The 72,089-nt window shown below is 48.3% G+C and overlaps 1 protein-coding gene across 1 annotated transcript; it reads right to left on the bottom strand.

The window, feature by feature from the left end:
• Positions 1 to 28,543: 28,543 nt before the first annotated feature.
• On the bottom strand, positions 28,544 to 52,260 carry ALOX5AP (arachidonate 5-lipoxygenase activating protein). The gene is made up of 5 exons (XM_069601616.1): positions 51,869 to 52,260; positions 45,418 to 45,517; positions 38,859 to 38,929; positions 35,831 to 35,912; positions 28,544 to 29,003 (listed from the first exon to the last, which is right to left on the bottom strand). The coding sequence occupies exons 1-5, from the start codon at positions 51,936 to 51,938 to the stop codon at positions 28,841 to 28,843; spliced, it is 486 nt and encodes a 161-aa protein (XP_069457717.1). The 5' UTR covers positions 51,939 to 52,260; the 3' UTR covers positions 28,544 to 28,840.
• Positions 52,261 to 72,089: the final 19,829 nt, after the last annotated feature.

A 72,089-nucleotide genomic window follows, 5' to 3' on the forward strand; every position in this document is an offset into this window, starting at 1 on the left:
TCCCACCAATATCCCCACCACCACCACTATCCCACCCACTATCCCCACCACCACCATCCCCCGCCACCACCATCCCCCCTCCACCATCCCCCTCACCACCATCCTCCCACCACCACTCCCCCACCATCCCCCCCAGCATCCCCCCTACCACCACCATCCCCATCACCATCCCCTCACCATCCCCCCACCATTCCCCCCCACCATCCCCCCACCATCCCCCAACCATCCTCCCTACCATCCCCCCCACCATCACCACCACCCACCCCCACCACCACCCCCCACCACCATCCCCCCTACCACCAACCCCCCCAACACCACCATCCCCCCACCCTCCCCCATCACCACCACCCCCCACCACCATCCCCCCTACCACCAACCCCCCCAACACCACCATCCCCCCACCCTCCCCCATCACCACCATCCCCCCCACCACCATCCTCCCCACCATCCCCCCACCACCCCCACCATCTCCATCATCCCCCCCACCACTATCCCCCCCCACCATCCCCGCCATCCCCCTCCCACCATCTCCCCCAGCATCCCCCCACAATCCCTCCACCACCATCCCCCACCACCATCCACCACCAAGACCATCCCCCACCATCACCACCATCCCCACCACCATCCCCCACCACCACCATCCCCCACCATCACCACCATCCCCACCACCACCATCCCCCCACCACCACCATTCCCCTCACCACCACCACCATGCCCCCCCACCAGCAGCCCCCCCATCACCACCATCCCCCCCACCATCCCCCCACCATAATCCCCCTCCCACCATCCCCCCCACCATCCCCCTACCATCACCATCCCCTCTCCACCATCCCCTCTCCACCATCCCACCAATATCCCCACCACCACCACTATCCCACCCACTATCCCCACCACCACCATCCCCCGCCACCACCATCCCCCCTCCACCATCCCCCTCACCACCATCCTCCCACCACCACTCCCCCACCATCCCCCCAGCATCCCCCCTACCACCACCATCCCCATCACCATCCCCCCACCATCCCCCCACCATTCCCCCCCACCATCCCCCCACCATCCCCCAACCATCCTCCCTACCATCCCCCCCACCATCACCACCACCCACCCCCACCACCACCCCCCACCACCATCCCCCCTACCACCAACCCCCCCAACACCACCATCCTCCCACCCTCCCCCATCACCACCATCCCCCCCACCACCATCCTCCCCACCATCCCCCACCACCCCCACCATCACCATCATCCCCCCCACCACTATCCCCCCCCACCATCCCCGCCATCCCCCTCCCACCATCTCCCCCAGCATCCCCCCACAATCCCTCCACCACCATCCCCCACCATCATCCACCACCAAGACCATCCCCCACCACCATCCCTCCCACCACCATCCCCCACCACCACCATCCCCCCCACCATCACCACCATCCCCCACCCCCACCATCCCCCACCACTACCATCCCCCACCACCACCATCCCCCACCACCACCATCCCCCACCATCATCCCCCCACCATCCCCCACCCCCACCAGCCCTCACCACCACCATCCACCCCCGTCTCCCCCTACCACCATCCCCCACCCACCAGCAGCCCCATCACCAGCTCCCCGACCACCATCCCCCACTCCCACCATCCTTTCCCCCACCCCCACCAGCCCCCAACTCCCACCACCAGCCCCTTCCCCACCCCCACCAGCCCCCCTACCTACAAAGTCATATTCTTCCCAGGATTGGGGAGCCCCAGGTCTGTGGTACAGGGAAGAGACCTAAAGGGTTTCTGCATCGGCCTCCAGGCCCCTGCAACAGGCTGCCCTCCTGGATTCCCGTGAGAGTCTGAGCAGACTTTCCTTCCAGGAGCAGGAATGTGGGCTCCCTGGGCTGCAGGGCCCCGGGGGGCATGCCCCCTTGATGGAGCAGTCTGCAGGTGGCGTCTGCTTCCCCTCCCGACTCTGAAACCTTCTTGTATGGCGTTTTCACTCGATGTTCCTGGATAGGATCCAAGAGAGAATCAGATCCTCCCAGAAATCCCTCGATAGCGCGGATTTCAGTTACCCTGGCCATGGCCGTGGTCCCCCTGGCTGCCTGTGGGGCACTGGCTCTGGCCCTATCTTGTCTGCCTCCCTGAACACGCTGCTGTGACCATCTCTGAAGGAAACTGACAGAGAGGCCTAAGGATCAGGGCTGCTTTTAGTGGATGGAATTTCCTTCCTCTTACTGTCAAATAAAACAGGGCCTCTTGGCCACCCAGGCGGCTCTTGAGGCCCGTGTTCTCAAGGAGACTTTCGAAAGGATGCTGGGACACTTCTTGTATGAGTCTTTCCTCTGTGCCATGCTTGTAAAGGACAGGAGCCAAGAGCCAAACCCTGGCCCTACCTCTCATTCTGGGTGGCCTTGGGTACATTACTCACCTTCTCTGAGCCAGAGACTTTCTCTGTAAAAGGGAAATTAGAGGGCTTCTCTGGTGGGTCAGAGCTAAAGAATCTGCCTGCCAATGCAGGAGACACAGGTTAGATCCCTGATCTGGGATGATCCCGCATGCTGTGGAACTGCTAAGCCGGTGTGCCAGCAGGGAGAAGCCCCTACAGCAATGAAGACCCAGCACAGCCTCACATACAATAAATACATTTTTTAAAAAGAGAGAAATAGTAGTGATTACAAGAATGTTCCTGCAGCACTGAGATGATGCTGAATCATGTCTGTTCCTCCCCCTCCTTGACTGTAACATTCTCACCAGGCATCCACGCCAGGAACTTACGTTCTGGAATACTCAGTGAAATGGTACCAGGGAGCCATCCTAATTGCCTACGTTTGACATCCGATCTGTCACGCCTGATATTTATTCCTGAGTTTGAGGGGCGATAATTGTTAGTTTTTTAAAGCAACAGTGGCCCCGTCTGTTGACAATGCCTCCCGTCAAGGCATCTGCTCCACCAGGCGAGGAGTGGTTGATGCCAAAGCTGTCTTGCTTCTTGGACTTTCTCCTGAGCCCCGCCGTGCTGGGGGTACTCTGCGCGTAGTAAATATTTAAGCACATGTCTTGTGTAATGGTCACCAATCTGGACGCACGTGGAGCCGTGGAGCCACGTGCCGGCACCTGTCTGAGTGTCCCCACTTCGAGAGACCCTTCCAGAAGTCTGTTGGCTATCAGCAGCAGCTGAGAAGTGGCAGAATTCTGTGGCCTGTTAATTGTCTTGGAAGCAAATCCTTGAGTTGGGATAGAAAAAAAGGAACTGTAATTAAAGCTTCCCTTGGGCACAATTTTCCAATGATTGGCACATTTCTTGTGTGCCTGTTAAGCTCCAGGCATGCACTGAGCTGGGAACTTTCCATATACAGAACTTCCCTGACTTGCAGTGGGGTTACGTCTGCGTAAACCCATTGTAAATTGAAAATATCTTGAGACGAAAATGCGTTTAGTACCCTAACCTCAGTTTTAGCCCAGACTACCTTCAACGTGCTCAGAACACTTACATCAGCCTTCAGGTGGGCAAAACACTAAATCTGTCTCATAACAAAGTGTTGAATGTCTCATGCAATTGATCAAACATCGTACTGACAGTGAAAAGCAGAGTGACTGTCTGGATCTGGAAAAGTTGTGAGTGTGTCAGTCCATGGATCGCATGGCTGACGGGGAGCTGTGGTTGCTGCCACTGCTCAGCATCACGAGAGAGGCCCGCACCGCGTATCACTAGCTCAGGAAAAGAGCCACGCTCAAAATTTCTACTGGTTTCTACAGAAAGCATCCCACTTTTCCACAATCGTAAAGACAAAAAGAGACTTGAAAGTCCCTTGGACAGCAAGGAGATCAAACCAGTCCATCCTAAGGAAATCAGTCCTGAATATTCATTGGAAGGACTGATGCTGAAGCTGAAACTCCAATACTTTGGTCACCTGATGCAAAGAGCTGACTCACTGGAAAAGACCTGGACGCTGGGAAAGATTGAAGGCAGGAGGAGAAGGGGACGACAGAGGATGAGATGGTTGGACGGCATCATTGACTTAATGGACATGAGTTTGAGCAACCTCCAGGAGATAGTGAAGGACAGGGAAGCCTGGCATGCTGCAGTCCGTAGGGATCACAGAGTCAGATGCGACTGAGCTACTGAACTGAAAGAAGAAAAATCAGTCCAAACATCGTAAGCTGGGGACCATCTGTATTGAATCTTTTCATCCATACAAGAGATGAGGGAATGCATATTACTGTCACCAAGAAATGAAGGCTCAGAGAGGTTAAATGATCTGCTGAGAGAAGGGGCTTGAAGATGAGGCCAAAGTCGGGAGCTCTACTGACAGGAAGGGAACTGGTGCAGCCCCCCCGCCCTTTTTTTTTTTTTTTGAATTTTTAAAAATTTTCTTTTTACTCTATTTTACTTTACAATACTGTATTGGTTTTGCCATACATTGACATGAATCCACCACGGGTATACATGCGTTCCCAAACATGAACCCCTCTCCCACCTCCCTCCCCATAACATCTCTCTGGGTCATCCCCGTGCACCAGCCCCAAGCATCCTGTATCCTGCATCAGACATAGACTGGCAATTCGTTTCTTACATGATAGTATACATGTTTCAATGCCATTCTCCCAAATCATCCCACCCTCTCCCTCTCCCTCTGAGTCCAAAAGTTCACTCTACACATCTGTGTCTCTTTTGCTGTCTTGTATACAGGGTCATCATTGCCATCTTCCTAAATTCCATATATATGTGTTAGTATACTGTATTGGTATTTTTCTTTCTGGCTTACTTCACTCTGTATAATCGGCTCCAGTTTCATCCATCTCATTAGAACTGATTCAAATGTATTCTTTTTAATGGCTGAGTAATACTCCACTGTGTATATGTACCACAGCTTTCTTATCCATTCATCTGCTGATGGACATCTAGGTTGTTTCCATGTCCTGGCTATTATAAACAGTGCTGTGATGAACATTGGGGTACATGTGTCTCTTTCAATTCTGGTTTCCTCGGTGTGTATGCCCAGCAGTGGGATTGCTGGGTCATAAGGTGCAGCCCTTTTTAACCCTGAAGCCTCATCAGTAACTTACTTTCAGAGACTTAGAGAGAAGGCTCATGTTGGTGGGGACGCCTCCATGTATCTCCCAGGTCAGTGCTAAACCTCTGATGCCTCCTGGGTGCCCCTGGGCAAACACATTGTGTCTTATCTCAATGTATGCATTTATTAAGACTAAAAGGCTTGAAAGACATCAGGGACAAAAGCAAACAGGACAATGCGCAGTGTACAGAACCAAGGAAGTCAAATTGTAAGAGGTGGCACCCACTTCACCCTCATCTCCCCCACATCCTGCCCCTCATACCCACTCCCTCCTGGGCACCTCCCTCTGCTCCTCACAGACCTCAGGGTTCACCAGCCGCAGGAGACCCTTCCAGCCTCTGTTCCCTGCACCGCTCACAGCCACATCTACATCCGCAGTTCCTTCTTACACGTCTCAGTACCTGGGCTCCCTGGACACCCCTGGCGAGGAGAGCAGCCTGCAGTCCCCTCCTGGTTTATACTCCTTTCGTGTGGCATCTTAATTGCATGTTTGTCCATTTGCCCTCCTCTGTGAACTGCAAGCTCGTCAGAGGATGGAACTCATGTCCATCAGCGCTCCTCGCGTATGTCATCCAGGGCTTGGTGCGTGAAAGACACCCTATAGATGCCAAACGGCAGATGAATGTATGCCTGAAAGTGAAAACTGAGTGTTAGTCGCTTAGACTCTTTGTGACCCCATGGACTGTAGCCCGCCAGTCTCCTCTGCCCACAGGATCCTCTAGGCAAGAATACTGGAGTGGGTAGCCATTCCCTTCTCCAGGGGATCTTCCTGACCCAGGGATCGAACCTGGGTCTCCAGGATTGCAGGCAGATTCTTTGCCATCTGAGCCACCAAGGAAGCCCAAATGTATGCCTGCTGCTGCTGCTGCTAAGTCACTTCAGTCGTGTCCGACTCTGTGCGGCCCTATAGATGTCAGCCCACCAGGCTCCCCCGTCCCTGGGATCCTCCAGGCAAGAACACTGGAGTGGGTTGCCATTTCCTTCTCCAATGCATGAAAGCGAAAAGTGAAAGTGAAGCCATTCAGTCGTGTCCGACCCTTAACGACCCCGTGGACTGCAGCCTACCAGGCACCTCCATCCATGGGATTTGGCCTGGAAAGAGAGACTGTGTATTTTCAATCCATATTATGTGACAGAAAGTGTCTGATCATTGCTTTCATTGCAATCTTAATGCGGTATTGACTCACTCAAAGACAGAATGACTTTGCTTCTTTAGAGAGTAAATAAGGTTACACTGCCTCACAAAGATCGCCTAAGGAATAAGCAAGAACTAAGTGATAACCTAATGTTCACAGGATCATAATAAAATGAGAATAAAAAGACCCTAGAATTCTAGAATTCAAAGATCATTTTGCAAGATTGGAAAACTAAATGTTAAAATCTTCAAACAGGCACTTTAATAGATGTTGGGACAATTCACTTCACTTTAAAGGAATCACTTCCACTTCAAAGTGTTAATTGAATATCTCCCAAGTGCTTGATGCTATGAGCAACACTATTATAATCTCCTGCTTACAAAATGCTTTACACTTAGCACTCTTGCATAGAATTGCTTCTGTATTTCTCGGTTTCCTCATTGTGGTTGGCAGAGTAATGGTCCCATAAGATGCCCCTTTCTTAATTCCTGGAAACTGCGACTAGGTGACCTCACAGGGGAAAGAGGACTTCGCAAATATGGTTAAGGATTTTGAGATGGAGATAATCCTGATTTATCCAGATGAACCCAGCATCATCACCAGGGTCCTTGTAAGAGGAAGGCTGGGGGTTCAAGTCAGTCCCAAGAGAGGAGGTGAGGGAAGCTGGCAGTTGGAGTGACATAGCTGTGAGCCAAGGAACACAGGCAGCTTCTAGAAACTGAATAAAGCAAGAGATGGATTCTCCTCAGGTCACTCAGGACTGCAGCCCTGCCGACACCTTGCCTTTAGGCTTCTGACATCTAGGACCACAAACAAGGTAATGGATGTGTATTGTTACAAGCCACTGGGTTTGTGGTGACTTATTATGATTTAATCCAAGCATCTTTATGATGCAAGTAACAATGGTCCTTATCTCATGGACTGTGCTGTCAGATGAGACACGCGGCAAATACAAAGCCATTCTGTTACTTGCTATTATCATAGAATTATTATTTCATTGTTATTTATTTGGGAGATCTTATCCTGTGAGGTTGGAGAGGAAATAGCAACCCACTCCAGTATTCTTGCCTGGAGAATCCTACGGACGGAGGAGCTTGGAGGTCTACAGGGTTACAAAGAGCTGAACACGACTGGGCAACTAAACCACCACCATCGTCCTGTGAGGTAAGCAGATTCACCTCATATTCATGAAATGAGCTGCGTTAGGTCTTTGCCGGACACCAGGCCCTGCAGTAACACCGGGGAGCCAAGAGGAATCTGGGAGCTCTTGACAAACGGGGAGGTGGACAGCACAGCAAAGCCAGCCAGCACGGGTGACAAGACCAGTGAGGAGTGTGCCCAGGGTGGGAAGGGACCCAGAGGAAGGAGACTGGAGCTTACTGGGAGGTCTAATGAGGTGAGTCTTGAGCTATAAACGGCAGACAGCAGAGGCCACCAGGCAGACCAGGGGAGGGTGCAGCAGGTGGGGGAGCCGGGGACACCCCCAGAGAGTGGGGAATGGGCCCAAGGTCCCACAGCAGAGACCGGACCCTAGACCTTCTGTCCCTTGCCCTTTCTCCTGCTTTGAGGACACTGCCCACAGGACATAGCTGCTGGTGACCCTCAAGGAGTACAGTCTGCAGAGGGCAACCAGATACATGCCCAGTCTAAACCAACCACAGAAGTTCCTGTTTGAGAGAGTTTAAATGTAAATGGTGGAGGGGACTTTCCTGGTGGCCCAGTGCTTAAGATTCTGCACTTCCAACACAGAGGGAGGGGGTTCAGTTCGTGGATGGGGAACTAAGATTCCCACATGCCAAGCAGTGCAGCCAAAAAAAAAAGAAAAAGTAAATGATGGAGAAATTTTACCATTCCACCAGGTTCATGCAAAAGAATGAAACTGGGGAAGAAGTCAAGACGGAAGGAATGTGAGTTGGCCATTATGGGTGGATAGGATGTAGACGGCTGAGGGTAGGGGGTGAAGGAAGAACCTTCTCAGCATGGAGGCTGGTCCTCCCAGAGGCTGGCAGCTGGAGGATTATAGGGAGCAGCTCAGCAGAGCCCCAGTGATTTCCCGGGACGCTGGGGATGGCAGGCTGGGTGCAGAGGTCCTGTAGGGCCTGAAAGCTACCTGAAGCCAAGGCTTCACACTGAGGGCATTTGGGTGGCCTGCTGAAGGGTTTTTGAGTTAACAGGATGAGATCAGTGTGTTAGGATCACTTATGGGTCTGACTGTAAGACGGAGACTTGCCTTAATGGTACTTGCTCCATTGGACTGAATTAAGATTTGTAGGAGACTTAAAGAATGGGGAAATCTGACATCTGATCTAAATCCTATGTGCTAACTCCTCTCTGGAAAAGGCAGCTCACGATTGCCAACCTCCATACAGACCGCAAACCCTAGTATTCACAAGAGGTTATAGAGTCATCTCGGTTTTATCTTTCTTGTTGTTACCTTTCATCTTTCCTGGTAAATACTAAATGTTTCACTAAGTGCAAATTGAAATAACACTCGTGATACTGAGCACTGGCTATTTATAACCAAGTATAACTGAGTCTTGACCCAGTTATAAAACAGGAGCTTGAATGTATTATTTCAATGTCGGATTCTGATGGGAAGAAGCAAAGTCTTGCCTGTCTTCTGAGCCTTCGCTTGGGATGACCCCTTCCCAAGCCCACCTCACATGTTGGGAGGTGTGACTTGAATGGGTGCTCAGCTGCCGAAATATGCCCCAAATTGTGCACCAGAAATAATAGTGACATCTCCTAGATGTCACCACCTGGGTGTCCAGGTTGTGTCCCGCTGCCCCTGAGCTCTGCCAAGTGACTCCACTTACCCTCCACTTCCCTGAGTCAGCCTGCCTTGGAAAATCAGCCCCCTCCATGGAGATAACAGCTGACACAGCAATGAGAAACCACAGCAGAAACAAATAAAGACCTCACATTCTGGTCAAAGAATCACCGACGCCTCTAGCTTAACAACATCCCATGCGGGTGAAATCAGAGGAGGAGAGTTACCAGTGGCCCTTCTGAAGCTGACAGACACCTCCGCTAAATGACTATGACTTCTGCACCCACGGCAAAGGGTAAGTGATGGAGTTGGTGGTCATTGTACAGACCAGTGGCTCAGACTTGGCCACGGGCAATCCGGAGAAAAAGGCCTTGCAGGATGGGAGTGGGGGCGGGGAGGATGTTGATTTACTTTAGGGACGGCCCAATTGTGCCCATGCATTCTGCATTCCTCTGCTGTTACAGCAGAGCCCGCCCTGCTGTCCGCAGTTGTTTTAGATGCTCTGGCACCAGAGATCCCTAATTGACCCCAGATTCCTGAGCACCGGGACCGGCCGTGACTTGTGGCCGGCTGGCCGGCTGTGCATGTGTCCATGGCCTCGAAGGCTGCCCTCCGAGCATGAGTCAGCCCAGCCCAGGGACCACACAACCTCCCTGCAGCTCCAACACACATCTCATCTTTGGTGAAGCCGTTTAACACGTGGGCCTTCATTTTCTGGCTCTCTGGCTGATAGAAATTCTCTCAGCGTTTCATTATGGGATAGCTGGCTGTTACCACTGGGCTGGCTGTAACCTAGAAAAGTGTTCACCGCACTCAGACAGACTCTTCCTTTCATGCCAGGGTGCACCCTGAACCTCAGCCAGCGAGCTTTCAGAGCCTCCCATGGGTGAGTGGATGCCTGGCTGGGATCTACAGCTCATTTGCCTCCCCATCCCTGTGACAGGTGGTCCCCATGTCACCTGGTACACAGAGCAGAGTGCTTACTGCAGAGAACCCACCCAGCACACGAAGAGCAGACTGGACCCACCTCTGCTCCCTTCTGGGGCTTCAGGGAGTCGTGTCTGTGTGGACCGCAAGCAGTGATGTGGTCAGAGGCACCCTGGCAGGCTGAAGGGGGCTACATTCAAGCCCTGCCCTGAAACAACAGAGCCTTGAGGCCAGCGGTTTATTGGGTGTTTTCAGCAAAGATGCAGAGTCCTGCGCTCCTTGGGGAATCCACATGGCGCACATTCATCTGGCCACATCTGCATGTTTAAGATCGGAGGCAGATCCAAACTGGCGAGGCAGTGAGGGGAGAAGGGGGCCCCATGCCCCTCCCAGCATCCTGCCAGCCTGTGTCTGAAATCAAAGCCGGATGGTCAGGTCTAGACCGGAGGAGGAGTGCTGTTGAGCCTCAGAGAAGCATTAAACACCCAGAGGGGGATGGCTCCTAGATTATAGACCGAAGTATGTTCTCCTCTTAAACCACGGACCTGGAATGTGCCCTCTGACAATGATTACAGGCCGACTCAGCACTCCAGCGATGGGAACCAGGCCACTCTCTGCTGTTGCGTCCAGGCTGCCAGGCAGCTGTGGCCTGATGAGATCCAGAAGGCCTGCCTGGATTGAGGAGGGCACTTGGGGGAGGGGGCGTCCAGGCACTGTCCTGAGGGGCTCCCTTCCGGTCTAGGGGCTCAACACCTCCACTGCTTGACCCCAGGGCTCTGCCGGTGGGCACCAGAGGCAGCTACACCCACCCACGGACACCACGCTCAAGGAACAGGCCCAGTGTAGTACTGAGGTCGGGACTTTCCCCAGGACCACCTCCCCAGCTTGAACCATGACCCGACCTTCTGCATCTCTCAGCACCACGCTAACTGTGTCTGCAAGGTCTGCGGGTAGAGTTTGCTCCCTCGGCACTTGGCAGAGATGATGTCTTTATTCCATACATGATGAAGTCCCAAGATAACACACCTACCATAATGGAAGATCAGATGGCTACAAAGAGAGAGGTGATTGATTTCTTGCCCTTGGCACCAAGCTCACCTGATCATTCTCCCTACCCCATTATAACACAAGCCTGCATCTTATGAAACTGAGTTTGGGGGGGCCCTGCTCGGGAATTTACTGCATTTATTAAGAACCCAAAGTGTGCAGAAAAAAATGCAAAGCACACAAATCCACCTTCACCTGCTACCTGAAACGCTCTGGTGAGATGCTACCGTCAAGGACAAAGAACTCAAGCTTGAAATGCCTGTGGTCACTGTCCAATCAGTGGCCCCTCCAGGTGGAGGCCCAGCAGGTGAAGAGGATGCAAGTGGCCCTAGGGATGACATTTAACCATCAGGGCCACACAGGTGAGGGATGGAAACATGGCCCAGTGGAGAAGCCGAGCAGAAGAGGACAGAAGATCCGGACCTGGCCTTGTTAATAAGCTGTCTCCTCACACAGCCTCCTTGCAGCGGCTTCTCTTGTTGCGGAGCACAGACTCTAGGGCACTCAGGCTTCCTAGGGCGCTCCAGCTTCAGTAGTTGCGGCACGTGGGCTTCAGTAGTTGCGGTTCCTGGGCTCTGGAACACAGGCTCAATAACTGTGGTGCACGGGCTTAGTTGCTCCACAGCATGTGGGGTCTTCCCAACCCAGGGATCGAACCTGGGTTCCCTGCATGGATTCTTTGCCACTGAGCTACCAGGGAAGCCCTGAAGGTGCTGTTTAGACCAAACCTTCCTCTTTGCTCCTGAAACCTATTCATCCTCTTGCCTCTCGTCTTCCCAGAGTCCTCCCACCCACCCCTTCCTGCCTGGGTCACGTGGGCACTGCTCCTCTGCATGGGGGTTTGTGCAATGACCCCTCCAGGCTGGGAGCCCTGCCAAGCCAGGGCCAGTGACCCTGTTCTGAGCACCCACAACAGTGTCTGGCATACAGATGCTCAGTAAATATTTCTTTCAATGAGACAGAAACAGAGCTATTCAGGGCCTTCTGGTAATGGAAACAGCCTGGCTTGAAAGGTGCCCTTCTCCACGTTGCGGCCACAGGCGGCTCCGGGCTTACTCACTGTCAGCTTCTAGCCAGGGCCACAGTTCCTGACTGTTGTGAAGGCCACCCCACAGTTTCCATGGGAACCAGCCACTCACAAAGCTTTGGTGGTTGGGGGGGGGGGGGGGACTCTGTACTCCACCCCCACTCCCTGCTGCTGAGCCTCCTGAGATGCTGCTATGGGAACTGCCCAGGTGCCAGGGCCTCCCTCCAGCCCACCCCTTAGGCCAGAAGATGGGGGCTGGGCTTTGGTGGGCATCTAACCACCCCACCTACAGCTGCTTCTATGGAGAAAGGCACTCAACATTCCCAAGACACCAGCCAGTCAATGCACTGTCTTCAGTCTCAGCAGCAGGTAGAAAAGGGCAGAACCAGGAAGCAGGCAGGATGGGGAAACAGAACAGGTCTCAGTTCTCCTTCACCCACAGAGTGGCTTTGGTGGGGTGTAGGGAGGTCTCACATCAGGAAAGGGATACCAGGGACTGTTGTCAGACCTGCCGACAGTGGGTCCCAGCAGAGATTTTATCAACCGACTTTGAGGGACATCGGTGGAATATTTAATAGATGAGGAAGCCGAGGTTCAGAGAAGTTAACCAAATCCTTGTTCTAATCATCTTCCTGGGCACACACTGCCTGGCATCCCCTGCAACTAGGCGTGGCCATATGGCTAGTAGCTAAGGGATCTGAGTAGAAGTGATGTGAGCCTTTTCCAAAGTGGGTCTTCAAAGTCTCCCACACATGCCACCATGCTCTCCGAGCTGGCTGGAATGATGATGATTCTGGGCAAGCTTAGAAGTGACCACTGACCTGGTAAAGAGGGAAGCCAAGCCAAGCCCCTGAATAACTGTGCTGAATTGGGGTGCCCACCAACCTCTGCCCCTGCCCAAGAGTACTACCTGAACAAGAAGCAAACTTCTCGTGTGACTACACATGTTGAGGTCTGTTTGATACATGTAGCCTTCCCTGACTCATACGATGGGATAGAGCGCTCTCAGGGTCTCTGTACTCCATTTCACAGGAGACTCACCTGGAAAGGTCCGGAGATGCTGGGATCAGAGCTGCTCTGTTCTTCACAACAGCTGCATTCAAGAAGTTAGCTCCAAGACAGACCATTAATTGTTCACATAACGTGTCCCCAGAGAGATTACAGCTTTACTGCACGATGCCTGGTACTTAAAAGATGTTCTATAAATACTTATTGAATGGTTGGATAGATGGATGGATGGATGAATAAATGGATGGCTAGATGGATAGATTAATGAATGGATGGGTGGATATATGGATGGATGGATATATAGATGGATGGATGGATAGATGAATGGATGAATGGATAAATGGATGGATGGGTGGATAAACAGATGAATGGACAGATAGATGGGTGGATGGATAGATGGATAATGGCTTCTATTACAGGGCCGAGAAGGAGGGACTGTCCTAAATATAGACATGGGAGTCTGAGACACAAGAAAGATGGTAAAGAGAGAGTTGCTCACTCCAGTGGCAACAGCCTCTTGCTGTATGTTGGCAAGGCCAGCTGGGTAGAGAAGAGCAGGTGAGCAGAGATGGACAGGCTCAAGGAGGCAGCAGATATGTGGCATGAGTGTCTGCCGCTGCTGGGAATGCTTCCCACGCAGCCCCAAACATGGCTCAAGATGCCACTTAATCAAATAAGAGCACAGACTGGGTGCCCAGTTCAATTTTAATTTCAAATAAATGACTATTATCTGCCCTTGTGATGTTGGGGACACGCTTATACTAAAATACTGTTCACTTTTTAAAATCTTAAATTCAAATTGAACTTTTGTATTTGACCTGACAACCCTCATCCTGGCTGCCCAGTAAGTGATGTTATAGGGACAAATGTGGGAGGCTTCTGACGTGAGCTGATCAAAGACCACTGCTTCAGAGATCAGCAGCGGTTCACTTTGTGTCAAGACCCAGAGAGGAGAAGACCTCTAGAAACTCCACTGGACCTCTTCCCTGAATTTTGGAAAGTATTCTAAGTATACAAAATGGCTGGTCTATAAATAGTGGTGTAAATTAGAACAGAAAAAAAAAAAAACCTCATATGAAAGTGAAAGCCACTCAGTCATGTCTGACTCTTTGTGACCCCATGGACTGTAGCCTGTCAGGCTTCTCTGTCCATGGAATTTTCCAGGCAAGAATACTGGAGTGGGTAGCCATTCCTTTCTCCAGGGGATCTTCCCAACCCAGGGATCAAACCCAGGTCTCCTGCATTTCAGGCGAATGCTTTACCATCTGAGCCATCAGGGAAGCCCGAACAAACCAAACCAAAACTAAACTAAAAAATCCCTTTGGCCTTTGGTCTACTAGGGGGAAATCCCATGGACAGAGGAACTTGGCAGGCTACCGCCTATGGGCTCGCAAGATAGGACATGACATAGCCACCAAACCACCGCCACTGCTGGACCCAGAAAAGAAATCCTTCCAACCCAGTGACTGTTTATTAAATGTGAAACGTACACTCTTATTTAGAAGAGAATTTATAAAATAGGGAGAGCAAGCAGTCTTTCTGCTTATAACCGTTGGAAGAAGTCTCTGTGTATTTTTTTCAAGATTCTTAAACGTTTTCTACATGTAGTTATTGTCACTGTCAAAAACTTGCTATTTAATAAACAAATCCATTGTCAGCACAGAATTCTTGGTCAGTGATTGTAAAGATGCTTTTTTCTCCCTTTAGATTCAACACTATTTTAGTTTATTTTCTTATTAGTCCCGGGAGCCATGGGAGAAAGTTCTAGAAGTAAAGGGAGTCTAGCGTCACTCTTTTTCCCGATACTGATCACATTATAATTTTACATGGAAATCTTCTTAGGGGTGGGAGGTGGGAGGGAGGTTCAAGAGGGAGGGGACACATGGATGCCTGTGGCTGATTCATGGCAGATATATGGCAGAAACCAACACAATATTGTAAAGCGATTATCCTCCAATTAAAAGGAAATACATTTTAAAAAATTTTCTTGGGGAGAAAAAATGCAAGGGGCCGGAAGCGCTAAGTCCGGCTCCCTCGGGGTCGAGAGGACAAGTCAGGTACCTGTGCCACAGCCTCACTGGGTGCCGACGCCGTCTGTCCACGAGAGGACTGAGAGCCTCTGAGCGTCTCACAGACAGGACCTCCGCCCTCATTGCGCCCCCCGCTCACATGCTTTCCTTGTCACGGTGCCCCGTAGAAGCCCGTTTTCACGTGTGCCCCTCTGCAGTCTGTTCCCTAACCAGTAACCAGAGGAGCTTTTGGAAAACGCCATCTCCTTGCTGTAAACCTTCCAGTGAGTCCCCAGCCCTTGAACAAAACAGCCAATCCCTCCACTGTGGTCTCTGGTGCCCCCCAACTCCGTCTCTCTGACTTCATTCCCTCCCAGTCGCCCCATCACCCTCATTCCACCCACCCCACTGACCCTGGCCTTCTTTCTGATCCTCAAATACATGAAGCTCCACCCCTGCTTAGGGCTCCGCATGAGCTGGCTACCGTCCTTGGAAAATCCTGACACTCTGGTGTTTGCCTGGCTCCTACCTTGCTCTCATGCAGAATACAGCACAAAAACTGCCTTTCGAAGTTACTTGTCCAGATCATGAAACCTAAAGCAACTCTCTCCCTTCATCCCTCACCATGTTATCACACTGGTTTTTTTTTTTTTTCCAAACTTTAAACTTTTTACTTTGTATTGGAATATAGCCGATTAACAATGTTGTGATCATTTCAGGTGAGACGCAAAGGGACTCAGCCATACATATACAGGTAACCATTCTCCCCCATCACCCTGTTTTATTTTTATCATAGCACTTACTACCATCTGATCTTTTTTTTTTTTATTTGCTTGTTGGCTATATCCTCAAAACAGGATGCAAACTCCAAGAAGACAGGGACACTGTTTGTCCTATTTGACCCGTTTCCCCAGCACCTGGAACAACACGGCACATGGCAGGCTGTCCATGCCTGTAGACTGACTGAACGAAGGTTTTACAGAAAGTTTTGGAAGCTCGTCTTATTACCAGGCACCAAATCCTCACATACACAGACTTGGCACAAGTATTTATCCAGGGCTCACTACCTGGCTAAGCACTTTACATGTGTGATTCAGTCCCTTAATCCTCACATCAGCCCTGGGAATTCTGTCATATCATCATCCCATGTCAGAGGTTAGGGCCTGGGGCACAGATAGAAGATGTCATTGCCCATGAGCACACACGGGGTCAGAGGATGACTGGATGGACCCTGGCAATGCACCTCCACACTCACTAAGCTGTGCTGATGACTCCAAATAAACCCAAACCCTGGGACACAAAAACCCAGGTGGCACTAGTGGGAAAGAACGTACCTGCCAACGGAGGAGATGTAAGAGGCCCGGGTTCGATCCCTGGGTTGGGAAGATCACCTGGAGAAGGAAATGGCAACCTGCTCCAGCATTCTTGCCTAGGGAGTCCCACGGACAGAGGAGCCTGGCAGGCTACAGTTCACGGGGTCGCGAAGAGTCGGACACAGCTGAGCACGCACATGGTATGGGGGGACACAAAGGGACCCGGGTTCTGGAAGGTATTCCCTGTGAGGCTTTCAGTTGTCCATGTTCTTTCCTTTATTCCATTTGTTGAGTTCTGGTCATATTTCAGAGTCAAGAGGAAACAGAACCAGGGAGTGACTTGGCAAGACTTAGGAGCGAGCCAAAGACAGAAGGTGGAGGAGGACCCGGGATAGAAGCAGTCTCCAGTGTCCACCCACCCATCCATGGCCATTCACCCAACACCCAACACCTCCGGGCACCATTCTGGGTGCATTTGTCTATGAAGAGGCGGTGAGAAGAGCAGAGGCACAGAGAAAGGGAGGGGCAGGAGCTGAGGATAGAGCAGAAGCTCCACGGGCTCCAGAGGGAGCCCAAGAGCAGGGTTTCAGGCTGTCGGATGGCAAGTGGTGAGGTCTAGAGGCAGGAACGTGCGTGGTATGTCCAGAGACCAGCAGGACTGGGTCTGAGACAGGGCTACAGTGGGCAGGGCCAGGGTCAGGGAAGAGAGAGGACTTGCAGGTGCTGTGAGGTGTTGGGATTTCACTCTGAATCAACAGGAAGCCGTGGTTTGACCGACAGTTTTCGAGAGTCACTCTGGCTACTCAGGGACTGCAGGGGACGAGCATGCAAGGGGAAGATCGGCCAGGGCGGTGGTTCTGCCCCCCTAGTGGACACCCAACAGCATCTGGACACAGGTTTAGGTCATCAAGTTGGGGAGGAGGGGAGTGGACGACTGGCAGCTGGGTGAGGATCGGTCAGGGACACTGCCAACCCTCCTGCACTGCACACGAAGCTCCCCCAACAGAGAGTTATCCAGCTCCAAACGTCAGTCGTGCCAAGGTTGAGAAATCCAGAGTTAAGGGATTACTGCAAACATCCAGGGAAGATGGACTAAATAGTGACTGAGCACCTACTATGTGCCTGGCAATATTTCAGGAACTGAAGATACAGAGATGAACAAAACAGACCAGGTCTGCACCTTCAGGAGTTTACAGTGTGGTAAGACTGGAAGCTTCAAACAGAGTGGAGGTGGTGGAGGGAACGAAATGGCCCAGTTTGTCTCTCTTCTGAAGGTAAAAACCAACAGGGTCTTCTAAGGAGAGGATGTGCAGAATGAGAGAAAGAGGAGTGAAAGGTGATCCCAAGGCTTCGTCCTGAGAAGTAAGCACTGAGTTGCCATTTACTGAGGTGAGGACCGTGGGAGTGGGGTGGGGTGGGGGGAGGTGATTTGAGAGTTGGGGACATCAGGAATTTTGTTGTGGACGTGCTAAGTGGAGATGGGGGAAATTGGAGATTTAAACCGGGTTTTTCTTTTTTTAAAAGAAGGGGTCTTTTTCAGTAGGAAAATTGTTTTTAGAAATTGACCAATGTGAATAAGCACCCCAAGGAATTCGGCGTAGACGTAAGAGTACATCCAGGAGATTCTCCCCCCAGGCTGAGCTCTCCTTCTTGAGAGTAGCTAACCTCCAACCCTGCAGAGGCTGGGGAGGGACAGGATGAAGCAAGAAGTCAAATGAAGAAAGTGTTCCGAGAGACGAGCACGATCAAACCACGTCAGGGAAATACTCCCACGACAGGAAGAAAAACTAAAAACCGCCCCTTCCCCATTTCTCAAAATTAGAAATTGATCTGGTGCAGTCTCCCTCAATTCGGTCCACTCATCACTTCCTTATATATTGCAGTCTCTCCACTTATTCTGATAGATAATTAAATTGGATATTGTACAAAATGCAAAAATGATTCATACTACTTCCCGTCCTCATGAAGCTTTCCATCTGCTAAGGGAAATACAACATGCACAAAATCTCCTGCCACATCAAAGGGAGGAATTAATCCATCAGTCCTCAGTGGGCGTCTGCTGTATTCACAGCTTGTGGCTGAAATAACACATGAGAAAGGCGAGAGAAAGGCTTCTGTCTCATGGAATTTACAGTCTCGTTGTGGAGCTTGGGTATAAACAGAAATGAAATACTTAGAGGAGACATAGTGGGGAATGGAGATGCTCTAAGTGTGGGAAGAAGGAGGAAGCCATTCATTTTGAAAGGCCATCTTACTGTCTTCCAGCCTGAAATGTCTCCCTTTTTGCTGGGGTTCATATATGTGTAGGGACTGAGGGTCTCAAGGAACCTGGGGATCAAGAGGATGAGCATGAAGCAGCAACAACCGTGAAAACCTCTGAGCAAGTGACCCTGATGCCTACTGGCCACGGGCTGACTGCAGGAGAAGACTTTTCCCTGGAGCTCAGACTCAGGCCCAGCATTCCCTAGGGCTGGTGGTGGCAGGGGAATTAGCGCCAACACGAAGCCTAGATATCTCCATGTCTCTTCCCATTCATTACCTCCCAGCGGTTATTTCCCCAGAAGCAACCAGATAAAAGCAGTTTTGCATTTGAAATGAGGAGGCTTTGGAAAAATCGATTTCCACACCAATTTCTCTCTCAGGTCTGATCTACTAACCCAAAACAGTTTTCAATTCTGCACATCTCAGTATTAGAGTAAGAAATTCATGGATTTCTGCATTAATAGAACCAAATTCTCATATTATAAGGAGCAAACCTCCAGTATTCACAGGAATTCTTGGTATAAGGGGTCGATGAGCCTCAAAGGACAGTCAGGCATTTACTTTGTTTAGCCTCTCTTCTAGAGTATAAGCCAGGTGGTAAGGTAGCGGATTGCTGGGCAATATGCTTCAAGTTTTTGCAAAATCTTTACACCTTTTTCTATAAAAAATCTTAGGCAATTCTAAAGATAAATGTGTATAACTTGAGATCAAAGAAACCATGTATTTTCTTTTTGTACTAATTCCTGAAATACTGTTTCAGGAAGACTCAAGAGACCTCAGAAGGAAGATAGAAGGATAAAGTACTTTTTCAGAAAGTTTACTTCCTCTATTTCTACTTGTCTTCTTTTTCAAGCCAGTTTGGTTTTTAGTGGCAGTGCGTGTCTAGTTGCTTAGTCGTGTCTGACACTTTCTGACCCCATGGACTATAGCCCACCAGGCTGCTCTGTTCATGGGGTTCTCCAGGCAAGAATGCTAACTAGAGTGGGTTGCCTTTTCCTTCTCCAGGAGATCTTCCTGACTGCAGGATCAAACCCAGGTCTCTTGCATTGCAGGTGAATTCTTTGCCATCTGAGCCACCAGAGAAGCCCTTAGTGACAGTAAGATATCTCACTTATCTGTTCTGTCAATACCTCACCAAAGGAAGGCAAACATAATCATTTCGCTTTGGTATAAATAAATATGGGAATAGGTTATTTTTTCAAACAGCCAGGAACCATATAAAGTTGGAAATCCCTTCAGGTCTGGAAGGATTGCAAGGTCATTATCAGGAAAATTCCTTCAAGTCCGTTTCCTTAACAAACAGTAAGAAAAAGACCTGGGTTTTTATTTTTCACCTATGAGGAGCCATCCCGTTCTTTGAATAAGGTCCTACACTGGGAAATACAAAGAATCAATGGACTTCTTATGAATGTGATTTTTCTTGCCTGACATATTTTCTATAAATTAGGACAATGATGCTGAGTTTTTAGATTAAAAGACCCAGCTCAATATGTCTGTCTGGGGAAGAGGAAATGAAGCATCTGCTTCAAGCCTCCATTAGGAAGATGACTTACAATGGGCAGCTGGATCCTGGCTGAACCAATTCAGACCCCGTGGTGAAAGCCTTGGAGACCCCCTCCAAAGTCATAGACCGATACCAAGGCCCTCCCAACCCCCATCAGGCTGTGTGCTCAGTCATGTCCAACTCTCTTCTGCCCCATGGACTGTATCCTGCCAGGCTCCTCTGTCCCAGGGCTTCTCCAAGCAAGAATACTGGAGTGGGCTGCCATGCCCTCCTCCAGGGGATCTTCCTGTCCCAGGGATCAAAGCTGTGTCTCCTGCATCTCCTGCATTGGTAGGTGGATTCTTAACCCCTGAGCCACCTGGGAAGCCATACCCAGAAACATGAACAACACAGATGTCCACAGATGCACATTTTGAGCATAATTTCAGGGTTTTCAAGCTTTCCCACCCTGGAGATCCAGACCATGAAAACACATATATCAGTTCTGAGCTCTGAGATCAGGATCACCTCTCTCTAATACTCATCTCTACTGTAAAGCTGTATGGGTTAATGACACCTCACTCATCTATTGATTTTGAAGATTAAATGAGCAGATGTATCTGAACCCCTCTGGGCTTCCTCATTGGCTCAGTGGTAAAGAACCCACCTGCCAATGAGGGAGACAGACACGGGTCTAACCCCTGGGACAGGAAGATCCCCTGGAGGAGCACATGGCAATCCACTCCAGTATTCTTGTCTGGCGAATCCCACAAACAGAGGAGCCTGGCGGGCTACAGTCCATGGGGTCACAAAAGAGTCAAACATGACTTAGCAACTAAACAACCAAGATATGAAGCTCTCAGTGCAATGTCTTGCCCATAACAAAAGCTGTTTCTTGCCTGGGCTATGAGTGTAAGATTTCCTGGTCAAAAAAATAATAATACAGGTACTTTATAGTTTATCTCTATCAATTTTAAAAAATCTAAATGACGGGTTTTACAGAGTAGCAGTTAAGAGCATGAGTTTGTTTTACAACGTCCATAAGTTACTTGAAAAGAGCTTGACACTGAGAACGGAAACATGAGTTTGGATGAGTTGAAGCTTAATTCTCAGGGCATCAAGTTGCTTTAATAGAAAATTCAGCCTCAGGGGGTGGTCAGCTGGAAACATATCAGAAAGCTGTTGGCTCTTCACATCTCCAGCATCACCTGAGGCTTTGTGAATTAAGATAGTGAATGTCAGAAATGAGTTTTTATTGGCAAAAATGAGTCTTTTTAGTTTACATGATGAATGTCAGAAATGGACTCAATGGTAGAATTAAAGATATTCCAGTTTGGAAGACTGGGTAAAAACCTGTATAGGTGCTCCCAATCCACACTGTAGTGTCCAGTACGGCCAGGGGTCATGTCCATACGGATGGCCCTGAGGTCAAAGACGGTCCTGTGAGCTGCCACTGGTTAAAATTTCTGCTTGCCTAATACCAACTCAATGGTCAGGAACTTAAGCAAAATCCAGGAGAGAGTGGAGGACAGGGAAGTGCTATGCTTCAAGTGCTTTCAGATGCTTCCAACAGAACTTTAATAAATGTCTGTACTTATGTCCAGATTTGGCCTGATAATTGTTTTTTTAATAACATGATAATGGGGTCTGAGGATAGAACTAACTCTCACCCACCTTAAATATCTCAGTGACATCATAAACACAAATTACTGGAGTGGTGCTCAGCCTTATTGGATAAATTCAGTTAACAATAGTTTGTTGGGTTTTTTTTGACCCCCCCACTGTGAGACCTGTGGGATCTTAGTTCCCCAACAAAGTTGAACCCAGGAGCCTGGTAGTGAAAGTGCAAAGTCCTAACCACTGGACCACCAGGGAATTCCCCGTAATAGCTTTAAGATAAGATAGACAAATTTGACTCCCAGACGTGCTACTCTCTAGTTATTTATCCTGGGGCAGATGTCCTCACCTGTGGGTCATTAAAGGATTGAATAAGATCAGGCCTACAGAGCACATGAACAGCACGTGAACCTGGCTCACAGTGAGAGAGTGATAAAGACTTCATCACGGTGATGATCAGGTATGTAGGGATTCTCGTTTCTCCTTATTAAAAGTGGCTTTCCAGTGTTCCAGTGTTTTCCTTTTGATGTTTATTTCTCATGACAATTTTACACACAACTATAAGTTGAAACTGCCCCCTCTTGGGCTTTTGTGACCCATTATACTCCAGGCTTCCCTGGCGGCTCAGATGGTAAAGAATCCGCCTGCAATACCAGATGGTAAAGAATCAGCCTGCAATACGGAAGACCTGGATTTGATCCCTGCGTCGGGAAGATTCCCTGGAGAAGGGAATGGCTACCCACTCCAGTGTTCTTGCCTGAAGAATCCCACGGACAGAGGAGCCTGGTGGGCTACAGTTCATAGGGTCACAAAGAGTCAGACACGACTGAGCGAGTAACACCTATACTTTGCTCTGATGCTTCTTCTACCCCTTCAAGTCTTTAAGATTCCCACTGGGATGAACATCCCTTGAGGGCAGGGGTCTCGTCTCTTAGTCACTGCTGATGCCCGGCACCTAGACTCAGGCCTGGAATGTGGTGGGGGAATGACAGGGACCTGATTGAACTGTGTGTCTTCTTTCATCCAAGCTCAAAACCAGGAGCTCCTCATTCTCCCTCTCCATTCCCTGCTCTCATTTCACCATGCATGGATTCCATTTTTTATTCATGATGTTACATCTTCTAGCCCCTCAGCTATCATCTTAGTCCAGGTGCCATCTTACCTTTAGATCATTGACACCCTTGTGTGTGTGCTTGCTAAGTAGCTTCAGTTTTGTCTGACTCTGTATGACCCTATGGACTGCAGCCCGCCAGGCTCCTCTGCCCATGAGATTCTCCAGGCAAGAATACTAGAGTAGGTGGCCATCCCCTCCTCCAGGGGACCTTCCTAGCCCAGGGATCAAACCTGAGTCTCTTATGTCTACCTTCCCTGGCAGGCAGGTTCTTTACCACTAGCGCCACCTGGGAAGCCCACTGACATCCTTCAGTTCAGTCGCTCAGTCGTGTCCGACTCTTTGCAACCCCATGAATCGCAGCACGCCAGGCCTCCCTGTCCATCACCAACTCCCAGAGTTCACTCAGACTCATATCCATCGAGTCAGTGATGCCATCCAGCCATCTCATCCTCTGTCGTCCCCTTCTCCTCCTGCCCCCAATCCCTCCCAGCATCAAAGTCTTTTCCAATGAGTCAACTCTTCACATGAGGTGGCCAAAGTACTGGAGTTTCAGCTTTAGCATCATTCCTTCCAAAGAAATCCCAGGGCTGATCTCCTTCAGAATGGACTGGTTGGATCTCCTTGCAGTCCAAGGGACTCTCAAGAGTCTTCTCCAACACCACAGTTCAAAAGCATCAATTCTTCGGCACTCAGCCTTCTTCGCAGTCCAACTCTCACATCCACACATGACCACTGGAAAAACCATAGCCTTGACTAGATGGACCTTTGTTGGCAAAGTAATGTTTCTGCTTTTGAATATGCTATCTAGGTTGGTCACAACTTTTCTTCCAAGGAGTAAGCGTCTTTTAATTTCACGGCTGCAGTCACCATCTGCAGTGATTTTGAAACCCCCCAAAATAAAGTCTGACACTGTTTCCACTGTTTCCCCATCTATTTCCCATGAAATAGATGGATGCCATGATCTTCGTTTTCTGAATGTTGACCTTTAAGCCAACTTTTCACTCTCCTCTTTCACTTTCATCAAGAGGCTTTTTAGCTCCTCTTCACTTTCTGCCATAAGGGTGGTGTCATCTGCATATCTGAGGTTACTGATATTTCTCCTGACATCCTTACCTACTGATTATTTCCAGCTTGTCTCTCCTCCCATGTCTGGCTGGTTCTTTTTTCAAGTGTCTTCTACAAAGCAGCCAGATTATTCTATTAAAACTCTGCACAAGTCATCATTCCCTCTCTCTCTCTCAAAAAACAAACAAACGAACAACAACAACAAAAAATAACCCTTTTTCAACAACTCTCTGAGATCATCCAGATCCCACAGACTTTCTGGCAACTGAGTCTCCACGACCTAACCCATGGACCTTCCTTTCAGGAAATCTTTCTTTTTTCAGGAAATCTTTCCTTTTCAGGAAATCTTTCTCTCTGGTCACAATGGTTTACTCATTATCTCTGCTGATTCCCCATGTTCACAGACCAGTGTCTCTTAAACATCTCCACTATAGACTCCTTAAACTACAGAGGAGGGTGACTCAAATACAAAGAAGGAGATGTTGCTTTCAAAATGTGTGTCTTATGTTAAGAACCCATGTGAAAGAGTGCATTCCTAACATAATATATCCATCCGAGTTTGTCTTAATATATAAACATCTTAGATCATAAGTGAAAGTAAAGTCGCTCAGTTGTGTCCGACTCTTTGCGACCCGTGGACTGTAGCCCACCAAGCTCCTCCATCCATGGGATTCTCCAGGCAAGAATACTGGAGTGGGTTGCCATTTCCTTCTCCAGGGGATCCTCCTGACCCAGGGATCAAACCCAGGTCTCCCACATTGCAGGCAGACGCTTTAACCTCTGCACCACCAGGATTATAGCTACTCTGTAAAACTAAATGAGTCCAATCTCCAGGGTCTGGTAAGACGTACCCAGGTAAGCTGATGGTTTGTGGGTCCTCTAGTTCACCACAGAGCGGAGCACCATTCCCCTCAACAAACCCACAATCAGTCCTCCTGGGTTCCCTCCTCCCTACCCTGACTATTTGGGATGGCAGTCACAACCTCCTCTTTGATCCTACCCACTATAGCTTAAACTATGGACCACCTTTTCATAAACACTTCTGTTCCCCCAAATAAAAGGTAGGCTCTTTGAGACTAAGAGTCTCTGTTACACCAGTATCTATTCCCTGGGTGTTGCATGAAGCTCTAAATGGCTCTCAGCAACGTCTTCTGTATTCCTCAAATGCTTTAAAGTGTCTCTTATCATTTTCGTTTTATATTGATTTTTTTTCTCCCTTCTTTTCTTTCTTTTTTGTCTTTTGATGGCATTTCTTTCCTCTTTTCTCCTGTTTCAGGTCTGAATGAACCAAACACTGACATCTCTCAATGGCAGGAGTTTTTCTGTGCCATGCTTTCAAATGCTTCCAACAGAGCAATAAACAGAGTGAAAAGAGTAACAAAGAATGGCTCATACATGTATTTGTTTGTTTGTTTTTAGCATTTTATCAAAGTCAGGCCCTGTGCCCAGAGATTTATTTGACCTGTTTCATGATAACACGCCTGTTGAGAATCCCTCACTGAGGAAAGGTGGAACATTCCAGAAAAGCAACTCTCAGCTTCCTGGAGACCCACTTCCTATCTCAGTAACAGCCCTACCACATGGGAAGAATGAAAGCAGAGAACTCATGAGAGGAACAGCTTTGAAACAGAGGGTTAACATGAGACGAGGGTCACTCATTAACTCTGCTCTCTGTGGTCCCCATTAACCAGGTGATTGAAAGGGTGACAGAAAGGATGTGTCAGCTGAATCACAGAACACTATTGTGGTTTTCGTCCTCTTACTGGGCAAGCACACATGCACACACACCCACACATACACACACACACACTTCCCTCCAACCCTCCTCCCACCCCAGCCTTTTTCAGAGGCTGTAAATAACAAGCATCTCCAGCCCCATGGCATCAGTCATGCAAGCAGCGCTCGTCATCTGTCCCTGGCTGGGTGCATCAGTGAGTATATAATAGGGGTGGGGGAGGGAGGCTGTGTGCGTGGTGGGCATGGTCTCCTGGCTCCAGGTGAGAATCAACTTTTCGACCTTTCTAGCTGATGATGTGGCCACATCCAGGTGGCCATGGCATTGACGATGAGAGCCTGAACGTATATATACAGAATCAAGTAATCACACACCAAATCTTCATTTTTTCCCCTCTTGTTGACTGGCTGAGCAGTTATTAGTTGGAATTCTGAGAAGGCTTGTGTTTCCTTTCATTATGTTTATGGTTTCCAGTCTATTAATAGCAAGTCCATTTTTGCAGCAAACTTCTTCAACCATTGAGGCCAATTTCCATTAAAAACTGGTTTCAAAAATTATCCAAAGGGAGACAGAGCTGTTGCTTTTCCATAGGTAGAACTTTCTGATTTCTTTGAAGCCTGAGCTGACTTCAGGTCAGACGGGAATGTGCCAATTTGAGGGGCTGTGGTAAATTTTAATACATTTGCTCTGTACAGTCAATCTGCACTACCTATCAGCCCAGCATTGAAATGCTTAGGCCAGGATAACAAGAAAAAAGGAGGTTAAACCTCCCCTGGGACTCTGGTCTATTGGTGTGCCAAGCCAAGTTTTTAATTTGGAGAGCAATTCTGCAGAAATGAACAGAAACTGCTATCTAAACATTTTAATAAGAATAAACCCCCAAGCCAATATGCAATCGAGTGCACTGCTTTCTAGTAATTTCATTTATACAACAGCTCCACAAGCTGTTTTGCTCTCCATATTCAGATAACCCTCACCTCTAGGGTGACCGGAAAAATGATATTTTAATCATGCGCCACATCTGTGATCAGAAATACTTAATGAAACACTCTAATGATCGCATGGTAACAAGCTTCAAAGAACTCTTTCCCAGATTTAGGCAGGATCCGTTTGCTTCTTGTGACAATTTTAGCAGCATATTTTTCAGTATCCTCTGCAGGAGTCATTACCCAGAGACATGTGCTTGGGATGAGGTCCAGCAGTTCTTTCAGTTGGGGGATTTTGCTAGCACCCATAGAACCTCTGCATCAGTGCTGTCCGATAGAAATACAACACAAGTTGCACATGTAATTAAAAATTTTGTCATTATACTAAGGAAAGTAGAAAGAAATAGGTGAAATTAATTTTACTAATACATTTTATTTAACACAACATATTCACAATATTGGGCTTCCCAGGTGATGCAGTGGTAAAGAATCTGCCTGCCAATGCAGGAAGCACAAGAGATGAAAGTTTGATCCCTGAGTTGGGAAGAGTCTCTGGAGGGTGGAATGGCAAACCACTCCAGTATTCTTGACTGGAGAAACCCATGGACAGAGGAGCCTGGTGGGCTACAGTCCATGGGGTCACAAAGAGCAGAACACGACTGAAGCAACTTAGTGTCAACAGCATCCACAAAATTATTGTTTTGATGTGTGAAAGTGTTAGTTGCTCAGTCTTGTCCAACTCTGAGACCCCACAGACTGTAGCCCGCCAGGCTCCTCTGTCCATGGAATTCTCCAGGGAAGAATACTGGAGTGGGCTGCCATTTCCTTCTCTTTCTGGCTTACTTCACTATGTATAACAGGCTCTAGGTTCATCCATCTCACTAGAACTGACTCAAATTCCTCCCCTTAATGGCTGAGTAATACTCCATTGTATATATGCACCGCATCGTCTTTAACCATTCAGTGTCAGTGGACATCTATGGTGTTTCCATGTCTTGGCTATTGTAAATAGTGCTGCAATGAAATGTATGTGATTTTAAGCCATAAAGTGTGTGGGATTTCATTATGCCACAATATAAAATGAATGCAATAACATCCCAATAATAAATATAACAATAATAGATCATAGTATTCAGCACTTACTACGTGCTAAACATAATCAATTGCTTTATCTCATTATTCCTCACAGCACCTCCTAAGTCTGGTGCTGTTATTACCCCAATTTAGCACATGCAAAAGCTGAGGCTCAGGACTGAGGATGTGGGGGCAGGGGTCCAGCCCAGGGCTGGAACTCTGAAGAGTCTGGTCATTATGCCACATTGCCTCCTATTCAGAGAGGGGCCCCTCATGGAAGGACTGATGCTGAAGGTGAAGCTCCAAGTCTGTAGCCACCCGACGCAAAGAGCAGACTCATTAGAAAAGACCCTGATGCTGGGAAAGATTGAGAGAAAGAGGAGAAGGGCACGACAGAGGAAGAGATGGTTGGATGGCATCACCAACTCAATGGACATGAGTTTGAGCAAACCCTGGGAGATAGTGAAGGGCAGTGAAGCCTGGCGTGCTGCAGTCCATGGGGCCACAAAGACTGAGCACAGCACGATATTCAAGAGCTGACGATTTAGTGGGGACCAGTGGTACAGAACAAGAAACAGCTTGACATCGTGGTATGAATTTGCTGCAGCTGAGACGTGCACAGGGTGCTATGGACAGTCGGGCAACATTAGACCAATCTGGAGTTAGGGAAGGCATCTTGGAAAAGGCATTCTTCAGTTGTGTCCTATTACTTTGTTTAGTGGTATTTATTTGCTCCTTAACATTTTCCAAATAATATGCAAAAATATAAATAAGCGAGTAAAAAACATATCCGAAATCTCTTCACCCAGAGATACTCACAATTGATCATTGGTGATCTTCCAGGAGTGTATGTATGTGTGTATGTGTGTGTGTGTGTGTGTAGATAGCATATTTTTTATTATCATCATTAAGGTTGAGGAAAACAGCCTAGTTATTCAACTGTAGCAATATATCCACCCAAAACTCAACCACCAGCCTCAAACATATGTCTGTGTTTTATTTTAGGAAAACATAAACTGGGTCACAAAACGTCTTCAGAAAGCAGGATAAGTCACGAAACACACAGAAGGGATCTGAATTTGCAAATGTGGGGCCTTGGCCTTGTTCAGAGGGCGAGGCTGATGTGAAAATTTCCTCTTCCAGGAAAAGCAAGGTTCACTCAAGCTGCAAAGCCCAGCAGGTCATTAGATTTACAGCCTCTTTTAAAGGGTTGCGCTTTGATGGCTTCTAGGTATCGATTAGCTGAGCACACCAACCGGAATTCAGCAGAGACTCAAGGGATGAGAAGGAGAGGGGAGATGGTGGTGGTGACGGTCTTGATGTAGTTTTCAAAATCACTTCCGAAAAAGGCGATGAGGAAATAGTTGAGTATCCCAGCGAGGGACATGGCGAATAGAAACAGGATAATGCGTTTCCCAAATATGTAACCAGGTGTGCTGGAAAGGAAAGAGAGGGAAAACTGGAGAACAGCACAAGTGACGCCAATTTAACACAAAATATTATTGCTTTGAAATACATGGGGCTTAAAGGATACCTCCTTTCACTCAAGGATGCTCCATTTACTTCACATGAAGGATAGACGTGTCTTACCTAGTATTAGTCATTGAATCTAGTTCAGAACCAAGCAAAAAGAGCCTTAAACCCATCACCATCAGGGCTCTGCTCCCTGGTTTCTCTGTGCCATGGTAACGCCAGCTCCCGGATGGCGTGAAGGTGGTGGCATCCGCTGGTAGCCGGGGTTCTGACCAGGGATTAGGAACCCATGGATTCACGAAGACCCTCTCAGGAGTGCCTGTAAGACCCATGCTGGCAGCTGTGTGTAATGCAGGATTTTCAGTGCCTCAGGTGAGAAGGGATGGTATACATGCACCAAGAAGCCTGGTGGATTCTAAGAGATGCTCTCGCATTCGAGGGCTCAGTCTCCTGAGGCTGCCTGGGGATAACTCAAGTTCCCACTAATGAGAGCTGGCCTCCGGGGCTGGAAGGCAGGCCCTTACATGTGAAGAGAATCAAGGAAGGGAGACTTTGTAGGACTGGATGATTTCGTCTCCTTCTGTCACAGGCTCTAAATCCTACACTGCTTGCACAGAGCATCCACTAGGGTCAGGAGGCATCTCTCCAGTGACACGTGACCACCCAGCTGTGCTCAGCAGCTGCCTGGTTCCCCTCCTCTGTAGCATCCATCTGTGATGGCTCTGGATGGTTCATTCCTGCAGCACTGGTATGTTTTGAAAGTGCAGCCAAGTGGGTCACCGAGTGAAAAGTGAAAGTGTTACTCGCTCAGTCCTGTTGTACTCTTTGCAACCCGATGGACTGTAGTTCACCAGGCAAGAATACTGGAGTGGGGTGCCATGCCCTTCTCCAGAGGATTCTTCCCGAACCAGGAATCAAGCCCAGATCTCCTGCATTTGCAGACGGATTCTTTACTGTCTGAGCCACCAGGGAAGCCCCATGGGTCGCCAAGATTATCAGTTGCTAAGGCTGTTAGTAAAGACCCTAGCAAGGGGACTCCTTGGCACTCAGGAGGCCTCCCCAAGAACACCCAACTCATCTAAACAGGTGCCTTAAGGCTGCCAGGCCCTTGCTTGCTATAATCTAGAGACTACAATGTGGTATCCATAGGTTCAATGTTAGAAATTTTATATTATTGAAAGGGACCCCAAAGGTTCATGATGCAACTCCTAGTTTTCCTGTGTCAAGAGTTTGAAAATAGTTTTGCAGCTGAGTATCAACCTCCTCGCTCCTCACAGTGCTCCATGGACCAGCAGCACAGGAGCTTGTTGGAAATGCAGATGCCCAGGTCCACTGGATCAGAACCCATACTGTGAATAAGCTCCCCCTGGGACTCGCGAGCACAGCAGGATCTGAGAGGCACCCTCAGTTGACAGCTCCCTGCTTCTTGGCCAGTGCGTTCCTCTCTCCTTGGTTTCCTGGTTACAGTCCTGCTCGTGAAGTGACCCATTCTAGCTCTTTCTTAGGGAAAAAAAGTATGGTCCCCAAACAGAGCATTCTGAGCTGAACTGTACATGTTCCCCGCCCTCACATTCATATGGTGTAGTCCTAAACCCTAGTCCCTTAGAATGACTGCATTTAGAGAGAGGGTCTTTAAAGAGGTGATAATGGTAAAATGATAATGGTAAAATTTTCTCTTCAAGAAAATCAGAGACACCAAGGGAACATTTCATGCAAAGATGGGCTCGATAAAGGACAGAAATGGTCTGGACCTAACAGAAGCAGAAGATATTAAGAAGAGGTGGCAAGAATACACGGAAGAACTGTACAAAAAAGATTTCACGACCAAGATAATCACGATGGTGTGATCACTCACCTAGAGCCAGACATCCTGGAATGTGAAGTCAAGTGGGCCTTAGGAAGCATCACTACAAACAAAGCTAGAGGAGGTGATGGAATTCCAGTTGAGCTACTTCAAATCCTGAAAGATGATGCTGTGAAAGTGCTGCACTCAATATGCCAGCAAATTTGGAAAACTCATCAGTGGCCACAGGACTGGAAAAGGTCAGTTTTCATTCCAGTCCTAAAGAAAGGCAATGCCAAAGAATGCTCAAACTACCACACAATTGCACTCATCTCACATGCTAGTAAAGTAATGCTCAAAATTCTACAAGCCAGGCTTCAGCAATACGTGAACCGTGAACTTCCAGATGTTCAAGCTGGTTTTAGAAAAGGCAGAGGAATCAGAGATCAAATTATGGACATCTGCTGGATCATGGAAAAAGCAAGAGAGTTCCAGAAAAACATCTATTTCTGCTTTATTGACTATGCCAAAGCCTTGACTGTGTGGATCACAATAAACCGTGGAAAATTCTTCAAGAGATGGGAATATCAGACCACCTGACCTGCCTCTTGAGAAATCTATATGCAGGTCAGGAAGCAATGGTTAGAACTGGACATGGAACAACAAACTGGTTCCAAATAGGAAAAGGAGTACATCAAGGCTGTATATTGTCACCCTGCTTATTTAACTTATATGCAGAGTACATCATGAGAAACGCTGGGCTGGAAGAAACACAAGCTGGAATCAAGATTGCCGGGAGAAATATCAATAACCTCACATATGCAGATGACACCACCCTTATGGCAGAAAGTGAAGAGGAACTAAAAAGCCTCTTGATGAAAGTGAAAGAGGAAAGCGAAAAAGTTGGCCTAAAGCTCAACATTCAGAAAATGAAGATCATGGCATCCAGTCCCATCACTTCATGGGAAATAGATGGGGAAAGTGGTGACAGTGTCAGACTTTATTTTGGGGGGCTTCAAAATCACTGCAGATGGTGACTGCAGCCGTGAAATTAAAAGATGCTTACTCCTTGGAAGAAAAGTTATGACCAACCTAGATAGCATATTCAAAAGCAGAGACATTACTTTGCCAACAAAGGTCCATCTAGTCAAGGCTATGGTTTTTCCAGTGGTCATGTGTGGATGTAACAGCTGGACTGTGAAAAAAACTGAGTGCCAAAGAATTGATGCTTTTGAACTGTGGTGTTGGAGAAGACTCTTGAGAGTCCCTTGGACTGCAAGGAGATCCAACCAGTCCATTCTGAAGGAGATCAGCCCTGGGATTTCTTTGGAAGGAATGATGCTAAAGCTGAAACTCCAGTACTTTGGCCACCTCATGCAAAGAGCTGACTCATTGGAAAAGACTCTGATGCTGGGAGGGATTGGGGGCAGGAGGAGAAGGGGATGACAGAGGATGAGATGGCTGGATGGCATCACTGACTCGATGGACATGAGTCTGAGTGAACTCCGGGAGTTGGTGATGGACAGGGGGCCTGGCGTGCTGCGATTCATGGGGTCGCAAAGAGGCGGACACGACTGAGCGACTGAACTGACTGAGGTAGACCCTAACTCACTATAACCAGTGTTCTTATAAAAAGAGAAGGTCAGGGACTTCCCTGGTGATCTAGTGGTTAAGACTTCAAGCTTTCCAACAAAGGAAACTATAAGCAAGGTGAAAAGACAGCCTTCAGAATGGGAGAAAATAATAGCAAATGAAGCAACTGACAAAGAATTAATTTCAAAAACATACAAGCAACTCCTGCAGCTCAATTCCAGAAAAATAAGCGACCCAATCAAAAAATGGGCCAAAGAACTAGACAGACCGTTCTCCAAAGAAGACATACAGATGATTAGCAAACACATGAAAATATGCTCAACATCACTCATCATCAGAGAAACGCAAATCAAAACCACAATGAGATACCATATCACACTGGTCAGAATGGCTGTTATCAAAAAGTCTACAAACAGTAAATTCTGGAGAGGGTGTGGAGAAAAGGGAACCCTCTTACACTGTTGGTAGGAATGCAAACTAGTACAGCTGCTATGGAGAACAGTGTGGAGCTTCCTTAAAAAACTGGAAATAGAACTGCCATATGACCCAGCAATCCCACTGCTGGGCATACACACTGAGGAAATCAGAATTGAAAGAGACACATGTACCCCAATGTTCATCGCAGCACTGTTTATAATAGCCAGGACATGGAAGCAACCTAGATGTCCATCAGCAGATGAATGGATAGGAAAGCTGTGGTACATATACACAATGGAGTATTACTCAGCCATTAAAAAGAATAATTTGAATCAGTTCTAATGAGATGGATGAAACTGGAGCTGATTATACAGAGTGAAGTAAGCCAGAAAGAAAAACACCAATACAGTATACTAACACATATATATGGAATTTAGAAAGATGGCAATGATGACCTTGTATACAAAACAGCAAAAGAGATACAGATGTATAGAACAGTCTTTTGGACTCTGTGGGAGAAGGCAAGGGTGTGATGATTTGAGAGAACAGCATTGAACTATGTAAATTATCATATGTGAAATCAATCGCCAGTCCAGGTTCAATGCATGAGACAGGGTGCTCAGGGCTGTGCACTGGGATGACCCTGAGGGATGGGATGGGGAGGGAGGTGGGAGGGGGGTTCAGGATGGGGAACACATGTACACCCATGGCTGATTCATGTCAATGTATAGCAAAAAACCACCACAATATTGTAAAGTAATTAACCTCCAATTAAAATAAATTTTTAAAACAACAACAACAACAAAAAAGATTTCGTGCTTTCAATGCAGAGGGTGCAAGTTTGATCCCTGGTCAGGCAAGCTGGGATCTCATGCAGCCAATAAAAGTTTTTTTAATTTTTTTTAAAGAGAAGGTTAGCGGGGTTTCCCTGGTAGCTCAGTGGTAAAGAATCCACCTGCCAGTGCAGGGGACAAGGGTTCAATCCCTCATCTGGGAAGATGCCACATGCTGTGGAGTAACTAACCCCACGTGTCACAGCTATTGAAGCCTGTGCTCCAGAGCCCAGTAGCCACAACTGCTGAGCCCAAGCACCACACCTACTGAAGCCCACACAGCCTAGAGCTGAACTGAGCTCCAGAATAAGAGGAGTCACCGCAATGAGAAGCCCACGCACCACAACAGAGTAACCCCTGCTCCCCACAACTAGAGGAAAACCCGTGAGGCAACAAAGACTCGGCACAGCCAGAAATAAATAATACATTAAAAAAATATATTTTACAGAGAAGGTTTCGACGTAGACACACACAGTGGGAAGACCCTTGAGGACATAGGGAAAAGACAGCCAAGTACAAGCCAAGGAGAGAGGCCTCAGGAAAGAGCAGCCCTGCCATTGTCTTGATTTTGGACTGCCAGTCTCCAGAAAGATAAGAAAAGACATTTCTGTTATTTAAACACGCTGGTCTGCATGGAACACTTTGTTCTGGCAGCCTCAAAGACAAATACAGAGAATTACCTGCTAATGTTGGTAAAGAAGTGGAAAGAAAGTAAAGGAGTCTATTTTTTTTTTTCAGCCAGAGAATAGAGGCTTCAGAGAAATTAAATTGTTAAAAGTCAAATATTGTAGTGAGTCAGATTTATCACATGAATGAGGCCACCATATGCTCATTACAGAAAGGAGGGAAAGTGATTTGTGAAGCTATTTCAGAACTTGTTCAAGATAAATCTGTGGTGAAGGATGAAACAGGAGTGCCTCCCGATGAAATAGTGGTGTTCTTGGTCTGGGCAGGATGTTTCTAAGGACTCGAGGAGTATCGCCCCTCAAGGAGGCGCTTCTCTGGGTCTTTAACTCTTCCCAGACAACTTCTCCAGGGATGTCACTGCCTTTTTCGCTGCTGAAGAGGGCTCTCTGATCACTTCTTGGCCTTTTGGCTAAGATCAAGTGAAGGAGGAGGCTCTCTGAACTGGGCAGCCTTATCCACCCAGAAAGTGAAAGTGAAGTCCCTCAGTTGTGTCTCAACCCCATGGAATGCAGCCCACCAGGCTCCTCTGTCCGTGGGATTCTCTAGGCAACAATACTGGAGTGGGTAGCCTTTCCCTTCTCCACGGGATCTTCCCAACCCAGGGACTGAACCCAGATCTCCCACATTGCAGGCAGATTCTTCACCAGCTGAGCCACAAGGGAAGCCCAAGAATCCGAGAGTGGGTAACCTATCCCTTCTCCAGCAGATCTTCCCAATCCAGGAATCAAACGGGGGTTGGGGAGGGTGCTATTGTGAGACATGGAGGGGACAAGAAGCGGAATAGGGGGTGGGCGCTGGGGCCAGCACGTGGGGAGCAGCCCCCACAGCATCTTCCCCACCCTTGGAACCCCTCAGCGATTCTGATCGCTCCAGAATTGAGGCAAACTGTAACTCGAACCTTTCTTCTCTAAGTACCATCATTTACTTTACTAAAACCCAGCTTTCCCAACCCAAGTCTAAGGAAAGGACAATCGTAGCCTACCCTGTCTCTGTCCACCACCGGCGATTGTGTCTGACTTTCTCAACAGTCTTTCCTCAGGTCCCCGATGTCTGTTACTCAAGAGACCTTATCACAAGGTGCAAGCTTTAGTTCTCCTTCCCCTGACAAATAATGGCACGCTTCACTCACGGCAGGCTTTGGGAAGCCAGACAGGGGGGTATAATTCAAGGCCCAGATGCAGCAGGGTGGGCGTAGAGGCTGTGGCTTGGCAAGGCATGCTTTTAAAGCACCCTTTGGGAGCCCAGCACCACTTGGAAGAATTTTTTTTTTTTTTAATGGAAAAACGAGTCAAGGGCCCTGGCTGTATTTCCAGAACCAGCAAAGTTCAGGGAGGAAAAAGGATGAGGGATTGAAGTCGCCCTCCCCGCTCCAACCCTCGTGGTCCCTCCCGATCAGCGGAATATTGTTGAATGACCACTCTTCCGGCTGGAAAGTGCCTCTCCCTCCGTGGTTCTTTTCTCCGTCCCAGCGGCCTACCTCTGAGTTCTCTCCCCCAGGTAGCCAACAAAGTACTTCTGCCTCACGAACAGATACATCAGTCCAGCAAAGGCAGCAGGAACTAAGAGGAGAAAGGACAACACCCGTGTTAGTGTCCTAGATGGAACCCAGTACTAATACAGCCAATAGGTAATCAGTGTTGGTCGCAAAATCGAGCAGAGGCCTCAGCTTCTGCCAGTCAGGGCTGACATGAAGTTCAGCAATGAGCCAGGGACAGGAAGCATCCTGAGATCCTTAAGAATAGTCATGCTACCCTGTGCTGGCATCACAGTGTCATTTCATACAAAGTCTTTTCATACCCATCATCTAATCTGAATCCTTTTCACATGACTGGTACCATCTTTTTCTTTATTATGTATTTATTGTATTTCTGGCTGTGCCGGGTCTTCCTTGCTGTACCTGGACTTTCTCTAGTTGTGGCAAGTGGGGGCTACTCTCTAGTTGCAGTGAATGGGCTTCTCACTGTGGTGGCTTCTCATGTTTCAGGCGTATGGGGTCAGTAATTGAGGCACACAGTCTTACTTGCCTTGCGTGCTGGATCTTCCTGGAGCAGGGATCAAACCTGTGCCCCCTGCACTGGCAGGCGGACCCTTAGCCACTGAACCACCAGGGAAGTCTTGGTATGGTCTTTTCTATTTCCAGATGTGGAAACATGGATTCCAGCAGTCACGAGACTTGTGTGAGATTGTCAGCTGGTAGGTACACAAACACGTGTGTGTGTGTTTGCATGTGTGTGTGTAGGAGGAAAGTTAGACTTTCTCCCAGAGCCCTGCTCTGAAGCTGGTCCTTACAAAGTACACCCTTCACCTGTGGACCTCTGGGAATCATGATGCTCAACGTTTTCTGAACAATTGCTACGGTTTAGGAAAGATCTCCAGGGAAATAAATGCCTTTTGCATTCCAACCCTGTGAGGAATACACACAAGTTAAACAACCCCATGGAGTCCTGAGCGCTTGAAGCCGAGAGTTGGAAACCCAGCCCCATCAGGACTGTTAAGATCAGGAGCTAACGCTTAACACATTCTATTAATACATTTGACAAAGGGCTGATTACACTTTTCCTACCTATCAAGAATTACTATGAGGGTGAAACAGAAGTATGGATATAAAAGTTCTTCAAAATCCGCACCCACCCCCACCCCAACCCCCCCCCCCCCCCACCGGCGTTATTCAAATACCAAGTAAAGCGCATTAACTAGGCACTTGATATGTGTCAGGGAGTGCTCCAGGCAGCCTGGGTACTCGGGTCTCCAATCCTCTCTTCTCTGATGGTTTCAAAGTTTTGACAAGTCACAGCTGCTGTGGACAAGGTTTTTCCTGGTTGGTCCCTTCCAGATGGCTCTGAGCTAACTTATTGGCCCACCTTTCCGTCACCGGGAACTGAACCGAACATGAGCTGATAGAAATCAGGGTGCAAAGTGACTGAACTCACTGCCCGTATTTGGGGATCGGTGCCTGCCCCTGGCGTGGACCTGAGCTGCTTGAAACACCAGGAGGGATGCCGTGTGTTCAAAACAAGGCTCTAAAATTCTCGGGTTTGAGCAGGTTCCCCTGAGGTTTGGGCTCCTGCTCTGTAATGTGATGAGTTTAGGCTGGTGTTCCTTTCACCTGAAAAATTATCCAATCTACCATATTTGTAGGAAATGACTATTACACCGAACAGGAGTGACTGACAGTTTTTCTCCCGGCAATGCCAACACTTGTTTTGGCAGAAAATGTGTACTTCCAGGCCCTGAAACCCTTTTCAACTCCCTTTATCCAACCAGAATAACTCCAGATTCATCTCTATCAAGTATAATCTAAGAAGACATAAAAGGAATCATAACTCCTACTCAAAGTATAGTTTGACTTCATTTTCCAGGTGATGCCAGACATGTTTCTTATTTAACTGAGGATAGAAAGTGGGAGATTAAGACGTGTTTCCTGACAGCCTTATGGATCACCTCGTGCTCCTGAAGTAGTTTCTGCTCCCAGCCTTCACCTCTCTCATTGCACCTGATTCTCTTCCTTCGTGGCGTGTCTCACTCTTGGCAATGAACTTATCCATTCATTTATTTTCTGTTGGTCCACCTTGCCAACTGCTGTGTGCTTCTCCACCATCTCTGTCTTATTTACTGCTATGTATCCAGGGAACAGGGCTTGGCACATAGTAGGTGTTCAGTGTATATTTTTATGGAAATGAATAAAGCAAGAGGACACATGTGAAAAACCCAGGATTTATCCTGAAACCCCTGGGAGTCCATCCTGGCTCCGTTACCCAGCAGCTGAGCAACCTTGAATAAGTCACTTATCTCCCTGAATCAAAGGATCCTCAAAAGTAACAACAGGGGGCAACAATGTCCACTTTACCTACTTTATTGCATGACTGACCACAATAAGGATGAGATCATCTCTCACAGGACACTGGCAGCCTTTTGTCTCACACGGCTGGGCCACAGGGTGGAAGCCGGCCAGGTCACACCAGACCTTCAGCAGACACAAGGCCAGTCTCCAAAGTGGACCAAAAATACCACTCGGTTTCCACTTAATTTTAAATCAGTTTTGGGAATCCAACTTGCTGAAGTCAAAACTGTGGACTGCTGAGGACCAGGGAGGCTGGAGACCTCGACCCATGCCGGAAGGAGGAACACATGCAGAAGGTAATGAGCAGTCAGCCAGGTGACGGTCGCTCAGAACAGACACCTCCTGCTCTCATTCAGAATGCCCTTGTGTCTGAGCTCATGCTGCTTAAGGTTTCTGAGTCACATTTAGCCTGAAACCACCCTTGTCAGTGCAGCCGCTCTCAACCAGCCACCAGGGAGCCAGCATTAGCGATGCATTACCTCCGGGGCCCGCACTGGCCCCCCGCCCACTGGCTCACAACCGCCGGAGGGTCTCACCTCTCCGGAGCTTTGCAGATTGGAGCTGGAGGGCAGACAAAGTCTTTTCAACAGAAAAGCCTACACTCACACCTCCTGGTGACACACGTTTTGGAGCGAGTACACACAAGGAGAAAAGCCCAGGTTACCTTGGCTGCAGAGAAGCCCGGCGCTCCAGAGCATGACAAGGAAGGTGGGGTAGGCATCCACACAGTTCTGGCTGCAGAATAAATCAACAAGGGGGAAAAAAATCAGAGGACACAGTTTAGTCTGAAAATTACCTGAAACCCCAAATAATAATCAATGTCTTGCAAGGTGGGCTTCCCAGGTGGCCCTAGTGGTGAAGAACCCGCCTACCATGCAAGAGACGTAAGAGATGCAAGTTCAATCACTGGGTCAGGAAGATCCCCTGGAGGAGGGCATGGTGACCCACTCTGGTATTCTTGCCTGGAGCCTAGCAGACGTGGACGGAAGAGCATGGCAGGCTGTAGTCCATAGGGTCACACAGAGTCGGACATGACTGAGATGACTTAGCACACGTGCGCACACATCTCACAAGGCCTGGACTCCATTCGTAATTCCTCTGACCTCCAGAAACAGACAGCAAGTAAAGCAGACACAAGCTTGGAATTCACCTACTCCCTTCCGCAGTGAAGCCATTTCTTGATGGATCCTCCTTGGCCGGAGTCCTGCTCCCGGCTATGCCAAAGCACTTCTTAGAATTGAAAAGTGAGAGACGCGGACAGCAGGGCTGGGTGAGTCAGGGTGGGGTCAAGAGAGGGACCCGACAACGTGGACCCCACCAAGTAGACCTTCAGGTCAGACACACAAGTCAGCTCAGACATGTGAGCCAAGCTGAGGAAGGACAGGTGAGCCTCCACGTTACTGGAGCCAGGGTGGATTAGGCAAAGGTGGTGCTCGTTATCCTGCTGATGGCTTTGTCAGGGCGCAAGCCTGGCCCCCCACGCCGGGGTCTGACACCCTTGGTCTCCTTTAAGCTCATGCAATCCTGCCAGTACACTCAGTAACTGCACGGTTTCCTGTGGCTTCTGGGACAAGTAGCCACAAACTCAGAGGGTTAGGACAAATGTATTATCTGCAGGTCAGAAGTCTGAAGTCAGTCTCGATGGACCAAAATGAAGATGTCAGCATCACTACATCCCTTCTGGAGATGCACTGCTTCTGTCTGTTTGCCTTTCCCAACTTCTAGAGGCCACCTGTGATCCTTAGCTTGAAGCCCCATCCAGCCTGAAAGCCAGCCATGGTTGATTATGTCTTTGCAACCCCAGCTCTTCTGCCTTCTTCTAGCACATCTGAAGGACCTTTGCAATGACATTGGTCCTACCCAGATAATTCCAAATACTCTCTTAATTTAAACTCAACTGCTTAACAACCTTAACTCCCCCTTGCCATGTAACGTAACCTATTCACATGTTCCTGGGATCCAGATGTGAACATCTTTGGGGGGTCATTCTTCTGCCTATCACAATTTTCTCATGTGTCAGATGAGAAACTGAACCTTGGAGAAGCTGAAGATAATTTACCCAGGGTCACCCAGAGTAGCAAAGCCAGGACTTAATAGACTCTAAAGCCAGGACTGTTACCTCTTCAACCCTGCAGGCACACCTTGGAGATAGCGTGGGCTGAGCTCCAGACCACCACAATGAAGCAAACACCGCAATAGCACAACTCACAGGAATGTTCTGGTTTCCCAGTGCACATAAAAGTTATGTTTATGCTACACTGCAGCCCAGTAAGTGCGCCATAGCATGATGTCTAAAACACAAGGTACATTCCTTAATGACAAATATTTTATTGCTAAAAAATGCTACCCATCATCCGACAATGCAGGGCCACCACAAATTTTCAGCTGGTGAAAAACACAGTGTCTGTGAAGTATGATAAAACAAGGTATGCCTGCACTCAATTAAATAGTGAGTGTCCTCTTGAAAAGCTTCAGGTGAGATCAGGACAATCTATCCGGACATCCATGGAAACACAACATAACAAGACACAGAGGGATGAACAGGGAAAGGCGATGCAACAAAGCGGGAGGGGCACCCGATGAGGACTGGTCCCCAACCTGACATAAACCAGCTGTTTGCCATTGGCAAAGCAATTTCTCTGGACTTGGTTTCCCTACTGATAAAACCAAGAGACGAATAGTGAATAACTCTGAGATCCACTTAAGCTCTAAGAGTTGATGGTCTAATGTACCAGTTCTCAAAGTATGGTCCCTGGATCAGCTGTATCAGAATCACCAGGGACCTTCTTAAAAATGTAAGTGTTAATGCCTTCCTTGGACCTACAGAATTAAAACTTCTGGGGGCTGCCCAGTAAGATTTTAAAGAGCCCTCTAGGTGATTCTGATGCATGCTCAAGTTTGAGAACCACTGGTCTAAGGCAATTCAAACTACAGAGGTAAACTCAAAGGTGCAACTTTCTTCAGACTTACCTGGCAGTTCAGTGCTTAAAATTCTGCGCTTCCAATGCAAGGGTTGCAGATTCAATCCCTGGTCAGTGAACTAAGATCCCACATGCTGTGCAGTGCAGCCAAAAAGTATTAAAAAATATAATCTTCAAAACACGTTTGGGCTTTTACCCAAATTCCTTTCTTAGAGTTTTCCTCTGGCAGCTTCTTGATGTGCTTCTCATGATTTTTCTCCTAAATATCAGCCTTCAAATTGATAGGGTCTCCCAATTCAGTTGGTACCACTGAGAACCCTAGAATGACCAGCCTTTGGTCTGTCCCTTAGCACCCAGGGAGGCTGGGCTGTGTCCCTGGCCACGGGGCTTTCATGTCTTTCTGATGGTCAAAAATTCTTTACTGGAGAACTTGACAAGAAGAAAAGATAAGAAACCAATGTATCCTGTCCTGGGATGTGGGCATGGGGGAACCAACAAAGCCTGCTGACTCACTAGGTGCTCTGGACACCCAGAACTTCCACTGACCTATGAACACAGTAATAATTCCAAAGGACAGGAGCCCCTTAAAGATCTACCATTTGGGGTGAAGCACTTAGTGAATAAGAGCCTCTTGATTAGGGTGAAAGAGGAGAGTGAAAAAGTTGGCTTGAAGTTTGACATTCAAAAAAACAAAAATCATGGCATCTGGTTCCATCACTTCATGGCAAATAGATGGGGAAAAAGTGGAAATAGTGGCAGATTGTATTTTCTTGGGCACCAAAATCACTGTGGATGGTGACTGCAGCTGTGAAATTAAAAGACGCTTGCTCCTTGAAAGAAAAGCTATAACAAACCTAGACAGTGTATTAAAAGGTAGAGATATAATTTTGCCAACAAAGGTCTGTCTAGTCAAACCTATGGCTTTTCCAGTAGTCATGTATGGATGTGAGTTGGACCATAAAGAAGGCTGAGCACTGAAGAATTGATATTTATGAACTGCAGTGCTAGAAAAGACTCTTGAAAGTCCCTTGGACAGCAAGAAAATCAAACCAGTCAATTCTAAAGGAAATCAACACTGAATATTCATTGCAAGGTCTGATGTTGAAGCTGAAGCTCCAATACTTTGACCACATGATGCAAAGAGCCAATTCACCGGAAAAGGCTGGGAAAGAGTGAGGGCAAGAGGAGAAAGGGACAACAGAGGATGAAATGGTTGGATGGCATCGCAGACTCAATGGATATAGTTTGAACAAACTCCAGGAGATAGTGAAAGAAAAGTCTGATGTGCTGCAGTCTACAGGGTCACGAAGAATCGAACACAACTTAGCAACTTAGAATGCATGCATGTAACTGAATCACTCTGCTGTATGCTTGAAACTAACACAACATTGTAAATCAACTCTATTTCAAAAAGATTTTAAATTAATTAATTAATGAAGCAAATATCATTAATTACAGTAGTAGGATCAATACCAATCAATAGAACCAATGTAGATGGATCACGTTCAAATCATTGGACAAGTCCATGCTACTTAGAAGTGAGCCTAGGGTGAGAGGAGCAGGGGAGAAGAAGCCTTAGGGTGTCATTTACCAAAATGCATTTTTGTGAGACACCAAACCTTTGATACGCTTTTTTTTTTAAGGAGGGTTTTCTGTAGTTCAATAAGACCTCCCCTTCTTGGAGAACCAAGCGTCACAGAGTCTCTTAGCACTGTAAAGGGTCTCGAAAGTCTTGCTGTGGGGAACCCGTTTCCCTGTCATGCCTGTTAACAGCCCACGAACTTGTAACCTAGGGGACCCATTTTGGAAAATTACACACCTCCAGAGACCCGTTTTCTCTCCACAGTCTGTACTCACCTGCACCCCTGGGGAAGAATCTTAGGTCCCTTAACTGACACTTTTCTCCAAAAATCAAACTTTGACTGCTCTGCCTGCACACATCAGCTGGGAACAGAGCTTCAACCTATGTGTTAGATACAAGATAAGACAGTCAAGGTCTTTTTCTCTCTCAAAATCAGGCTCAGCTCTGCCCTCAAGGGAGATAGGTGGTAGGGCAGCCGATTAACCGAAGTCCAGTCAGAACTAACGGCATAACCTGGCTGGGACGTCTTGTTTATCGACAGCCCCCAAATCTTGAACGGTCTGTATCAGTCCACAGCCAAATTTTATGCTGAAAAACATGCATTAGTCCTTTCAGTCCACCAGCATCATTTATTCTTGATGCTATCTTCCCTTTCTATGGTCTCTAAACATTTACGATCCCACACTCCATCAACCAAGACTTTTGATGGTATAAGCCTATGACAGGTACATTTATGTACAAATTATACACAACATATGCCTCTCGATCTGTATATTAAAACTGAGTAAAGCTTAGTTTCCTATAGATGGCAACAGTAAGTACATGTTCTCTTCTACTCGCATCCCCGTGGCTCATCTCACACCCCTTTTGGGTGCCTTTGGAGGCCCCTGGGGAAGCTCTCATTGGGAATGACTTTCTTCTGGTAGCTTCCTGGCCGAGGCGCTCAGACCGGAGGCCCTGGTGGTGGCCAGCGGGCAGTAACAACCGCTGCGTTATCTCCAGAGCCTTCCACAACCCGCCTCAGGCACACACAGGGTGCTGCAAGCTGGCCAGGGAGGAAATGGTCTTTGTAACAGAACCACAGCAGTGTCTGGATGACCTTTATCTTACAGAAAATTTTCCTCCACCCCCGCCATAGGTCCAACCTCTCCACAGCTCACTCTCCTCCCCTCGGTCTCTTTCCCCTCTCTGGAAGGGTAAGTAGGAAAGTCAGGACCCCCAGGCAGCACTGACTGCCCACCACTCTTCTCTAGCATCTTTTGATCTCAGGTACTGCACACCATTGCAGAGCTCCACAGCCACCCCCACAGGGCACTTCCACAATCCGGAGGCTGGCCGTGGGGACCAGCGGTCAGTGCGGTGGCTTCGTCTTCTTCTTTTTTTAAATTTATTTTTATTTATTTGGTTGCTCCGGGTCTTAGCTGCAGCTCCCTGACCAGGGACCGAACCCAGGCCCCTTGCATTGACAGTGCCGAGTTTTAACCACCAGGGCAGTCCCATGGTAGCTTCTGAGAAGGAGAGCTGGTTCACTCCTGGAAGAAAAGGCAGAAACAAGGCAGCCTGGCCTGCTGTGGCTCTTCCTCATTGCTGGCAAGATGGGAGCTCAACTTCCCACCTGGTACAGAGAAATTCCCCTGCCCCCACTTCTCCAATACTGACCAGCTGTGTTCATAAGAGCACAGTGCTGCTGGTGAGAACGCAGTGATCTGGGTGGGAAGAAGCTTCCCATTCCAGTCTGTCTGTAGAACAGGATTCCTGGTTTTTGGATTCCATTTTCATGGAGGTTCTGGCATCATCCCCAGTGGAGCACCCTGTCTTTGCTCCTCTTTGCCGGCCCCTGCACACGGCACAGAAGGGCTGGGGGTGCCCCACACACGATTCCCCTCTCCTATAAATGTGAACATCCTACATGGCTTAAAGCCACACCTTTCAACTTCTCCCTACCCTTCTAGAACTTTCCTTGTGTGGCCCTAAGTCCCGTTTTAGAAGGCTCTCTGGGGAATATCAAAGTCACCTCCAAGCCGAGACTGAAGGCCAGCTCCCTGGCAGCTTGGGGCTACAGCCGCCCTTCCTAACAAGCCTCCAGTCACAGGCATGGAGAAGCCCGCCACAGGCTGATGGCTGAACCCTTTGTCTAAATGCATTTGGCAGAGAGGAAAATGAGTGTTTGAATAACACCGTTCAGATTTGCATCCCAAATAGCACCCCTCCTCCTTCCCTGAGTTGTTCTGATGTTTTCTAGCAACCTTTACCTGCAGAAGTAAAGAAGGAGAGAGAGAAAAGCAAGCGGATAGTCCCCTCATGCTCTCTGTCCTGGTTGCTCCAGGAGACCAGGCGTAGGTGTGTCCACGGGGCAGCAGGCAGCTGCCTGCCAGTCCTGCTTGTTGCTTCTGATGCCAGCTGGTGAGTAATGGCTGGTTTGTACACCAGCACTTCGGGACTAACCCCCCAGGAAATCGGTCAACTCCATGACCGAATGACTGGCTGAGAGGTTTCCTGACCAGGCAGGAGCTGTGAGGTCTACTCCCCCACCCCCAACACCTCTGCTTCCTCTCTTCAAACACCAGCACCTGCTAAAATGATGAAAAGTACCCCCAAAGCCTCCCAGGTGAAGTTCAAGCTTCCCTGGAACCCACACCGCCCCCCGCCACACCCCAGCCTCCAGAAGGTTGTCCCAGGCCCACTCCGGGTCAAAGAGCAGTGTCAGAGTTTGGACTCACTTGGCAGTGTAGACCCGCTCAAAGGCCAGCGGCCCAGTCCTCTGGAAGCTCCGCCCATTGTGGGTCTTGCTTTCGTGCTCCACCTTGTGGGCAAAGAACCCTGCCAGAAGGAAAGGTTTGGATTTATAATGGGCACGTATCCCGAGCCTGGTATCTTAATATTTTTCCTGGAATGTTAAATGTTTCCTTCTCTCGACCTCTAAACACCCCTAATTGTCCTCCATCAAATGTCACTGAGCACAAAGGTATTCAGCAGCTACTCTTGACTGATTGCTACACTTGGTGTTGGTGAGGCAATTGTGAGCAAGACACACCCCCACCAGAAGAAACAGACAACCAAGTAAAGAAAGGCCTACAGAGAGACGCGTGCTGAGACTGAGTGAGAACATGGAGCCATCGAGGGTCAAAGAGGGCTAACAATTCAGTGTTTGGGTCACAGAAGGACTCCTAGAGGGAGTGACGTGTGAGATAAAGCCTGAAGGACAAGCAGATGGAGGGGGCCAGGGAGAGCTGAGCAGACCGCTTCACTCTGTCGGAATGGGATATGCAGAGGCCCAGCAGCAATTCCCTCTGGGGTTCGTACATCCAATTGACTGGGAGATGGGAGGTGGGGAGGGCAGTAATGGGGAGTATAAACCTGGTAGAATTACAAATGAAGCCGAAGAGAGGGAGACGGTGAATTGCTCTTTCAATGCCATTTCTCTGTTATCACTTGCCTTGTGCCAGATACTTAGCTTGTATCAGAGAACAAAACACACACACAGAGCCTTGGCCTCAGGAGCTTATGTTCCAGCGAGGATACAAGGAAAGGAGACAGACCACACACAGTAAACAATATGTAACAATTAAAATCACACAGTGTGCCGAGCTGTGGACAAAAGTGAAGGCAGAGCAGGGCAGGGGCCTCCAGGGGTGCTGGTCAGAGTGGCCAGGGGGAGCCTCAAGGAAAAAGTGCTAAGTGAGCCAAGGCTGAGCAGATGGTGGCAGGGACACAGCCCTCAGACCAGCAGTGTGACCATGACCTTGAGGAGAGCCACGTTAAGAACGTCTGAATTTATTGCCATCTTGAGGAAGCATGGAGTTACTGACAGGTGTGAGCTGATGAATGGCTTCGCCAGAAAGCCGCTCTGTCTTAACGTGGTGAGGGCTTAGAGGGGTGAGACCCAGGACAGGGGGAAAGACAGCAGGGAGCTGGTTAGGGTGATGGCTGGGGGATGCAGAGACACGGGGGAGACAGAGTCTGTCTTGTCTACAGGCTGGATGGTGGGGAGGGGGGAACACGGTCTCTCCTTCCCTCTCGCTCTTTCCTCCTTTCTCTTCCTCTCTCTCCCACCCCTCCTATTTTATTCCTTTCCTCCTATTTCAAGAGTGAAAAAAGGAAAAAGGGTGACAGTCAGGTATCCCACTCACAGGATTTCTTTTTATCAACTTCACATTAGCCTCCTCGAAAAGACCTGAAAAGGATGCTTCATCCATTGTGTCCGTGGATAAAAGCCTTCGTGATTTGCTTTTTGGTGAAAGCATGTTCCTCCCCTAGGGCTGTGCCCGCACCGGGCAGAGCCACAGGGCTGGCTTCATGATGGCACTCTGGTGGACGCCGGACACATGCTCTGTGAAGCACATCCCCACGCTGTCAACAAGGGCACTGTGGCTCAGAGAGGTTGAATAACCTTCTCTGTCCCACCACTGGGGAGCAGGGGGCTGCTGGGACTTGAGTCCAGCTGGGCATGCGAGAGTGTGTCCATCCTCTTACTATCACGCAGAAGCTCACTGCAGGGACTCCATCAGCAATGTGGGGTCTGCTCTGGATGTCTCTTCTCTCCAGAGAATACAGTGGAAATTCTGATCACTGTCTTTCCAGAACCCAAGGTGATGCCCGTGCCTCTGAACACATAAGCAGGGACGGTATTAAGAAAGTCCGAGGTTACTTCTGCAGCCAGCTGCACGGCGGGGCCCTCCTTCTCTCAGCTTGCTTCCCTTCTTCTCCTCCTTGCCCAAGAACAGCCCCTTCCTCTTTTGTAAGTCTTAGTCCTCCACCTGCGACCTTGACCCTGCTTTGGCCAGCCTCTTCCGGTCTTCCTTCATCGATGTTTGCCCTGCTTCATAAATCTTTGGTCTCTATTTTTCTCCGAATCTTTACCCTTGAAACATGCTCAAATCTCTCCTAACCTCAAAACAGAACAAAAACAAGCCTGCCTCTGTCCTGAACCCCCACTAGGGTCTACCTCTCTTTCCTTCCAAGCTAAACTTGAGAGAGTTGGGCCACATTTGTCCACTCCTCCAAATACTGACACTCCATACTCCATATGCTTGATCATGTTATAGAAACTATGCGTTCACACACTGCTCTTGGCTGGCTGCTAACATCAGGCCAAACCAGAGGGATGGAGAGAGACCAGAGGGAGAAGGTTGCAAATGGTCACCGAGAAACTACCTCATGCTGGCCTCTGCCAGCAACTCAGGGATTATCTGAGGCAACACCCTCAGCTACCACAGGTGGACAGTATTAGAACCCCGCCTCTCTGTTGAGGAAACTGCAGGTCAGAGAAGGTGAATAACTTTCTCAGGATCACAGAAAAAGATTCTGAGATTTTCATTTAGTATGAGTCAGCCCTGTGATACACAAGAATAGCTCACACCTCCATCATTTTAACAGAACTGGTGTCTGGATTTCGGGAACAGATTTCTTGCATGAAAAACACCCACCTGCATCTTAGAAAGAAGATAGCAAGTTGGTGGTGGGTGGGGTGGGAAGGAGTAATCTGATGACTAGGGACTCTGGAAACTAAGTCGGCTGAGAAATGATATGTTGAACCAGGGATATTACAGGTGACTTTGGAAATACAGAAGCTTCAGGCACAGTCTAAGCTTTTCCAAAGAACAGACACACCAGTGGATAGAAATTAGAGGGCAGCAGGTTTCAGTTCAATGTAACAGAGAACTTCCTGAGCAGTGAGTGTTTGAATGAGTGAATCCAAGACAACACACATCGTGTAAACTTCCACGTTTTGAAGTAGCTTTGAATCCCAGTTTCACCACTACTGACTCTGGAATCTCCAACTAACTCTCTAAGCTCTCTAAGCTCCACTTAGTTATTCTGTGAAATAAGAGCGCAATAGTAGAATATTTCATAGTGTGCAAGGATTAAATGAGATCATATTTTGACCAGCACGAAGCACCATACATGACACACAGCAAATTCTCAATACACTTGACAATGGGAAGAGTGAGCCCAGGACGTTGTGAGCACTCCATCCTGGGAGTGTTCAGTAGGGGCTGTTGAGGATGCTGTCTAGACTTCTGCTGTTACCATTCACAAGGTCTCCATGCACAAGGCCCTGGGTCCCTCCCCTCAGCTCACTCTCTCCCCCACCCCCCCCAACCTAATTAGTTTGGCTTCCCGTGGGAATCATTTTCTCCAAAGCCATGTTTCCCAGGTTTGCTTCATGTCAAAGCTGCTGGCACCCTGGCCGAGAAGTGGGAGGCCCTCTGGATGCTACGCAGAGGAAATGCATCTGTCTACACGACCGGGGAAACCAGGCTTTGGTACTCGTGGTCCAGGTCGCTCAAACTTTAAACGTGGTCTGCGTTCCCAAACGTGCATTATGCCGGATCAAGCTGGGAGGGGGCCTCGGGTTCAATGATCTTGATGACTCCTGACTGTTTGAGAGGCAGAGGAGGAAGCTCACAGGGCTGGTGGGCTCTGCCTCTCCCCTGGGGAATTGGGAGCCAGAGCGGGCCCCCCCTCACCCCCACAGTATCACAGACACAGGGGCCGAAACTCCTTGTCTTGGGACAAACACAAAGTACACAGTGCCTGGCAACAGCATGTAAATCGATCCTAAAGCTAACAGGAAGGGTTTTGAATGTAACTGGGGTGGGGGCAGAGTTTTTGCATTTTTTCTGCACGTAATACAGTAGGTAGACCTTTGGCTGCAACCTCGAGGTTAATTAGAATTGCAAAGAGAGGTTCTGGACCTCGGTTGGACCTTTGTGTTTGCCTAAAAGCTCAAGGATAAAACAGGTAGAGGTGTTATCTCCCCAGTCACTTGAATTTCTCTGGTTCCCCTGCACCAGCACATTGAACAGAGTTAAAAGGTGGTCTAAGCATGACCAGCAAGCCTCGCTCTGTGCCTCAGAGACGAGCAAGGCTGGTCCTGAGCCTCTGAAGAGAGCCAAGAACTCCTTCAGTGGCTTCAAAACTGCCCCAACCTTTGCAAAATCACTCTGTCCACACGGTGCCCTTGCTGGTCACAGGGCAGGGGATGGGGAGGAACAGAGGCTGTGACATGGGCTCCGTGCTATCCACATCGCCACAAACATAGCCCAATCGACAATGTGTCCAGGATGAAAAGTCTCCAGCCCAAAGCAGGAGCTGGTCCATTCTCAATTCCCTCCCTGCCAGGAAGCGTCATCAGCTCATGGGACTGTGTGAGCAAGGCCACTGCGTCCTGTCGTCGCCTATCCAAGATGGTCAGCCGAAAGATTGTGACTAGAGCTCAGACATGTGGCCATCTATCCTCTCTCCTCCCCACGACCTAATCTCATCTGCCAAAAATGATTAGAAATCTCGTCGTCCACCTCAAGTCTGCTCAGGGTTCCCTGCGCTTCTACAGAGAAGCCCAGGACTCATCGGACACTCCAGGGCCAGGTCCTGGGGCATCTCGGGGGAGGGGGAGAGGCTCTGTTCTCATGGAGGGGACCAAGCAGCATCCCCTCACTGAGCTCTGGACCGGAGGCCAGCAGCTCAGGGTGGCTGTGAACCTCTGCATGGGTGGCTGAGGGGACTCCGGCTCCTGTCCCCTGTCACCGATCTTGACGAGTTTCGGGGGGGCCGGAGGGGGCACCCGAACAACCAGCACCCATGCAACTGCCGCCACAGGGACTCGAGGCTTCACAGCAGGCTTCCTGCTTCCTGCCTGCCCATCTTCTCCTGCTGTTTGCTGCTAATCCCCATGGATGTGGGACCCTTCCTGGGCCAGGCAGAGTCCCCGTTGGGAGTACGCAGGTTGAATGAATGATCCTTTGGAGATTTACAGAGACCAAGAGAGCCCAGCATGGCAACTGCATGAAACAGCAGTGGCTTGGGCCACAGCAGCCTCACCCAGAGCCATTCGTCCCCTCTCAGAGCTGCAGCTCTGTTGTGTGGCACTTACTATGAAAATGCTCGGGTCAGAAAGCTGCCAAGTGTTGTTCCACAGAGGAGACCGACTTGGAGTATGCAAGATTGGTCTCTCTGGTGCCAGGAGGCCATGGGAGCCTTACTCTGTGCCCAGAGGGCTCATCACAAACCTAAGGCCACACTCAAGCTGGGGGAAAATATCAGGATATCCCAAATCGAGTGAATACCCACATTTTCAAAGTGTAACAGTATATGAACATTCAGAAATTACCATTAAGTTACAGAGTAAATCTTCCCCTTTTTTTCTCTGTCTTCATAAACTGCAAATCCTAAAGACACCAGCCATGCTGATAAAAAGAATCTGAGACAGTCCTAACTTAGGGATTTAAAGAGAAACTCCACCCTGTCCTGCCTTTCTCAGTTCTAGGTCCCTTGCCTGGGTTAAGTGACACCAGGGTTAATGGAAATCCCCTGGAGAAGGGATAAGCTACCCACTCCAGTACTCTTAGGCTTCCCTGGTGGCTCAGATGGTAAAGAATCTGCCTGTAATGCAGGAGAACTGGTTTCGACCCACTCCAGTGTTCTTGCCTGGAGAATCCCAAGGACAGAGCAGCCTGGTGGGCTACAGTCCATGGGACTGCGAGAGTCGGACACAACTGAGCGAAAGCACAGGGCAGGGTTAATGGAAATGCAACCCTCAAACAAGGAAATCCTTCTGACTCTGTCTCCCGTTATATGAGTACATGATGTCTACCAAAGAATGCTTCAAAAATTACACATTGCTAAAGAAAAAGGAAGTATTGCAAGGAATGTATTTCGTCAAAAGAAATTAAAAAGCAATACAGAGGTAAAATAATGAAAAAGTGAAGTCCCCCCTCACACTGGCCAAATTTATTTATTTTTTTAGCCTACAGGTAACAGGTAACTCCTACTGTGCTGAAGTCAGCCTGCTGCACCGGGTATAACCCAGTGTCTGAATGAACATATATTTGATTGTCGCTTTCAGGCTTCCTGCCCTCCAACTGGCCACAGTAATTAATAGTTAAAGTACTGATTGCAAACACTTCAGTGATGGTTTCTGTACAACCAACTTGCTGTTCCAGCTCTACAGACATGATTAATCATCCCCATTAAAGCAAAAGAAAGATGGGGAGAAGGAAAACTCCCAGTTAACACGGAAGTACACGCATCCTGTACAGTCAAATAAAGATACAAATACAGATAAGAAAAAAATGTACACACATATACACACACAAACACACAAGTGTGTAAGCCTGACTCTCAAACACCGAAACACCAAGCCGACCCCGAGGGAGGGGCCTCCCTTACCATTCTGGACCACGCTGATGAGGGTGACAATGGCCAGCAGGACGATATTGCCCACGGCTTCTTGGTCCATGGTTGTTTCGGGTTCCTAGCAGGACTGCTCAGCTCCCTGGCACCCCACACCCGCACTGTGCAGGAAGGGGAAGTGGGAGCCAGCCTCTGCCTTTCATCATTAGAATTTCTGAAGGTCCCAGCACAATTACAGGCCTTCTTCTTCTTCCTTTTTTTTTTTTTAATTAGCCACCATAGTGCCCCGGGCTCAGCCTCTCCTGCCAGAAGAAGCAGGGCTCAGGAGTAGAGAAGGAAGGGAATAAAAAGTGAAACTTGTTTTTCATTCATGGAGCACCTAAAAGGTCTGTGTCCAGGGCACCGTCTTTCTTTCTTTCTTTGAATTCCTGGGAAAATAAATAAATACTTGACACATGACAGAATCCGGAGTAGCAGCCACATAAGCCCTGGATGAATGAATGAACGAATGAAGAAGTGCTGTTTCTATGGGAAACAAGCAACAAGAGAATGAAAACTAAACCAAGGGGCCTTCCCTGGTGGCTCAGTGATAAAGAATCTGCCTGCCAATGCAGGAGACACGGGTTCGATCCCTGGTCTGGGAAGATCTCACATGCCACAGAGCCACAAAGCCCGTGCACCACCGTTACCGAGCCTGTAGTCTAGGGGTCACCAGCCACAACGACTGAAGCCCACACTCCGTAGGTCTGTGTTCCACAAGGGAATCCACTGCAACAAGATGTCTGCACACCACAGCTAGAGAGTAGCCCCTGCTCGTTGCAACTAGAGAAAAGCCTGAGCAGCAACGAAGACCCAGCACAGCTGAGAATAAAATAAGTAAATAAATAAAATTATTTTAAAAAATAAGGAGCAGAAAGAGGGTCACAGGTGACTCCCGAGGAAAACCTCCATGCAGGAAGGATTGTTCAACACCTCAACTGGCTTCTCTGAGGTCATTACTGAGATGCTCCCCTGGAATCTTCTTCACATAATGATGAGTAGCTGCTGCGGTTGCTAAGTCACTTCAGTCGTGTCCGACTCTGTGTGACCCCACAGACGGCAGCCCAACAGGCTCCCCCGTCCCTGGGATTCTCCAGGCAAGAACACTGGAGTGGGTTGCCATTTCCTTCTCCAATGCATGAAAGTGAAAACTGAAAGTGAAGTCGCTCAGTCGTGCCCGACTCTAGCGACCCCATGGACCGCAGCCCACCAGGCTTCTCCGTCCATGGGATTTTCCAGGCAAGAGTACTGGAATGATGAGTAGAGAAAAGGTTAAATAGGGAACCTGCTGAATGAAGTAAGCAGTGCCTGTTATTTTACAGGAGGTTTCTCCCTGTAAACAGCAACCACTCAGAAGTTACACAGAACATGCAAGATTCTGTGATCTTCATCCCCTCAACATCTATTTGGCAGTGATAAAGATAAGTGTTTATCAAAACCTCATTTTGAAAGAGAATGCTGACCACTCTACTTGGTGGTGGTGGGGTTTTCATCTCGGTGTGGGAGAGGCTGGTGCGGGGAAGAGATCACACGGCCTTGTATTTGAGTGGCTGCAGCCGGCTGGAGGGAAAGAGGTCCCTGGAGGTGGCAAGTGGAGCTTGGATGCACAGAGGCCAATTACAAGGGCATCCTTGAGCCAGTTCACAATGCTCCCAAGAACCAAGTGCCTAGAACCCTTTGCACCATGTGGAGTCATTACATGATTGTCTAGGGGCTCAGCACTAGCAAGAGGCATGTGTTCACCTCAATGGGATCTGATGTGTAAATTTCAGGGAAAACTTGAGTCCCAGCCAGCAAGGGGTCTGCCCCCCATAAAGTTGGCCCTTCTAAGACTCCTCCTATTTTAGTAACAGTGCATCAGAAGTGAAGGTCAGACCCTTGAAAAGTTCTCTAGTTGCAAACAATAGAAATTCAGCTCTAGCTAGCCTGAGCCAAAAGGGAAGTCTTATTGACTCAAAGACTGCATGGAACTGAACAGCCAAGCATTGAAACGAGCAGAGATGAGATTGGGCCTCTCAGATGAAATTTCCTGTCTCAGTCTCTCTCTCTCCACTTTCTTATAGCTTACCAGCCTTCTTCGCTCTGCAGACCAGCTTTCTCCACACAGTGGAAAATATCTCCCCCTCCACCTCTAGAGTTTTATATCTTACAGCTCTGTCATCTGTAAAGGACTGACTTTTCTCAGTGAACCCACTCCAGTATTCTTGCCTGGGAAATCCCATGGACAGAGGAGCCTGGAAGGCTACAGTCCATGGGGTTGCTGAGACAACCAGCTGGCAGAAAAATGAGAGAATCTGGGGGTTTCCGCAGTCTCCTGTGGTTGAGTGAGACTGTTCCCTAAAGAAAGACAGGGGTCGGTGGGGGAGAGGAGTGCTGGGTATGTCTACTGTTCTATTGAGACTGTTTAGGACTCATAATCCCACATTAAAATGCCCAACTTTAAAGCAGTTTCTGTATCCTATAGTCTCCTGTATTTAAGACATATTCTAATCTCCTTCCTGTTTGTGGTGGGTAAGTTTGTGCCAAGACCTGCAGGCACACAGACACGGTATCAACATAGTCCTACATGGTCTGCCCAGAGCGCTTGTGCAAACCTCATCAGACCCCAGGAGTGCAGGAAGGAGAAGCCTCGGCCACTGGTTTCCCAAGCCTCAGGAGCCCTACAAACAGGGTCGATGGGGGGATGCCTAACCAGCCCCACTTTAGAAAGCTGAGAAGGCACGTGCTGGGAGGGACCCGTGATGGGACCCCCTCCCCCACATCTGAGCTCCTGGAGTCACCTTGCCTGGATGGGGCACACGTGTGTGAGTCCACTTCACCAGGGAAGAGAGCGTTTTAATAGTCAGCCGAGATGGCCATTAAATTACAGCTGCACATTAGGATTCTGGCTGCGGCTGCAGAGGGGCACTTACTTATCAGCCTCTGGAAATGCCATTCATCTCAATAGAGAGCTGCTGAGACAGAACAAAAAGGGAGGGGTGCCAGGGCATGGGCAGGGAGGGGCTCGAGCCGGACTCCGGATTCCTAACAGGACAGTCTCCAGGCCTGCAACCCGCCCTGGCCCAGCGAAAACCAGACCAGACCCAGTCCAGGACCCAAGGCGCTGTGTAGCCATGTCCGGGGACCTAGCTTGTGCATTTTCTCCTCAAAACACCCCTCTGGGGACAAACTATCCCTCCCATTGCCCAAAAGATGAGACAGAGGTGCAGGAAGTAAGGAGCGGACCTGGGATTCAAATCCAGGCCTGTCTAGCTCCAACGTCTGAGGTTCTAAGCACCCTGAATGCTGCTTCTGGAATGCCTTTCAGAGCTCAGGGCTCCTGGCCCTTCTGCCTCCCTATTTGGCAACCCCTTCAGGGGTTAGTGAAGTGACCAACAGCTGCTCAATCCATAAAGAAATGTTTTTTTAAAAGAAAAGAAAGGAAAACGTATACATTTTGCAGGAAATAGTGTATTCCCTGGACACCTGACCTTTCAGTAAAGGTAATTTAACAGAAACAGCCCACCGCTTCCCAGCCGTAAGCCCACCCGCTATGCTCCCCGGACCCCTGTCCTCAGTGCCCTCAGCGCTCATGCAGACGCTGCACTTATCCTCGTGTGACAGGTTAGTTAGACAAATGTGATGGGAGTAGGGAAGAATAATTAGCACGTTCATTAATTAGAGCACTGTTAGTAGTTTGACTGTGAAGGACAACCATTTGTCAACAGAGATCAGGACAGCCAGGGCCAAGCAGTGACTCAGGGGGGCAGCAATTCAGCGAAGGTGCTGGCACTGACCAGCTGCTATTAAAATCCACAGGAGCTGCTGCTCATCCACTTAGCATCAGCGCCTCCATCACCATGGCAACACGGGTCCACTACAGACAAGAGCACTCTCGCATCCTTCATCTCACCTCGAGCTGCGTGTTGCCGGTTCATGACGTCTCTTCCTTCTGCTCTCCAGCCAAGGTTGCCCTCAGCGTCCATTAGGAGGAGGACTTCCTGCATATAGATGTTGGGTGTGAGAGAGTGTGTGCAGAATGCTCCCGGGGTGCAGGTCACCCCTAGACCAGCACGGAGATGTAGCTCAGGTCTGTCTGTAGGCACACGCTGGAAGTGGTTACAGAGCACTTCTTAAAAAAACAGAACGAAAGACTTTTGTATTGGGTTGATTACAAAACAAGTGCTAGTTTCAGATGAACGGCAAAGGGACTGGGCCCTATGCATACATGTATCCATTCTCCCCTAGCCCCCATCCAGGCTGCCACATAACATTGAGCAGAGTTCCCAGTGCTCTACAGTAGGCCCTTCTTTGTCATCCATTTAAAATACAGCAATGTGTTCATGCTCATCCCAAACTCCCTAGCTATCTCTTTGCCCCATCCTTCCCCCAAGCAACCATAAGCCGATTCTCTAAGCCAAGCACTTTCTTTTAATTTTAGTTAATCTAAAAGATATTCAGACCAATACTGATCTGAACAATAAGCGATAGGAGCAACGATCAGGCCACAGCCTGTTACAGATGTCACATGGCGATAGTCGCCACGAGCACCAGCCAGCCTGGTCAAAGTGCCATGTCTCCTTCCCCGGCCACAACCTTACATGAGCAGCCTGTGGCTTCCCACTGAACTGAGCTGGACAGAGAGGGACCCTCATGCCACTGGAGGGTGAGAAAACCGAGGCTGCAGCACTGCAGTGAGTGTGCTGCAACCCCAGAGCTCGTGATGAAAGCCCACGTGCTCAGGGCAATCGGCGAGATGGCTCACAAATCAAAATCGCGTGGGCAGATAAGACCTCAGTTCTCTAGAAGCTCAAGGATGATAATATCAGTGCAAGGAAACAAGTAGAAACAGAAGTTAAAAATTAAAATTAAGCAAGTAACTCGTGACTGCAGCCATGAAATTAAAGACGCTTGCTCCTTGGAAGAAAAGCTATGACAAACCTAGACAGCATATTAAAAAGCAGAGATATCAGTTTTCCGACGAAGGTCTGTATAGTTAAAGCTATGGTTTTCCCGGTAGTCATGTACAGATGTGAAAATTGGACCATAAAGACGGCTGGAGCACTAAAGAATTGATGCTTTTGAGCTGTGGTGCTGGAGAAGACTCTTGACAGTCCCTTGGACAGCAAGAGATCAAACCAGTCAATCCCAAAGGAAATCAACCCTGAAAATTCATTGGAAGGACTAATACTGAAGCTGAGGCTCTGATAATTGGGCCACCTAATGCAAAAAGGTGACTCATTGGAAAAAACCCTGATGCTCGGAAAGATTGAAGGCAGGAGGAGAAGGAGGCGACAGAGGGTGAGATGCATGGATGGCTTCACTGACTCAATGGACATGAGTCTGAGCATCTCTGGGAGATGGTGAAGGACAGGGAAGCCTGGCATGCTGCAGTCCATAGGGTCACAAAGAGTCAGACACGACTGAACAACTGAACAACAACCCATAAGAGCAGAAGATATCATGCTGTGTTCTGTGCACAAAAACAGATGTTACACATAGGTTCTTTCACCCAAGTATTGGCTTAATCTGCGTTATCAACTCTCCAGGGAAAGGAGATCAAAAACAGTATGACCCAACTTGGAAATATTCAGTTCTAACAGCACTAAAAATTGTGACGCTCACATAAGCTCAGCTGATTTTTAACAAAGTAATTCAATGAGGAAAGAAAAGTCTTTTCAACAAAGGGTACTAGAACAACTAGATATTCATGTGTGGGGGAAATGAACCCTGACCCTGTCCCCAAATCACACAAAATATAACTAGAAATAAGACTTTAACCTAAACATAAAAACTAAAATTATAAAACTTCTAGAAGAAAACATAGGAGAAAGTCTTTGTGACTGAGGAAGACAAAGAATTTTTAGATAAAACAGAAAAATGGTGAACTAGATAAGAGGGAAAATAATCAATAAGTTAGATGTCATCATGGAGAAGGCAATGGCACCCCACTCCAGTACTCTTGACTGGAAAATCCCATGGACGGAGGAGCCTGGTAGGCTGCAGTCCATGGGGTCGCTACGAGTCAGACACGACTGAGCGACTTCACTTTCACTTTTCACTTTCATGCACTGGAGAAGGAAATGGCAACCCACTCCAGTGTTCTTGCCTGGAGAATCCCAGGGACGGGGGAGCCTGGTGGGCTGCCGTCTATGAGGTCGCACAGAGTCGGACACGACTGAAGCGATTTAGCAGCAGCAGCAGCAGCAGCAGATGTCATCAAGATTGAAAACTTCTGCATTTTAAAAGACCATTAAGAAAATAAAAAGGCAAGCCCCACAGAAACAGGGAGAAAATGTAATATATAAATCTGATGAAGGATTAGACTATATATTCAGAGTATTCAGAATATATAAGGATCTTATTTCAGTCAGTGATAAGAATATAAACAACTTGTTTTTAAAATGAGTAAATGACTTGAACAGATATTTCACAGAGGAAGACAGACAAATAGTCAATAAGTGCAAGAAGAGATGCTCAACACCATAACCACCAAGGAGAAGTGGTGTGGGAGGGGCCTGGGGGACCACATGGCAAAGGGCCATGTAGGTGCCCTCAACAAGGTTTGAAATGATCCTGGAGGCAAAGAGAAGCCACTGGGGGATGTTAAAAAAATTGTCTCACGGATGGATTTGCAGTTTGGACGATCACACTGGCCACAATGTAGAGAACAAGTTGGAGGAGCCAGCGTCAGCACGGGAAAGTAGCTGGGGTACTTTCCAGAGATCTAGGGAGAAAAGATGACGACCAGACTCCCGAAGTGGCAAAGGAATTAACTGGGCAGAAGTTGCTGGATTTGAGGGCTAATTATCAAATGGTAAATAATCTGCCTGTAATGCAGGAGGCCTGGGTTCGATTCCTGGGTCAGAAAGATCCTCTGGAGAAAGAAATGACAATCCACTCCAGTATTCTTGCCCAGAGAATCCCAGGGATAGAGGAGTCTGACGGGCTACAGTTCGTGGGGTCGCAAAGAGTCAGACATGACTGAGTGACTAACACTGCTACTGCTATTAAACAGTATCTATAAGGTTTAGTGAGGGATGTGGGGTAGGGAAGAGAGAACAAGTGTGATCCTCAGATTTCTGACAACACTCTGGACCTGGATGAGTGGTTGACTCAACTCCTTGAGAAGTTCCTCTCGAGACCCTTTCACTGTCATCATTCTTAGGGTCCCTCATCAGGGGTCATTTGGGTGCATAGCTGAAGGCCGCGGTGCTTGGCTGACTTTGGCTATTTTTGAGTGAATTTTGGCAAGCATCACAGCTCCCAAATGATCCACCTGACAGGACTATTGAGATGTAGCAAAAATTAGACTTGATGCAGATGTGCATGTACTAAACACGGATGCTCATCTCCTATGGTGTCCTGATAAAAGGAGGAGTCGGGGGAGCTGTGCCCAGCTAGCAGAAGGGAGGCGTAGGGAGTAGACCAGACAGAGTCCAGGAGCCTAGTGTGATGGCTGGAGAGCTGAATTACAAGCTTCATTTCCCCCCAGATACACAGCCACAGGGGACTCCCAGTTCTCGATTAGAGGTACAGCATCCACACCGAAATACACCCCCCACAACCACAGAGCATTGGTGCCAGCAGAGAAGTGGGGAGAGAAATCAGAATGATGCTTCTGCGCCCCAGAGGGGGCCCTCAGGATGCGGACTCCCCCTTCCATTAGGGCGCGGCCGACAGAAGAGAGAAAAACTCCTTTGTTTGTTGTTCTCCCTTTATTGACAGAAATTATGCAACACACAAGTATATAGAACTCAAATTAAATGACTGGGCATTCAAAGATTCCAAAGCTAAGATTCTTCTGGCAAAATTAGCCTGACCACATTAACAGAGTATATAGAGCATTAAGGTGTTTTTGTTCCTGTTTTTCTTTCACATAAACTAGCTGAAAACATTACTGTTTGTGGTGTTAAATGGATTTCATAACTAATACAGAATGTGGCTAACTTCACATCACTGTGATCATTTTAATTGAATTTCCTGACTCTTACACGTTTAATTGTCAACTTTTAACACTGCATTAAACATAAGGTTCCAACATTATTGATATAAAATGTTCACATTCCCCTACGACTGTGATTATATTTTGCTTATCATTCCTGAATGTTGCATTAAGTCTATTTAAAAGATATCCCAAGGGACCCTTATATGGTTACTGCATTAAAAGAAAAACAGATGTTCTCACATATCCTGAGAGATATTACAATTTACATTGTAGATGAGGGGTGTTGAGAACCACTTAGAAATCTTCTTAGGTGGCCAAGGCTTCAATAATCTTTAGCATCTGATTTTCTGTCATAAAGTTGGAAAAAAAGTCTGTAATATAAAGTTAGAAAAAAATGCCAATCACATTTTCCAACTGCAAGCACATATTTTAAAAGCATCCTTGAGAAAAATCAAAGCATCTGAACCACAGTGCTATTGTTCTTGAATTGTATTCTCAAGTTAGAACTGACAGGAGTTCATGAACAAAACATCCCAACAGTCACTTCTCACTCGCCTGGAACTTGCCCATTAACCTCACAGTGAACAACCCTGAACCATTCGAGCAGGTTTAACAGAGAGTACTCACTAAACGCCATTTGACTCTTTGAAATGCCCTAAAGAGCCTGGTCATTGTATACAGGATTGTAACATGCTTCTTTCTCTGAAGTGCACACCTACAGGGAGCAAACAAGGAGGAAGGAGCAGGAGGTTTTGGGAACAAAAGCAGCTAAAAGAAGCAATAACAGCACATTGTTTAATTTTGACAAGAACCCTACGAAGAGGCATTATTGTCCCATTTTAGAGCTGAGAACACTGAGGGTAAGAGAGGTCACACAAGCACATGGTAAAGCTGAAACCCTAGCCTTAGGTTTGCTGGAGCCTAGAGAATCATGACAGTAATAACTGTCATCGCTAACATTTATTGGATGTTTTCTATGGGTGCCAGGTACGGTCCCAAGCTCTTTACATCCATTATTACCCTTAATTCTTACAAAAGAACTCTAAGGGTTCTTCTTTATTGTAACCATGTCACAGAGGAGGGAACGGAGGCTTGCAAAGTTTCAGTCACTTTCCTACCATCACGCAGTCAAGAGCAGAGACGGGCCTCGGATCCAGGACAACGTGACTCCAAGTCCATTGGGTTCCTGCACTGACCGGGAGGAGGAACAGCTGGAAGCAGGTACCATGGCAACAGTAAGGAAGGGCAACTTGATGGCAAGGGAGAATAAAGAAAAAAAAAATCAAGAAGCAACCAGAACACAGAAATAAAGCTGCCCGCTGGCTGCAGGTGTCCAAAACATGCTGCTATCACTCAGGAAGAGGGCAGGAGCTTGGGGGAGGAGAAGACTATGAAGCCCGTGGCCACATGAGCAGTGGTCTTAGGGGAGGAAGAGTTGGGAGGTTGGGGGACAGCCAGGAACATCAGAGGAGGGGACTGTTGTGACCTCAAAACCCAGGGATTTCACAGGAGGTCTGGAAGCTGCTGGGAAGCCAGGGCCACCCTGACTCACCCACCTCCTGGTATGACCTCAAGCACCCACTGTATCCCCACAGGTCTGCTGATGGTTGGGAAACGTGAAAACGAGCCCAGGCCCTGTGAAACTGATCAAGGAGTGTGTCTCCATCTGGGGCTCCCCTGGCCCCTGCCAATTGCTTGCCCCAGGCTGGTAGCTCCCATCACCCCAATGCCACACACCCAGTGACTCTGATCCCTGGAAGCAGCTCTGCTCTGCTGGGGCAGAGGGTTGGGGGAAGAGGGCTCGATGTCATGAGCTGGCAGATGTTGCTCCCAACTCAGCCTCACAGTGATGCTCAGGCCCTTCAATGCAGACATTCCTGTTTGACTGTGACCAAAGCTTTTTTTTCGTGTTTTCTTTTCTCCCTTATCACTGGATAAGAATGCTGGATTTGATGGTCAGGAAGGGATCACCCTCAAAATCAAAGGACCACTTGCCTGAACCCTAGTTTTTGAAAAGAAGCTCAAGAGCGGAAAGGGATGCTAACATCTGACAGAAGGAAGCTTGATGGGGAGATTTCCAAATGTTCTGGGCTCTAAACACATCTTGATGGATGGGCCCTTCCCATCACGAGGGCAGCTTCCACAGAGGTTCACACCAGGAGGGGACCCCAGGGCGGGGCGCCTGGACCACTTCTCACCCCATTAGCGTGACCCTGTCTCCCTGTTCTGCCGACAGGCCCTGGGGGTTCTGCTGCCTTTTCCTCTGTGTGTGCTGACAGGGAGGCCTTCGGCTCAGGAGATGGTCCCTGCCCCTAGTGCACGAGGGGGCCTTGACCACCTTCACTCTGACCAGTGCCACGTGGACAGCTGTGTGGTCATAGAACTTTCCTCATAATAACAGCTAACATACACAAATGCACCAGATGCCTCACCAAGGGCTTTGCACCCAATGCCTCATTTAACAGGGACAAAACCCTATTGTTATCGCCCTTTTTAGAGAGGAGGGAATTAAGCTCAGAGAACCCGGTCACTTGGCTAGCGTGTGTTACTCGCTCAGTCGTATCTAACTCTTTTGCCATCGCAGTGACAGTAGCTCCCCAGGCTCCTCTGTCCACGGGATTCTCCAGGCAAGAATACCGGAGTGAGTTGCCTGTCCCTGCTCCAGGGGATCTTCCAGGATGGGAAGTGGCAACATCTTCTATGACCTACCTAGTCCAAGAGGCCACGTACTATCACTTCTGCCATATTTAACTGGTCACACGCACCAACCTTCACACAGTGCTGGGGGCACTGTTAAGTAAGGGCATGAATGACTGTAGATGAGGATCACTGGGAACCACCTTGGAGGCCAGCTACCATGATCTCCCATCTTGACCCTCAGCCTCCGTCCTGGGCACCCTGCATAGTAGCCCCTCCAAATGACCCTCCTCCACTCCTGGCCGCCAAAATCATTCCGGTCCTACCAGAACTCACTTCCATAAAGGCACCCAGAGCACATCAGCTTTGATAAACTCCTGGTTCACGTGGCACTGCTACTTCCGTTACAGTGCTTATCATGCTCTGCCTTGTATTACATGTGCTTGGATGTTGAGTTGCTTCAGTCGTGTCCAACTCTTTGCGATTCCATGCACTTGTAGCCCTCCAGGCTCCTCTGCCCACGGGATTCTCCAGGTAAGAATACTGGAGTGGGTTGCCATGCCCTCCTCCAGAGGGTCTCCCTGACCGGGAGATCAAACCCACATCTCTACAACTCCTGCATCGGCAGGCAGATTTTCTTCACCACTAGTGCCACCTGGGAAGCACCACCTTGTATTATAGTTGGGTACAAATGCATCAACCACCGAAAGACTGAAAATTCCTACAGAGAGAATCCATGACATTCACATTTTCACCTATCCTTGGCAAAATATCTGAAGAAGAGGCTCTATACAAAACTGTGTGGCATTGAATTGAATGTGTCTTTCTTCCTGCCAGGGTTACTGATTGGGAAGAGACTATTTCATTTGACTTTGTACTATGTGCTTACTAGGTGCCGGCTCTTGGGGACAGACATGGTTCTTGTTTCCTCGGAGTTTCCAGTCGAGTGAAACACTGATAAATTCTCACAAATGACCAGACAGGTGGCCCCACATTGAAAAATCTCTATTCTGTCAACTCAGTGCCTTAGAATATTCCTGAAAGTATTTTAGAATAAGATTTTATGAAGATTTTAGGCCCCAGTCCTTCCACTCAATTCTCAGCCCTTTCTTTTGTGTGTGATGGTTCCTATTTGCTCACTCACTCATTCCTTCACCTACTCCCCCATTTATGCACTCAGAAAACGCTGAGGAAGTCACTATGGGGATTCAAAGATAAACAAGGGAGTTTCTCCTGTTAGGACCGTTGTAATCCAGGGGAGGAGACAAGAGGGTGCAGAGATGACTCCGACACAGCCAAGAGCACCGCAGGAGCAAATTTCAGCAATGATTCAAGAGACGCTCTTCTGCCAGCGTGCGCAGGGCAGGGCTCTGGCTTCGGCTGTAGGAGCTGCTGAGAGCACAGTAACCTCCACAAACTTCATCAGAGAAAAGGCTGTGTCTTTTTCATCCAGCAAGATCTGGATCATTCCCTGAACCACAACACTAAATATTTGTGCCAATCTCTGCCTCTTTCTATGCAGGGAATTGAAAGCCAGGAAAGGAAATAGGATCAAAGGTGCACTGAAGCTCTCTAGGTAAAAAGTTCATCAGTGTGCTCTCTCTGGGAAAGCAAGCAGGCCAGTCCTCCCCTTGGACTGCCCAGAGCTGGATGTCCCTGCTCCAGACCATGCTGGCTGGCCTGGTGAGGATGGGCACACCAGTGATTCAATGCTAGGGGCTCCAAGGAATCTAGAACCTACCTATCTTCTAAGCCAAAAAAAAAAAGGAAAAAACAAAAACATGCTCAAATTAATTTCCAGGGAATCAGGACGATTTGTATTGTTACCATATTTCTTTTGATCCCTGAATAAGAATACCTGGGCAGTCCTGATGTTTGGCACATGGGTTAGAAATCAGGTGGAATATTTTCCTTCATAGCTGCCCTGGAACCCTGGGATACATGATTGCTAAAGCAAACCTCATAAATGCTCATTTATTTTTAATGCGTGTGTTTTAATGTATGCAAAATATATGATACACATAAAAAGGATTCATAAGATATATGCACGGTTTGAAGCTTAATAAAATGAACACCATGGACCCACTACCCTGCTGAAGAAATATATGTCAGATTATTAGTAATAAGAAGAGTTAATATTTCTGAGCCCTTATCATGTGCCAGACGCTGCTCTAAGCACTTTACATATTTTATCAGATGGGTCCTGACAACGGCCTCATCAGTCAGGTGGAGAGAGCAGTGTGGAGGAGGGGCAGGCGGAAACTGTCATTTCAGGCTCTGCAGCCGACAGAGAGAGGGACTTGGAGAAGTGTGGACAAACCAGTGGTTCAACACAGGTTCAGTCTCTTTCTCCCTTTCTTTTCATGGTCCCGTCATAGATATCAGAATTGTTTAGACAATTGTAAGATCAGTGTCTACTAGCTTGAAAAACCAACTCTCCCCAGAACTTTCTGACTTCTGCCCCCAGAAATGCCCCCAACACCCTCCGCTTTGCACAGACGAGAACATCACACTGTCCTTCCCCAAGACTTGTGAACAAGGGGCTTTCCAAGAGTCATAGGGTGAGTGGAAGGGAAATGAATTTTTGGCAACGTGGCCCGTAAACCTCTGTATATTGGCTCAAACATACAACAGTTCAGTAAAACATCCATGCCAATGTTTTTTCTTTAACACATTCCCTACCAATAACTGGGGGGCATCCTGTGGAGGTTTGAGCATTCTTTGGCATTGCCTTTCTTTGGGACTGGAATGAAAACTGACCTTTTCCAGTCCTGTGGCCACTGATGAGTTTTCCAAATTTGCTGGCGTATTGAGTGCAGCATTTTCACAGCATCATCTTTCAGGATTTGAAATAGTTAAACTGGAATTCCATCACCTCCACTAGTTTTGTTCATAGTGATGCTTTCTAAGGCCCACTTGACTTCACATTCCAGGATGTCTGGCTCTAGGTGAGTGATCACACCATCGTGATTATCTTGGTCGTGAAGATCTTTTTTGTACAGTTCTTCTCTGTATTCTTGCCACCTCTTCTTAATATCTTCTGCTTCTGTTAGGTCCAGACCATTTCTGTCCTTTATCGAGCCCATCTTTGCATGAAATATTCCCTTGGTATCTCTAATTTTCTTGAAGAGATCTCTAGTCTTCCCCATTCTGTTGTTTTCCTCTATTTCTTTGCACTGATCGCTGAGGAAGGCTTTCTTATCTCTCCTTGCTATTCTTTGGAACTCTGCATTCAGATGCTTATACCTTTCCTTTTCTCCTTTGCTTTTTACTTATTTTCTTTTCACAGCTATTTTAAGGCCTCCCCAGACAGTCATTTTGCTTTTTTGCATTTCTTTTTCACTAGGATGGTCTTGATCCCTGTCTCCTGTACAATGTCACAAACCTCATTCCATTGTTCATCAGGCACTCTATCTATCAGATCTAGTCCCTTAAATCTATTTCTCACTTCCACTGTATAATCATAAGGGATTTGATTTAGGTCATATCTGAATGGTCTAGTGGTTTTCCCTACTTTTTTCAATTTAAGTCTGAATTTGTCAATAAGGAGTTCATGATCTGAGCCACAGTCAGTTCCTGGTCTTGTTTTTGTTGACTGTATAGAGCTTCTCTATCTTTGGCTGCAAAAAATATAATCAATCTGATTTCGGTGTCTCTTGATGAAAGTGAAAGAGGAGAGTGAAAAAGTTGGCTTAAAGCTCAACATTCAGAAAATGAAGATCATGGCATCTGGTCCCATCACTTCATGGGAAATAGATGGGGAAACAGTGGAAACAGTGTCAGACTTTATTTTGGGGGCTCCAAAATCACTGTAGATGGTGACTGCAGCCATGAAATTAAAAGACGCTTACTCCTTGGAAGAAAAGTTATGACCAACCTAGATAGCATATTGAAAAGCAGAAACGTTACTTTGCCAACAAAGGTCCGTCTAGTCAAGGCTATGGTTTTTCCAGTGGTCATGTATGGATGTGAGAGTTGGATTGTGAAGAAGGCCGAATGCCGAAGAATTGATGCTTTTAAACTGTGGTGTTGGAGAAGACTCTTGAGAGTCCCTTGGACTGCAAGGAGATCCAACCAGTCCATTCTGAAGGAGATCAGCCCTGGGATTTCTTTGGAAGGAATGATGCTGAAGCTGAAACTCCAGTACTTTGGCCACCTCATGCGAAGTGTTGACTCATTGGAAAAGACCCTGATGCTGGGAGGGATTGGGGGCAGGAGGAGAAGGGTCCGACCGAGGATGAGATGGCTGGATGGCATCACTGACTCGAAGGACATGAGTCTGAGTGAACTCCGGGAGTTGGTGATGGATAGGGAGGCCTGGCGTGCTGCGACTCATGGGGTCTCAAAGAGTCGAACACGACTGAGCAACTGAACTGAACTGAACTGAACTGAACTGTGGAGGTTGTGGTAAAGAACCTGCCTACCAGTGCAGGAGACCTAAGAGATGAAGGTTCGACCCCTGGGTTGGGAAGATCCCCTGGAGAAGGAAAACATTTCTGTTTTTTCTGGCAAAACACTCCAGTATTCCTGCCTGGAAAATCCCATGGACAGAGGAGCCTGGAGGACTATGGGTCCACAGGGTTACCATGAGTCATGACTGAAGCGATGCAGGATGGATAGATTTCCAATAATTGAGCATAAAGATTAATTTGGGGGAACTTGGTCCCCTCTGTTCCCCTCCTTGCAGAAATCACCTTCACAGAAAAAGTCAAGTTCAAGTCCCTGGAAGAGTCAATAGCATCCTTGGAATTAATATCCACCCACTCTACAGCATGGTGATGGGTTGTGAGAGCAGAGATTTGTGACTTGGGTCTCATACCCCTCCAGGGTCACTGGGGCGGCCTAAGGCAGGGAACTGGGAAGGGAGCTCACCATTGAGCCATGTCCAGTCTTCACAACAATAATTTGGAGGGAAAGTCTTGAGAACCCAGGGCCCAGCAGGAAGCCTTGTACAGGAAAGTGATGCCCTCCCTGTCACCAAGAGGTGGGACCAGACTGCGTCTCAGTGGAGCTGCATTCTTCTGTGACAGGACTCTCTGGACACGCAGAAGCCGCTGTTTGTCTGCAGGGAAGATGAGCCCAGCGCAAGAGGGAAGCTCCCCTTTGCAGCAGGGCGCTGGATAACAGAAATGGCTGGCCAGTCAGGAGAGAAAGAAGGGATGATGAGAAAGGGATGGGGGTGGGGTGGCCGAGAGCCTTCCAGCCAGCATCCAGGGGGTTGCAGAGAACTGTGTCTCTAGGGTCCTGGGCCATCTTTAGGAGAACTCAACACACCTGCACATCCGATGGTGGAAGAGAGGGTGGCCACACACTTTCCGTGGGAAGAAGAGCTTATGGACTGTTTCCACTTTCAGAAAAATTTCCTTGGGGCACATTTCCACAAATGAGGATCCATGTTTAGGAAACATCCAAGAAAATCCTCACGTTTCTAGAGGGGGCTTGAACAGAGGGAAGAGCAGGTGGAGGCGATTCTTGCCCCAGGCAGGGCTGGTCCAGAGGTTACAACAGCAGCGTTCCCCTGAGCTGGTCCAGGGCCCCATCCCAGAGCCAAGAGCCAGTTCACTCCTCCCAGAAAACTCCTGGGAAACCAGATCCGGGCTGCGGTTGCCAAACACCAGCAAACGCAAAGGATGTGAAGGCAGAAACACGGGGCAGGAGAAGATGGCAACACTCAACGCCCACGCGCGTGGCTGGGTAACGAGACAGGTGCACACTCGTGTGCATCACGGTGGCACGCTCAGTCGCTAGGGCGTGTCTGACTCTTTGAGGCCCCATGGACTGAAGCCTGCCAGGCTCCTCGGTCCACTGGAGTGGGCTGCTATTTCCTTCTCCAGGGGATCTTCCCGACCCAGGAATCAAACCCATGTCTCCTGTATCTCCTGCATCGACAGGCGAATTCCTTACCATTGTGCTACCCGGGAAGCCCTGTGACATGGTTATTTTGCATCAAATGGCAAATCTTATCCCTAAAAGTCAAAGATGACGTTAAAGCCAGAACAATCATGGGAATTTTTAATTCTACGAAAGAACTTTCAAGAAAGAAAAATTGTTCCCATTGATGTATTTATTTTCATCTTAGTAGGACGGCATGCAAGGGCCATGACCTCTTCCTACAAAACATCCGAAGTCAGAGTGTTGGTGGAACTTAAGCAAAAGATCTTCTTCAAGGACCCAGAGTTAGAATGACAGACAAAAGGCAGGACGGTCAGAGGCTGAGGTTTGCACGTCCACAGTAGGCGAGCTGGGGCAGGGTGGGGGTGGGGGGGTGGAGCGGAAAGCGGGGTACGGCTGGGGGGACGGGTGAAGGTGGAGGCCGCTGCCCTGTGGGCTTGTATCTCCGCTTCCTTCCCCTTTCTCTCCTCCCACTTGCTGTCCACTGGCTATATTTGTCATTCCTGCCACTCCCGTTCTTAGAATAACCTTCCATTGCCAACACCCAAGTCCCTCTTCTTTCCACCCTTCGGGACTCTTGGAGAGCTCATGGCAAATGCTTCTGTGTTGACAGCTGTTTTCAAATTCCCAAGCATCCAATATCTGTGCCCTGACTTAGGTGGGCGACGTATGGGTGTGAACGAGATGGGCACCTCCCAGCCTTGGAGAATGGCCAGGCCAGAGAAGGAAGCGGACAGAGGTCCGCATAACCAAAATCCAGGCTGAGCCAGCTAAGATACTAGAAAGGTAGAGATAAAAATACTGGTGTGCAGGTGCAACGGGGCGCCGAGATGAACTCCGCAAATAAACAGGGTGGTCCTGGAGCAGGCCTGGCATGCTGCAGTCCATGGGGTCACAAAGAGTTGGACATGACTGAGCAACTGAACTGAAACTCCTGGGGAAGACAAACTGAGCAAAATGGCAGGGCTTGCATTTCTTAGCTCTGAGGTTCCCTGTGAGGATGCTAAACAGAAAAGTTAGAGAACAGATGTGTGGATCTTCACAGAGGGTTGATGGAGAGTTTCAGCACCCACTTGCACAACTGTGGGGGCCCCAAGCTCTGCACACACCCCAGCTCACGCTCAGCTTCACGTTCTCCAGGATCTTCGTCTGGAGGTACAGCAGCCAGCCTAGACATCCCCTTACAGCTCAGAGGGAGACGACCAGAAGGAGGGCAGAGATCTTAAAGATCTCCCTTCCCTGACCTGGAATTGAGACTCGAACCTCACCTGGGAACCCTCCTGGGCTATACGACTGCCCCAGGCCCATCTGAGTAGGGCTTCCAACCAGCCTATCTATCAGAACTGACTCGAGACAGAAGGGGAGGTGAGGAAATGCAGAGAGAGACAGAGCGAAGGGAGATGAGTCTTTTCAGGACCTGCCCTTGCACAAATTGCTTCCCCTCCCTGAGCCTCAGTCTCCTCATCAGTAAAATGAGAAGGTGGCCCTTACGGCTCCCATGTGCCAGGCTGAGTCATGTTTCCTGCCCTCTCTCCTCCAGGACGCCCTTCTCTTCCAATAAGATGGGCTGTCTCCCAATCTCCGGAGCCCTTCTCCCCATCTGCTTGTCCTCCTCTCCACTCCTCCCCACCCTGCCCCCTCCTCTCCCACTTTCCCTTCCCTCTCACTCCCTTCCTGGGGTCTCTGTTCTTTTCAATGCCCCCCTCCTTTGCTCATTCTGTCTCAAAACACTGGCTCATCTTCCCCTGCTTGGGCTTCACTGGGGAAGTAGCCAGACAGGACGGTGCACACAGCTGCTACTTTGGGGCCGGCTTTTCTGAGGTTTCCCTCCTTCCGCTCTAGCAGATACACACACACACACATATACACACACTTACACACACACACATACAAGACAGGAAGTGGGCCTTTCAAACTGTCTGCTCAGCACTTGCCAGACAGACTTCGGATTTCTCAGTGGCGGCAAGCAAGAACCATTAACCTCAGCCTGACTTGCAAAAGCAAATTTAGAATCTCTGAAAGGCCAGCAGACCTGGGTGGAGGAAAGAGCCTCCTTTCTTAAAACAAACAAACAAACAAACAAACACTCCTGGCTGAGACATGAGCCACGCTCATTGTGAGACGGAAGCCAGGAGGCACCTGGAACAGGGTCTGCTCAGCGGATGCAGAGTTAGAGATGCAGCCGTCTGCTGCAGAGCCCGCTTGCTCCCTTTTAGAACCGTTGTCAGAGAAATGGGCTTTTTTAGGAGACACTCCATCTGGGAAGACAGCAGAAACAATGCTCTGCATGTAAAGTACATCTCCCTTTGGATCTTTTTGATCGGAGCTTTCTTCCTGCCTTCTCTGTCCTGGAGTGGATTCTGAAAGAATGCAGACTGAACCCTCGCATTGGAAGGGCTCACAAAGGAGAGGAGGTGGCCTGAGGTGACCGTGTTTCCCTTCATTCCCACTGCCCTCCTCCCCAGACCACCCCCTCTTCCTCAGCCTCCCTGGAAACCAGTCTGAGAAGCCGCTGCCCCTCAGAGCCCCATCCCCCATCCCCCATCCCACCACACAAGAAGTAAATGTTAAATGGATGCAATAAATTTATCTATTCATATCACTGAATAGATGATAGCTATGACAAACCTGCTTTAGCAGGCAGATTCTTTACCACTAGTGCCACCTAGCTCAGTGGTAAAGAAACCGCCTGCAATGCAGGAGATGTGGGTTTGACCCCTAGGTTAGGAAGATCCCCTGGGGAAAGAAATGGCTACTGGCTCCAAAATTCTTGCCTGGGAAATCCTATGGACAAAGGAGCCTGGCAAAAGGAATTCATGGGATTGCAAGAGTTGGACACAACTTAGCGACTATACCACAACCCTGACAAACCTAGGCAGAGTGTTAAAAAGCAGAGATATAACTCTGCCAACAAAGGTCCATACAGCTATGGTTTTTCCAGTAGTCCTGTACAGATGTGAGAATTGGATCCTAAAGAAGGCTGAGTACCAAAGAATTGATGACTTCGAGTGGTGGTGGTAGAGAAGACTCTTGAGAGTCCGTTGGACAGCAAGGAGATCAAACCAGTTAACCCTAAAGGAAATCAACCCTGAATAATCACTAGGATTAATGCTGAAGCTGAAGCTCCAATACCTCTGCCACTTGATGAGAAGAGCTGACTCATTGGAAAAGACCCTGATGCTGGGAAAGATAGAGGGCAGGAGGAGACGGGGACGACAGAGAATGAGATGGGTGGATGGCATCATCAACTCAAAGAACAGGAGTTTGAGTAAACTCCGGGAGATAGTGAAGGACAGGGAAGCCTGATGTGCTGCAGTCCACAGGGTCGCAAAGAGTCAGACATGACAGGGACTGAACAATAACGACATTCCTATCACCTATGTTAGTCTTGAGCTCTCGCTGCATGAAGCACCTTCAGCCTTTGTGCTCTGGGGCACTTACTCAGCATTTCATAAACATGTTTATTACTTTAATCCTTCTAAAGTTCACATCCAGACTCCCAGCCAAACTGCAAGCTGCTCAAGCCTGGGACTATATCTCATCCACCTCTCTCATCCTGGTACCTATCAGTATGTCTAATTCATAGTCAGCAGATTCTGTGTTTATTTTTTATTTTGATCTATTACACAAATAAAACATGCTCACGGTAGGGTTGCGTGTTTATTGGCAGAGTAAATCTCCACAGTACACAATTTACAGGCTCCACAGCAATTAAAGAAACGCAAACATTTAGAAAGAAGATATTCTTATTTGTGTATTGCG

Source organism: Ovis canadensis, chromosome 10, assembly GCF_042477335.2.
Source record: "Ovis canadensis isolate MfBH-ARS-UI-01 breed Bighorn chromosome 10, ARS-UI_OviCan_v2, whole genome shotgun sequence".
NCBI lineage: Eukaryota > Metazoa > Chordata > Mammalia > Artiodactyla > Bovidae > Ovis > Ovis canadensis.

Bases quoted from the DNA above. Each gene is read 5' to 3' on its own strand.
- ALOX5AP (XM_069601616.1), bottom strand. From the start codon at position 51,938: ATGGACCAAGAAGCCGTGGGCAATATCGTCCTGCTGGCCATTGTCACC. The intron at 45,518-51,868 runs GTAAGGGAGGCC...TCCTTCTGGCAG, and splicing joins CATCAGCGTGGTCCAGAATG to GGTTCTTTGCCCACAAGGTG. The intron at 29,004-35,830 runs GTAGGCCGCTGG...TTTCCTTTCCAG, and splicing joins CTGGGGGAGAGAACTCAGAG to CACACCTGGTTACATATTTG.